This window comes from Lissotriton vulgaris, chromosome 1_1 (assembly GCF_964263255.1).
Source record: "Lissotriton vulgaris chromosome 1_1, aLisVul1.2, whole genome shotgun sequence".
NCBI classification, from domain to species: Eukaryota; Metazoa; Chordata; class Amphibia; order Caudata; family Salamandridae; genus Lissotriton; species Lissotriton vulgaris.
Genome location: NC_141685.1, coordinates 1,720,699,199 through 1,720,771,287, shown reverse-complemented (window position 1 = coordinate 1,720,771,287; position 72,089 = coordinate 1,720,699,199).

Below are 72,089 nucleotides of genomic sequence, written 5' to 3'. Positions count from 1 at the left end.
GCGTCCTTGTGGAGGAGGGGGGCGTGGCCACATTCATAGACACGAACTAGCTCGTCCTGCAACCAATCATGGGACGCATTAAGGGAAAAGGTTAAGCTGGGGCTAAACCGCTAACAGTAGTTGTCCAATATAAAACTTTATTAGAAGAAGTTGTGCCTTTGCAAATAACAATTAACAAAGATCAAAGCTGAGATGACTAAATTTACTCATGTTGAGGAGTTGGATGTGATGACCATATTAAAGGCTCTAAAATCGGGGTCCCCAGCAGATCCTTGCCCGGCGAGAGTCCTGAGCGGAGTGGCCAAAGTAATTAGCCCCATGGTCGCTGCCCTGGTCAATGAGTCACTAACTTCAGGAATAGTACCCTCCAAGTGGAAACAAGCCAAACTCCTCCCACTGATAAAAAAACCTACTGCAGATCCATTAATAACATCTAACTACCGACCCATATCCCTTCTCCCAGCTCTTGCTAAAGTATGCGAGAAGGCTGCATTTTGGCAACTGGAGAGGTTCGTGGAAGCCTCAGGGGCACTTCACCTGGCCCAATCAGGGTTCCGACCTCTTTTAGAACCGAGACTGCACTTGTGGAGATAGCAGAGGCCATCAGGGAGTGCCTGGACGGAGGCGGCAGAGCGGCTCTAATCTTATTGGACCTCTCTGCCGCGTTCGACACGGTGCCCCACCTCCAGCTTCTGTCTAGGCTGGAGGATATAGGCATCTCGGGCACAGCACTAGGATGGATCAGGTCTTTTCTATCTGACCGGTCCCAACAAATCTGGCTTCCGCCCTATCATTCGTCTAACCGCAGGGTAGAGACTGGAGTACCACAAGGGTCGACCATGAGCCCCCTTTTATTTAATGTTCATTTAACACCTCTGATTAGGCGGGCAGAGAACTTGGGTGCTAAGATTATGGCATACGCCGACGACACCCAACTTCTCTTCACTTGGAATAAGGAGAACATCTGTACCTCAGGAGTCCGCCAATGCCTATCCTCTGTATTTGCTTGGCTAGCAAGAGCATGCCTCAAATGCAACGAGGACAAATCAGAAATCTTGCTCTACGGCCAATTTACTACTGACTTTAAGGAGTCCATTTGGCCCAGTGAATCTACTTGTCCCACAGGAGACGGTGGGATAGCAAAGAATCTGGGAATCTGGTTCGGAGCCGACCTGTATTTTCGTGACCAGATCTCGAGACTGGCTGGGACTTGCTTTGGAACCCTGACCACTCTTCGTAAATTCCTTCCCCTTCTCCCTCAAACGGCCAAAGAAACGGTAGCCAGAGCTCTGGTGCTCACCCGTCTGGACTACTCGAACGCACTTTACATCGGGGAACCTGACTTTTTAATTAGAAAGCTTCAGGTAGTCCAGAATGCAACGGTGAGACTCATCTATAACATCCCGAGGAGACTCAGCGTTCGTAAACAACTGAAGGAGCTTCACTGGGTTCCAGTGGCCTAAAGAGTGCGCTTTAAAACTCTGGTCCTCGTTTATAAAGCCCTGCATGGACCATGCCCACCCTACCTTGCTAAAAGATTCACCTTACACCTCCCGACTCGTCAGCTGCGATCTGCCTCCAGAAAGCAGGTGGTCGTCCCCAGATTCAAAAGAGTTCGCCTGGGGGGACAATCTCTAACGGTAAGGGGAGCTCAGCTGTGGAACGCCCTTCCTGATGCTCTAAGACACACTCCCAACCTGACCAATTTTAAAAAACTGTTAAAAACTCACCTCTTTATAGACCATGAATAGCTGCTGCCCTATTCACTCTGATTCAGTTTCTCTCCTGCGCCAGGACAGTCTCGACTAACGGAGCGCGTTATAAATCAATATATAACATAACATAACAATGTGTAATGTTTAGTTAGGAAACATGTATAGTGGAGTCAAAAAAACACACACAGCAGGACGAGGAATGGCAAAAATGCACAAGGCAGCTTGTAGGGGCTTCAGGTAAATTAATGGCAAAATTGATGGCAAAAAAAGGGGGGTTCCCGCAATGGTTAGCGACAGCATCAATGGAGCTGTCAAATACACTGGGCTGCCCATATAGGCATCTGGTAAAATAATGGCATAAACAAGGGAATTCCTGTAGTGGGTGGCTACAGCATCAATGGTGCTGTCAGTAAAGACGATAATAGGAGGACCTCGCCGAAGTGCTAGTATGGCACCACCGCTCAATGCGAGTTGATTAAAAGAAACGAGATAAGGGGGACCCACAAAGTTGGCGGGGTGTGTGGCACAAAACTGTGCCAATAGTCAGGGGCACATAAAAGGCACATACAAGTTATGGAGTAGGATAACCTAAAACCGGGCACACTAGAGGCAGTGGTTACTGTATGAACAGGTCACCCTTTCATATGTCAAGGCTGGAGGTTGGGTAGGTCTAGGTATGTTAGGGTATGGAAAACTGAGGGCAACCACGTTAGTGGCTGGTAGTTGAAATGGTACCACACAAAGAAAAAATATAAATAATGTAAAGACAAGGACAACACACAACTAGCTAATTCTCTCCCTGACTAGCGACCCAACGACAAGTTCCAAAGATGCATGAAAGATGTGGCAGCCTGGATGAACAAGAACTGTCTCAAAGTCAACACCAACAAGACAGAAGTGCTCATCTCTGGGAAAGGCAATTACTCCCTCTGGAAAATGAATGGTGGCCACCTGAGCTAGGCCCAACTCCCAAACCAACTGAACATGCTGCAACCTAGGCATCATCCTCGACAGCCAGCTCAGAGCCATATTGTCTACCTGCTTTCTCAACCTCTGAATACTCAGGAAGGTCTTCAGATGGCAGCCACCCAACACCAAGCGAACTGTCTCACAAACTCTTGTTACCAGTAGACTAGACTATAGCAACTCCCTCTATGTTGGAACCACTACCCATCTAATATTGAAACTTGAAACTATCCAGAACACTGCAACCAGACTCATCCTTGACCTCGCCAGGTAGACTCACCTCATCTCCCACCTCAGGAAACTCCCTTGGCTACCAGTCTCAAAGAGATGCCAGTTCAAGCTGCTCACCCACACTTACAAGGCACTCCATAACAAAGGACCGGTGTAACTCAAAACTCTAATGAAATTCTACCTACCAACAAGGAAACTCTGCTCTGAATCCCTCTTCCAAGCAGCCACACGTCACATCCGCGGGACTAAGAGCAGAGGCTGATCCTTCTCCAACTGTGCGGCTAAGACCTGGAACAATGTGCCCCTGCACCTCAGAGCTTCACCATCACTCCAGCAGTTCAGGAAGGACCTCAATACATGGATGTTCAAGCAATAGGAGAATTGGCAGATCATTCCCCCAGCACCTCAAGACCCCCACGAGTAATGCAGCTGCACTCTACAAATCCGATTGATTGATTGGTTGATTGAATATGTCAGTGAAGAAGAAGGTGTTTTGATCAACAGCTAAACCCTTCCTCTAAATACAAAAAGACTACAAAAGGAGATTATTTCCTCCAAAGAGTACATCTATGCCCTGTTACCTGATCCATTGTACAAAAAAGAGCTGCCCACTTTCAGTCCTTTTTAACAAAGGATGTCTCAATTTAGAAGAATTAGATTGTCAAGAAAGCGGGTGACCAAAAATATGAATGATAACAAATTTGCATCCACAGCACAGTTGAAGTGTGGCCTTCAACCCTCGTAGTGTGGTGAGTGATCATTCTCCAGACTTCCACCTTGAATTTTTGGATGAAACAAAAGAAGTAAAACACAACAGAAATGTCTGGAATGTAAAAAAAATGGAGCAAAAACTTTCCTTTTTGTATTTGGTGTGGTGCAAATTTAAATAACTGTAAATGGACAACTGTGCACTGCACAGATGAACAATCACTGAGGATGCAGCCATTTGGCCTGGTGAATGCATGGTGAATGGTGACATAGAAAGAACTCTAATTCAACCTTAGAGTGAACCGTAGGCTTTGCAGTGAGTAATCAACACTATCTAAGTTAGCAATTGATGACCACAACCACACCATTTGTATGAACAAAACAAGATGCCTGCCTTCCTTGCCTAGCCCTGCATTGTCATGCTTATCTATAAAAGAAGTGAAGGTACAAAAGACTGCAGTGCAAGCATATGCATGTAGTTTCCATAGGGGTAAATACAAATAATAGATGAGTAGATAAAAACAGCACTTGAAACAGGTGACTTGAATCAATGAGTACCAAATTATGATTCATGTGATGGATATGACAGGTTTGTGTTTTAATGTTTGGATGAAACTGAAAGCTGGGGTGCCACTATATTTCCATTTTGGTCATTTGCACACCACCATATATTGGTTCTTCAGAAACTTCTAAGATTACCAAGACTAGACTGTAGTGTCTTGTAACTTTGAAATGACGGATCCCCTGTGATTGCTGATGGACTCCGTAGAACTGTGATGAAAGCATTAGAGCACAGTGAGGTGAATGCAGGTTAATAATGTTGAGTTTGCAGTTGCATACAGAAGAATAACGACATATTACACTAAGCTCCAAGTGTGGTGTAGGCATTGCCGAGTACCCGGGCTGGGGAGAATGCTAAAACTGGTGATGATATAGGGGATATACCGTTGTCTAGCAAACTGCTTGTTCATGTCACATGTGCCTCTTTCGAGGTCTGAAATTGACGTATTGTGAGGTTGGAGTCAAAGCGCAGTCCATGTCCATGTAAAGCATTTGAAGATAATAAAAGCTTCACTAAGACATTTACACATTGTTGGCCAAAAACTTGCTGGCAAGGCCACAAAGAGAGGTACTATGCTACTATTGGACCAAAAGCCATACATCATATACAGCGATAATGCTGCAATCGGAAGCGCAGTGAGGCAGAGATTAACTAAGGTGTCAGCCAGTACAAGACACACTTATAAGCAATGAAATTCAAATTCAAGAAATGGTCATCTGTGTACCAGAACTGAACCAAGAGAATCAATGTGCCACAGCGCTGGGGGAAGTGGCCTCAGAGGAAGAACCAGGGCTTGTGTTTGTAGAGCTGTCCATACCCAAAGTGGTACATCACCAAAGCTGCCTGTTGGTGGCTCAGAACAACTCCAAACGTCTCCTGAAAACAAAGGGCTCCCATGGAGACCAAGAGGAAGGGCAAGGTTCCAGGACTGTCCAAGTGGAACCAAATGCCAGCACAGTACAGAGCCTTAGAGATAGCATGAATGAATGAGGTCCTAAAGGTCAGCAGACATGTCAGAGAGAACCCCACCCTAAGATGCCTATTACGATGGCTGTTGGAAAGCATCTGACCGCCATCCTCCGTTTCAATTCTGACCGGCTAATTATGAATCAGCCAGTCAGAATTGAAACCAGCCGGTCCTTCGGCTTGCTTCTGATGGGCTCAAGGAGCCCTTCAGCCAGTCAGTCAGTCAGCCCATTAGCCAGTCGCAGGCCGACCCATAATCCCAAAGGGCAGTCTTTCTGCCCTTAAGATTATGATGCACAGTTTCTTGCAGGATTTCCATGCTGACCTTTCCGACATGCAAACGCTGTCGGAAAGTGTGTTCGGAGGCCCCTAGCATGGCCCCCTTTGTGTGCGTGACCTCCAGTTGGGGGCTAAGGGGGCACCTATGGTGATCTCATGTTAATCCCTGCATCCCGTGGCACGCACCTTAAGGTGTTCGCAATGTGGTGCAGGGATTAACACCACCTCCCATTTCCCTAGGGGAGCATGTACCATGGCCAGTTTACGGCTGTAACACATGTTCCCATAGGGAAATGTTGGAATGTGACCAAACAGTGTATGGTTGCATCAAAATCAGTCCATTGGGACTGCCACCGGAGGTCGGCCTGTCCTGTTTATGTGACAGTGACAGGCAGACGCAGGTCCGCTTGACATCGTAATCAGCCCCTCAGCGTCAGCCAATCTCGTAAATCATTACAGTGCCTCAATCTTCTTGAAACCACCACCGCCATTTGAATTCATCAAAATACTGAATACTGGTGACAGATGGACTGTCTTGATAGAGACATTTGATTATTTCACTGCTCTGATAGAAGAAGCCGATAGGAAGAAGATTATCACACACCTTAAGAATCTTGCTGGTGAAGGTGTTAAAGAAGTCATAAAGAAAATGCTGCTAGCTGACAATATTACATACAGTTAAATGGGGAGAGAATGTGGCCTAACGGATAGGGCGGTCAACCTCGGAGCTGGGAAACTGGGTCCGAGTCTCGGCAGGGACACTCAACATTCTGTGAGTCTGGGCAAATCACTTAATCTTCCAGTGCCTAACAAGAATAAATGTCCCCATCTGTAACATAACTGGTGCTCACGTAAAGCGCTCTGATGCCTTCAGGTCTAGTTTGCGCTAAATATAACTTCTAAAAAAAATCAAAGCAGCCTTGAATCTCAAATTCAATCCAATGCCGAATGTAGATTACGAAAGGTGCATCTTCAATTATGAATGACAGAAACCTGGTGAGAACGTAGACTAATTCATTGAGAGATTAGATACACTCATCAAACTCTGTAAGTTTAATTAATTTACTATTGAGGAAGCTGTTCGCCTCAAAGTGATTGACGGATTCTTGTCATATTTGTTCAGACGACAAATGCTGAAAGAAACTCATAGTCTGGAGCAAGTTCTCATGAACTCCAGAGCTGTAGAGCATGCTGATAGACAAGCTGCTGACATAGAGGCCTGAGATTCTCCAAAGGAGTCAGTCAGAAATCTGAAAAGTAAGCCAAACAACACAGCCAAGGGACACAGAGTGAATTCGCCAAAAAAGTAAAATGTCCTGCCATTTGGCAAATATGCAAAGACTGTAGAAACGAGAACCATTTTGTAAGGGGAAGGAAAAAAACAAGTGTGTCACGGCATGAAGACAAAATGGCCATCCATAAGCGACATTTAATACATGCCAATAAAGCAATGCAACCACATCAGCTAAGGCAAATTGACACCAAATGAAGTTGGTTGACCTCTAAATCTTCATCAAGCAGTTCTTCCAAATCAATGTCAAGTGAAAGCGAAAATGATGCTTGTGCATGTCGAAGTTTACCTCAGAAAAACATGCACATTTTGGACTGCCCTCATATGAAGAAAAATACTGGTCCAAGAAAAGCCGATACGACAAAGCACCAAAATCTTTCAAACATTGGTCAAAACTCACACTAGTCAATGGTTGTTCAATAACTTTCATTTATCGATAGTGGTGCGTCAATAAATATTATGCCTAAGGAGAATGATAATGAACTGTCTCCATTGCCATAACTTATGCCACCAACAATTGAAGTCTTTACGTCAACTGCATCAACACCACTAAAAAGTCAAGATAAATATGTAGCACAAATAAAACAAAAGAAAACACAAAAGTACCAGCACCCATTCATGTACTGCAAGGTACGGTGTCAAGAGTCTTTTTACACAGCTTCAGCATAGATGCTAATATGGAACTGGTATCTGTGAACTATAACATGAATGATCAACACAAAATAGTAAGTCAATTCCCTTTGTTACTTCATGGGCTGGGAATACTCATGACTATGAAAGTCCATTACATATTATTGAGTATGTCCTTTCTATTGTTCAAAGACACAAACAAATTGCCTTCACTACAGGAGGCTGTTGAAAAATAACAGAAATCCTTAGTCAAACACAATATCATTGGCGTACCACTTATCCAGCTCCATGGGTTTCTCTCATAGTGGTAGAACTGAAAAAGGAAAGTGCAGGAGCTGTATGCATCTGTGTGGATATTCGTCAAGTAAACAAGGCAATTGAAAGAAAACGATAACCAGGTTCTCGCATTGCTGACATGATAACACAATTGAATAGTCCAATGATATTCTCTCCCCTTGATATGAATTAACGATATCATCACTAGGAACCCAAGAAGATTTGCAGTTATATTACACTCTTTTCTACACAGGTTGGTCTGTTCAAATAACAAAAGACTATGGGCCTTATTTAGATATTGGCGGACAGGTTACTCCATCACAACAGTGACAGATATCCTGTACACTGAAACATAAGTCCAATAGGATATAACAGGATTTTTATTTTGGCAGAGGGGATATCTGTCACCCTTGTGATGCAGTAACCTATCCGCCAAGATCTATATCAGGCCCTCAGTTTTCATCAGCTATTTCAAGATATCATTCATGTCATGAATGCTTTCAATTATAGTGATGACATAATAGTTTTCGGAGCTACACAGAAAGATAACCACAAAGTTCTCACACAAGTGTGTCAGTTGCTTGCTGATGCCGGGTTAACTTTGAATGCTGAGTAACTTGAGTTCCACAAGATGAAATGTAAATTCTTTGGCCATATATTTTCTGATGAGGGCACTACAGCCAATCCAGCTAAAGTGCAAGTGCTGTCAACTGCCAGGTCCCCACAAGATTTGTACATTGTGAGTTCATTCTTTTGCATGGCCAGCTATTGCTCTAGATATATACAAGACTGTCATTGTCAATGTACCAACAAGAGGCATGACAAGAAAAACACTTCTGATATTCACTTTTTTTATCTGGTCATTTGAATGTTAACAAAGCTTCCAGAAAATCAATCAAGCTATTGAAATTACATACTTTAACCCAAAGCTTCATAATGAGGTTGTTGTTGATGCTAGCCCTGTCAGGTTAGGTGCCACCCTTGCACAAAACAGGCACCTGAATGCTCTAACACGTATTGTGGCATATGCAAGTCGAAGTTTGCCCCAAACTGAATGTCTTTTTTCACAACTTGAGACAGACAGCTTAGCCATGACATCTTGTGAACATTTCTGTCTTCTTGTATGGGAAGTCCTTCATGCTTATGACAGATCATCAAGCATTGTTGACTATATTTGGCAATCCAAAGGCAAAAAGGCCTCCTTGCATTGAACATTGAGGCCTGCAATTCTAAGTATACAACTACACCATCATGCATCATCCAGGGTAAGATCAGAACCCTGCCAACTATTTTTCATGAGTACCTCTGCCATGCCCTTCCATCCATTCTAAGACAGCTGAAGCCTTCATAAATTTCATAGTGAAATCAGGCACCCCCAACTACCATTTTGTTTGAACAAATGTTAACTACCACAAGTCAAGATAGTCATATGTTTACACTGGAAGACATTACACATCAGTCTTGGTACCAACACCCTCAACCTCTTACCAGTGACAGTGAATATAAGAAGTGTAAAAATGTCAGTTACTCGGAAAGGTAATATTCTAATAGGTATGAGAATGGCCATTCTGTAGGGTATGTGACAACTGGTAATTAAAGTGGCCCAATAAGGACATCATGGAATGGCTGCCACCAACAAGCCCTCCCAGACCGAGTCTGGTTTCCACACCTCGACGAGAGAGATGAAAGAGAATTGAAGGCCTGTCATCTATGTAACTGCCAGTCATTGAAAGCCACTCAACACCCTTTAAACATGTCAGAGTTGCCAATGCATGCATAGGAAAGAATTGCCGTTGACTTCTTCGTTTCACTTGACAATGGACATCACATGATGGTGATCGTTGATGAATACTTTTGTTTTCCATTGATAGAACATTTCTCATCTATCACTGAAGAATGTGTCATTGAGGCATTAGACACAATCTGGAGTGTTTCTGTGATCTTAAAGTCTGACCATGACCCACCTTTCAACAGTCAAGCATTAAGAGATGTTCTCAGTCATCTTAATGTGAAGCATCAGAAGAGAACACCTCTTTGGCCAAAGGTCACTGGCCATGTCGAACGTTTCTTGAGTTCTCCTAAGAAAGCTGTCCAGAGTGATGTACTAGAAAAGCTCGACCTTAAATTCAACTTATGAGCTTACTGTTTGACCCCTCACTTGAACACAGGTAAACGCCCTGCAACCTTGATGCTCATGAGAACAATGATGACCAAGTCACCTCACTGAAGGAACACAAGGGCAAATACTGAGGAAGAAACCCACAGGAAAGCTTGGATCATAAGATGAAAATCAAGGTCTATAAAGACAAGCATCAACATTCAAAAGTCTTTATATTTAATAGAGGAGAACGAGTACTTGTTCTTCAGCGTAGAAAACTCAAATCTGATGCTCCTTTCGATGCTGAACCATTTAATGTTGTGACAAGCTATAAGAGATTACAGAACATAGCTGAATGGATGGGTCTGAAAGGTGGAGGATCTGATCTTGGATGACAAGTATTTTTATTTTTGGGATTTGGGGGATGAAAATTTAATTAAATTGTAATAGTTATCTTTGTTGTACTCATTTAGAGTTACATTGTCAGTTTTCATTGTCCCGACGTTCTCACCAGAGGCAAGGGAACCTCTCCATTTTAATCACTGATAGGTAGGATGAGGAAAGAATTGGCTACAGAAAGTTATATTAAATATAAAGACAGAGACTGGGGAAACAGAAAGATCTTAATTGATACTTAAGACCTTGCAAGATGTGTTATCACAATGCATTTTGCATCATTCTGCCCTTAGCAAACATGTACTCCAAATCCACTGCACCATTGGTTTGCAATTTTTCATTGGTGCCCCTTAAAATGTCAATTATATTTGCAGTGACAGATGCAAAATATTGCTTGAATGGTCAGTAATTTAAAAGTGTAATCATGATGCAAAAAACCCTATCTCTGGTGCACAGCTGCACAGCACCAGATCAATGTAAGCAATCAGGCTCTGGACTTGAAAATGCAGTATGGTTCGGTGTTTATTCGTACTTGCCCAATGCACACGTAATGTCAAACAAAGACAAAAACAACAACAAATAGTCTTCACATACATTGGCCAATGAACAGGATAAGTTGAAACATGGATTAACTTCTACCTCCTGTTTCCAAAAAGATGTACAACTAGAATGATTCTACATGACTTTTGTGATTCTCTCTTCCTTAAGTCACCTTTAGTGTGGCAGGCACCTGTAGCCGGTAATATCTCAAATGTTTATCTACATCTGCAGCCCTGCATTCGATTCTTCTAGCTTTTAAAAGCAGTGCATTTTGATTTATAGCTACATCCCTATCTAGTAATTCTATATCCAACCATGCGAGCACATAGCACGACGCATTCTAGCTTTTCCACTGCATAAAATAATATGTAAAACAGACACGCGCTATTACATTGCAGTAAATTTAATGAATATTATCACAATTGCTGCCAATTGCCTGATTATCATTTTTACCATTATTTTGGCTGTGGTAATGTCTCATGTGGGCAATAGAGCATAACAATAGTCTTTACAGAGTGCATTAATAAATATGTCTTTCATGTTCAAACCTCTTTCTGGATTCACTCAAGCATTCTCTTTAAAAGTGCTTTTAGCATGCGGAATACATTGTGTAGATGCAGCCTCAAATCCAATTGCCATACTGCGTCTCCGTTGGCACGATAAAAACAGAAAGAGCAGACGCCAAAAACGTATTTTTAATGAAACTCTATGATTACATCTATGCATCTGTCACAGCAGGGTGCTAGAATGTGAGCGATCGCAAAGGAAAAGCAGATCCCAGAACTTGGTATGTACCCATACCAGCTATGACTGACTTTAAGTTTTGGGAAGAACTCAAATTAGTGATTGAGTGTTTGGTGTAAATTCACGAACAGTGCATAGATCACAGATGTGACTCCTCCCTCCTTCGCACCAACAATGAAATCAAAATATCTTGATTAACACATTGAAGAACGTTTGAGATGAATAAAATAACTTGAAACTCTGATTGAACAGATAAATAGTTTTAAGGCATTGCAAGGGAAACGCAGGTCTCCTATGCAACCGAATAGGACCTGCTGATGACTTAAAATACATATAGGTCCCTCCCAGGGGGAGACCTAAATAGCCCATAGCAAGGTGTAGTGGGGCAGATTTATGAGGCCCTTGCGCCACGTTTACGCCGCTATTGCATCACGCAAGGCGGCGTAAACGTGGCACATCCCTACGAACGATTTACAACGTGACGCATCTAGGCAGATGCGTCACGTTGTAAAGCCCTGCGCCGCTTGTGGGCGTTCCGGCGCAGGGTGGGCGTTCCGGGGCAGGTGCGCCTCGCAAAAGTGACTGAGTGAAATCTATGAGATTTCACTCAGTCACTTTTAAGCCAATGCTGCGTCAAAAGCCTGCACCTGCTTGAAGCAGGCGTAGGTCTTGACGCAGCATTGTTAAAATGGGGCACCCCCGAGCCTTGCTGGAGCTGCGTCCTCCTTAAGAGCATCTCTAAAAGCGAAACAAGCATTGGAAAAGCCATAAATTCAAGCTTGCATTTGAGTCCGCACTTAAGTATTTTTAAATAGAGCCCACTTCAAATGATAAAACAAAAAATGACTTTCTGTATAAAATACATGTATGAAATAAATAGTTTTGTGTGATGATTCAAAGAACTATCAGGTACATGCATCATTGGTGCCGTTTTGCGATTCCTTAATTGCGAAAATTAAGGAATCGCAATTAAGGAATCGCAAACGGCAATGCATAAAACAATTGCAAATTTTTTTGCGATTCCTTATTTTTCCTTAATTGCGATTCACATTTTGCGAATCGCAATTAAGGAAAACCTTCCCATTGATTCCTATGGGCCAAAAGGCCCATAGGAATCAATGGGAAGGCATTAACATTTTGCGATTTTCATTTTGCGAATCGCAATTTGTTAATGCATTTCAAGGGTGCTGAGGGGGGTCCAAAGGACCCCCCCCCCCGCACCCTTGAAATGTTTTTGAAAGTGCAAGTTTCACACACACATGTCCAAAGGACATGTGTGTGTGTAACATGACACTTTCAAAAATGCATTTTCGAGCATTTTTGAAAGATTTCGCAAATTAACACAAGGTTCAACCTCGTGTTAATTTGCTTCCCCATTTGCGAATTCGCAATTTTTTAAACATTCATGCATTGCATTTAAGGAATCGCAAAAATGCGATTCCTTAAATGCAATCGCATTTTCTGAAATCGCAAAAAATAGCGATTTCTTGTACTTTTGCATTAATGCATCCCAAATAGTGATTTTGGAATCGCAAACGGCCGAATTTTGCCATTCGCACTGCTTGCGACTCCAAAATCGCTTGATGCATGTGGCTGTTTGTGATGTAAAATAGTCTCTCATGCATTGCAATGAAGGCATTCCACGAGAGTTACAAAACAGCCAATAGCATGAGGCGAAAGTAATGCTTCTCTGGGAAGATCGAAAACCTGCAAGGCCATTTCATGAATATTTTAAAGAATTGGTAACAATAGGTTTGCAGAAAGCTGCATTGTCAAGCCAGATCAACTCACACCTAATGCTAAAGAACACAGTCTGTGCTGCTTGCTCCATGCTCACATTTGCCATGTAAGGAAATACCCGAACAGACCCTTGAGCAGTCCATGTTCATTGTAAAAGGCTGCTAGAGTGACACTCCACCAGGCAACGCAAGGCTCCCTGATGGTGTTGCCCTGACCACAGGGGACATCAAATGCAATCTATGGCAACCGCTTATAAATATTTCAGCTGCTTACATTCAACACACTTTTCCGATAGATTTGGAGGACAATTGACGTAAATAATTAATTTACTCTCTTAATTTCTATACAGGTAAGTACTTAATCAATGATAACTCAATCAGAAGGAAAGAAAACAGAGTCCGTGGTGTTAGAGTTTCTAAGGGTTTTATTCCTCAAAAAGGAATCAGGATATCATGTTCTGACCACCACAGGGGTGTCAGAAGGGATAGATGAGCGCGCTCTCGTTTATTGACAATACATAGCTTATATACTTGATTTACATCATAATGTTCAATGTAAGAGGCGTAACAGCTGAGAGAAGACAAGATAACAGTATACACGTGGTACCAATACATCATCAAGAGGCGTAAACTAGGCGTGAACTAGAGGTGTGTGCTAGAAACGTCACTGATAGGTGACGCAAGTGGGTGGCACCAAGGGGTGGTGCTAACAGAATGTTGCAATGTCAGCAGAAATCGGAAGCTTGGATGCGCGCGCAGCTGCATGACGTGTGATTGACGGGGTGCAGGGATCCTGACATTTACACTGACGGAAAGAGACAGAAGTCTGGCATGTCAGATCAACTTGTACTTCTATCATATCTGATATCTGATGTTTTAGGAACTATACTATCTGGGCGGAAAGGTCTCTAGGGTAAAAGCTATTCTATGCTAACTGTGGATGCGTGTATAAGCGCCTAAGTGTCTACATGTAGAGCGTGGGGGCACGGGGCCTTCCTTGGAAGCATGGCAACGGAGGCTATGAATTACTTGCATTAAGACAGGTCGGCCCTTTTGGCTCTGCAGCTGGAGAGGATGTTTACAGGATCTAGTAGGCAGGAATGTATTCTCGGGGAGCGGAACAGATAACTCGAAGGTTATAGTCAGTCTTGGCAGAAAGCAGGCTTGAGCTGAGCGCGAGGGGCCGCGCAGAATGTAGGACAGAGTTCACGAGTACAGAGGTAGCCTGGGCAGAGTCAGGAGCCACAAAAGAGGTTCAGATGGCAGGAATTCAGGGCCTACTCTGGCTAGAGCAGGAATACATGAAAAGTGTACTATAAAAAGACGGTGGCATAGCATACTTAGGAACGGACTATATAATCCATTCAGGGTGCATCTGAAAGAGGACAAGTTGACGGTGGACGCAAATGTATTTGCGTCTCCATAGCTGGCACAGGAGGGAAGTTACATGCACTTTAAGCTGGTACATGGAGTCGGTGGGGTACGCGCTAGGGAACACATCATGACCAAAATTTAATTTTCCTCATTCCCTCCTTGTTCCCTACGGACCCTTCATGAAATATCGATCCTCATGAATCGATCAGTCTGTTCTTGTAACATCATTTGTTCTTCTTTCTTTCGATTACGTTTGGAGTGAAAACTGGAATGTTCAATACAAGAAGTGGCACACAGTCCACAGATCGCTGGCCCACACTGCAGGCATAGGCAGCAACTGAATACTAAGACTAGGCCAATGCCTAGGAAGGATAGGATCTTCCATCCCCAAGCTGTTAACGTTGTCCAGAACCAACCGGACCAAGTCCAGGTGCCTGGAGTCTGATGTATCTGATTTGCAATCTTATGGAGACGGGTGATAGCTTGATATACAGAGGGTGCATTTTGTGGAATGAAAACACAGCAGCTTGACCCGATGACCTTACAGGCTCCACCTCTATCTGCCAAGATGACGTCAATTACAAGACGATTCTGAAGGACAACAACCCGCATAGCGGACTGCTCTTCTGTTAAGTTACCTAAGGCGGAGGTAGTTTCATTTACTACGGCTTCAAGTGTTCTAGTTAATCTGCGTATTAATTTACTATTCTGGACAGGACCTAAAAAGAAAAAGAATCCTTTATTAAAGTCAGTGTACTGTTCCCATGCCGTTTCTGTGTAGTCGACAAGTGGGATGTCTCTTCTGGGTCTGTTCTTTACTAAATCGCTATTTCTATGGTAATCAGGAGGAGCTAGAAAAACAGGTGGCAGGAGGAATGCAATGTAACATGTACCATCCCAATCTGGAGGTAGACGTATGTATGCAGTATGACCACACACAAAATAAGAATGACTGATGGCTCTAAAAGATGATTTTCCATCATCACTGAATTCGACCACAGTAGTGCATTTACTATGACCTAAGTGTACTGAACCTTTCTTCTTGATACATAATTCACCAGTGACTGGCAGTACTGACATAATAGGTAGAACTGGTGTGGCTTCGGATTCGACAGTAAGAATCATAAGGCTAATTGTGTAATTACCTAATCCATATACTTCATTTTCTAGATCAGTTCCTATTCTAATGGGCAGTCCCTCCTTATCCGGGTAACAGACGTCTAGTAGGACCAAGTTCAGGTTTCCCCAAACCCAACCCCCATCGAAAACAGCAATGTCGGGATCTAAAGAATTAATTATCTTAAACCATGCTCCACAGGAGCCATTGTGAGTGAACGGGTACGGAAAGAGAGGCAGCGCTCCCTTGTAATTCTGGTAGGGAGGGAGTCGGCCACATATCCAGCAATTTGTAGCATTGTTAGTTTGATGAGAATGATGTAACATACTAATGAATGTATTGTTGCGCAGCGCAAGTCTGTAGGAAAGCTCATGAGGAGGTAACTCACTAAAAGTGTGTTCAGCAGAGACATTGTAAGCAGATTGTTCACGCTTGAAGATAGGATAGTATATAGGTAACAAGATGCTAGCAATAATAATTAATATACTTAGAATAAACATGATTATTAGTGTCACTATGCAGTGACTACGAAGTGATTTGCAATATGTTCTTTTCTTTTCCTCTCTCTCTCTAACTCGATCTAGGGGATACATGTCAGAAACTATTTAACCGATTCACCTAGGGGAGGACTTAAACAATTAAACTGTCTGACTTGCTAGATCGCAATTTCATTCGATATTGTTCTTGAGGAGTCTTTTCTCTTTTAACTTCGGTAAAGTCTTTGGGATCACAGTCTTTGGTGGGGGTGGGGGTGTCTTGTTCCGGTTTCAGTCCTGGGAATGTTTTGATATGGCTTAGGTGAACCCACCCCTTTCTGCCTTCCAACTTGACTGCGGTCCTTGTCGTTAGTAGAACGGTCTTCGGAGACTTCCAGCGGGGCTCCAACGGACTTTTCCTGTCGAAGTTTCGGACTAGAACAACATCTCCGGGGCGGACGTCATGCTCCTTCACATCGGTGTTGTCAGGGAAGGCTGCGGCAACCTGTGAACGACATGATTGGAGTGCAGACATCAAGGAGGCAAGGTAATCTGTCAACATATTAGAATCAACATCGGTTATCTTTTTAGGAATGGGCGTCCCCCACATATTCGGTGGTCTACCAAAGACTACTTCGTACGGAGATAGCCCTGATCTTGAATGGGCGACCATTCTCATATAGAATAGTGCCACCGGCAGGGCGACTATCCAGTCGACCCCTTTTTCCTGACATATTTTGGCAAGGCGGATCTTTAATGTCTGATTATGCCTTTCAACAAGGCCTGCTGCTTCTGGATGTCGGACACAATGGAACTTCCACTGGTATCCCAATAACAAGGAAACTTCTTTCATTAGGGCAGACGAGAATGGCTGACCGTTATCTGAGTACACGACACGAGGCAAGCCGTACCGTGGGAAGAATTCACGAACCAACTGTTTGGCAGTGGTCGGAGCAGTGTAATCTGGGACTGGGTATGCTTCGGTCCAGCGGGACAGAGCACAGACAACTACAAGAACATATTTAAATCCTCGACAACTGTCCATCTGGATATAATCCATCTGGAGGACTTCAAAAGGGTGATCGGGAGGATGAAATCCACCTTGCTCTACAGGGACGCTTTTACCTGGATTGAACTGACAACAGATCATGCAAGTACGCACTTTCTGTTTTGCGGCTGCTCGTAAGTGTTTATTGTACCAGAGATTTTGCAAACTATCTAACATGGCTTTCTCTCCCAGGTGGGCAGGACTATGTGCTGTATTTATCATGACTTGAACCATAGAGTCAGGGAGAAACCATGTAGATTTTCCCTTCGTCATCCAACCTTGATCTGTCTGGATCCCTCCTAGTTCAATCCATTTCTTTATTTCTTCTGGAGTAGCATGTGTCTGAATGTCAATAACATCTAGGGTGGGATCCCTGACTGTCATACAGTTTGTCTGATCTGTTGTCTTTATCGTGTCAGTTGTCTGAGTGTGAGTCAGTGCTGTATGTTTTGCTGTCTGATCTGCCAGGTCGTTACCCTGGGAAACAGAATCTGTGACTTTAGTATGTGCTTTACACTTCATGACTGAAATGGCTGAAGGCAGATGTATTGCTTCTAATAGTGCTTGAATGAGAGGACCATGCTGTATCTTTGTACCATGAGAGGTCAGAAAACCTCGTTCTTGCCAGAGCATGCCGAAGTCGTGTACGACTCCGAACGCATAACGGGAATCAGTGTATATGTTAACATTTCTGTTCTTTGCTAGAATACAGGCTTGGGTCAGAGCGATGAGCTCTGCCGCTTGAGCAGACAGTGTATCGATACGATGTGTTTCTTTAACTTCAGTTTCAGTGGTCACGGCATACGCGGCCACTAACTCTCCTGTACTTGTTCTCATGCATGAACCATCCACATAAAGTGTCAGGTCTGGATTTGTCAATGGAACATCTGTTAAATCTCGTCTGGGCTTTGTTACTGCATTAATAATCTCTATACAATCATGTGGAGCTGTATCTGTCATAACTGTAGGTAACAATGTCGCTGGGTTCAGGATACTGCAGCGTCTGATTTCTATGTGTGGCTGGAATAATGTCAATTCGTAACCTGTCAGTCGTGCTATAGTCAAGTGTTGAGTCTGGGTTCTGTTTAACAGAACCTCTACAGAATGTGGAACTTGTACTGTTAACTGATGACCTAAAACAATTGAATCGCTTTGTCTGATTGCTAACGCTGTTGCTGCTACTGACTTTAAGCATGCAGGAAGTGCCTGTGCTACTGAATCCAATGTGCTTGAAAAATAAGCGCAAGGCTTATGTGAACCTGCTTGATCTTGAGTGAGGACAGACAACGCTGTACCATCACGTTCTGTAACAAAAAGTGTAAACGGTTTGCTGTAACATGGCGTCGCTAAAACTGGTGCTTGGCATAAAGCTTTCTTTAATTCCTCAAAGGCTTGTGTGTGTTCCTGAGTCCAAGGGAGGACAGTCGAAGTTGCTGCCTCCTGTGTCGTTAACTGGATGAGTGGTTTAGCTAGAAATGCATATTGAGGAATCCATTGTCTGCAGTACGAGGTGAGGCCTATGAAGGCCCGCACTTCCTTTTGCGTCTGGGGTCGTGGCATGTTTATAATTAACTGAATGCGATCGGGAGTGAGCTGTCTCCCCACTTTGGACAGCAAGTGACCCAAGTACACAACTTGCTGAACACAGAATTGTAGCTTCGAAGGAGACACTTTGTGTCCCTTGTCGGCCAGGAAATGCAAAACTATCAGTGATGCTTGTTCACATTCGGGCTCACTTCGTGCGGTGATCAGTAGATCATCGACGTATTGCAGTAAAGCGGTATTAACTGGCATTTGGATACAATCTAGTTGCCTTTTCAGTGCTTGACTATAGATGCTGGGGCTTTCTGTAAATCCTTGAGGTGCGCGGGAAAATTTGAAACTTCGTCCATTTAAACTGAATCCGAAGAGATATTGGCTCTCCGGGTCAATAGGTACACTGAAGAAAGCGTTCTTGAGATCGATTACAGTAAAGAACGTTGCTTCTGAATCAATGGCAGTTAACAGGGAGGAGATATCGGGGACCACGGGATACTGTGGTACAATGCATTTGTTCAGTTCTCGAAGATCAATCACCAGCCGGTATACTGGCGGTGCATTGCGGTCTGTACGTTTAAGAATTGGAATGATGGGTGAATTACAGATATTGGAGTCGGTCTCTACGACCACTCCTTGGGCAATAAGCTCTTCAATTATTTTCAGTAAAGCCACTACAGCATCGGGTGGTAACTTGTATTGTCTGATTCTGGGTAAAACAACTCCTGTCTTGAGTGTTACACGGTATGGAGTGATATGCATACAACCTACATCAGCTGGGCCTTTTGCCCATAAGTGATCTGGTACATTTTTCAATCTTACATCAAAGTCACGTAGAACATAATGACCCTTGAAATCCCGTAAAAAGAGTCTGACTCCCTCCGGGGAACAGCAAATTATAGCTCCTAGAGCCTTCAGTGTTTTAATTCCTAACAGATTTTCGGGACATGATTTCGTAAGTAACAAATCTGTAACTCGAGATAATGGACCCACAGCTAGTGGTACTGGTTCTGATACTTCATTTACAATAGGCTGTCCTGAAAAACCAAGGGAAACATTCTGTGAGCCTGAGAGGGGTGCCCCTGGAACTTCATTATGACTTATAGTAGTGCGACTTGCCCCTGTGTCAATTAAAAACTTTCTGTCTTTTCCTAATACGCGACTATGTACATAAGGACCTTCTTGATCTACAGGAATTTCAATAAGAGGCAAATCACCTTCCCTCCCTAGGCTGTTTCATGTATAACGCTGATAATCTGGATATGCCGACTGGGCATACTGGTACATCTGCTGCGAGACTTGTCTAGTTGCGGCAGCGGGCTGTGTCTGAGCATGCTGTGGCTGCGGTACTGCTACTGTCTGTACTGTATGGGACGGATCATGCATAGGCTGGGTATTCTGCATTGGCTGTTCGTTCTGTGAGGTCTGTTGTTGACCCTGTTCATGTCTAGGCGGACGCGGTCTTTCTTTAGTTTTACCTGTCTCGATGTTATGTTTCAGGACTGGACATTCATGTACGTAGTGACCTGGCTGCTTGCAATAATTACATGTCCCTTTAACGGGAGCGGCAGAATGATTTGTCTGAGCCCCACCTTTTCTATGACCCTCGGCTGGAATTGTCTGAGCTACCAACATTTTCATTTTTGTGTCTTTCATACGTTTCTGTTCCTGGTCCTGTTCTTCCCTAATTCTGTTCTGGTGATATTGTAACATTTGTAACATCTGTGATGGCGTATTTGCCTGCCAAGTACTTTCAACCTTGTATACTCTATTTTTAACTAGTGGTAGGGCGTTCTCGACTAATTTTGTTACAAAAAGGTGTGGATATGACTCGCTGCTAACCTTTAGGCCACTATTTATAATAAAACATTTCTCGAATCTTGAATAAAAGTCGCTAGTATCTTCATCTTGTTTCTGTTTGCAGGACGAGATTGCGTCCCAATCTTCCTTTCTAGTTGTCAATAATCTTGGCAGAACCTGTACTATTAACCCTGGTAATGCTTTGGTCAGATCCCCAAGGCCTAACCCTGGGACTCGTTTCTTTTCTTCGTCTTCTATTTCTGCCCATGCTATCTTTGACTCTCCCACTTCCCAATCCTTCTCTTTTAATTTCTCGTATATGCCCGTGGGCAACAGTACCTTTAACATTTTCATAATATCATCATACGTGTAATCTCCCATCAGTAACATGTCTTTAAGCTCTCTATGAAAACCTGCAGGATCTTTATCATGGCACGGAACTAATTTCTTCATTTCTAATAGTTCTAACTTAGTCAGTGGTGTGTGAACATACACACGTTTCAGGTTATTATCGGTACCCATAACTGGATGTACTTCTCGTAAGGGATTCTGACTTTCAATGCCGCCACCGCATTGCATGTGGTACGTTTTTCTTTCTGGAGGCGGGGCGGGAACATATTCGGAGCTCAGGAAGGTGTTATACTTACGTCGTTGTTCTAGAATTATTTGTATTAATTTGGTACTAAAACCTCTCCATCTATCCATGAGTAGTGCTTCTAATGTCTCGTGTAAGGGACCTGGATCAGAATGGTGATTTCTGAACTTGATGAGGAGGTGCTGAATCATGTATACACCTGCTATTTTCTGCTCTTCCGGGGAAAGGTTCAAAAATGTCTGTACTAACGTGTCATCATTATATATGTCTGGGTTTTCAGCCCACAATACGGCTGACCGGGCTAGTTCCTGTTCGTCCATAGAATTGAGTACATGGTACCCTACTCGATCTCGAAGCCTTTTATCAGTTTCCTGGAATTGATGTTCAGAAGAATTCGGATTTGTTAAAGCGGAGAAAAGAACTCTCTTGCTCTCCGGACGGACACCTTTCCTAAGGTAGTTTCCCCTACCTACATATGCTATTATATCTGTAGACTTTCCTGATGTTTCATCTTCATCTTCCTCCTCGGAGGAAGTTTTATCAGTTTCTTCCTGATGTGCAGTTAATACTGCCTTTCTAATTTTCTGGGACATAGTGGCTATGCAAGTCCCCTTGTCATGTCTTCCGTCTGCTATATTTTGACCCCACTTATTTAATGCGTCTAACTCACTTTGATCTGTCCCGGGCCTGTCTCGTTCTCTTATCACACAATTAATGAAGAATCGTAATATCTGTTTTTGAATGTCAACTTTCTGTTTATACATGGCAGCTTTGACACTGTCGGGGTCTTTCCCTGTCTGTATGAATTTGTATAGTCTGTCGAGAGCTTCCTGCATTCCTACACAGCATAGCAAGTTATCGGTGGCAGATCTCAGTCGGAGTGATGCTAATACCATTAAATCGTCTTTTCCGGGTACTGGATCATATCTGCAAAATGACATCCTATCTTTGAATGCGTCAAGCCGGGCTGAATAGGGAGACTGGAAAGTATTCTGCGTATCCTTTAAATGCAATCTGTGTGTCGGTGGAGGGGTCTGTAGACCCGCTGTCGCACCTCCTGAGGCGGATGCTTGGGCATTATCTCTCCGTGGAGTCTGTATCTGGACTTGAATCTGTCTTTTAGTAAGATCAGATAGTACTGGTTTCGGTAGATCCGTCTTGAGGGGGGGAAGTGGCGGAGGTGGCGGAACAGGGGAGGTCTGTCGCGGTACCGGCGGAGCTGTATCTGGGGGCGCAGTGCCACCCCCATCCCTGTCAGTAGGCAGGGCACGAACAGGCAGATTGGTGTAAGCTGGTGCTACATCCTCTAGATATGAATTCAGGAATATGTCTTTAGTAGTCTTGTGCATTACTTTAGTTGGAACTAATGGTGTCGGTAAGTTTTTCGGTATCCCTGATTCAGTTTCAGATGTGCCATCTGCTGCAAGATACATACCATTTACAAGATTATTTCGGGCACGGTCTATTTGTTCTGTTTTTACTCGGATCCCTTCAGTAACTAATTCGTTTTCTTGTTCTTTATCTGATTCTTTAAGTCTGTCTTCTCTACGGAGTGCTTTGTCAGCACGCTTACGTGATTCCTTACGCCAAAACTCTATGGCGTCCTTCTGAGATTGTCTAGCTTTCTTTTTCCATAATGCTTCTTCTACCCTCATGATGCACTCGGCATCCCACGTTCCGGTAACAGGCCATCTGTGTCTTTCGTCTAAGTGCTTGGTGTAATCGGCCCATAAATCTAGATATAATATGGCATCTATGCCATGCTTTTGATACATAAAATTGCCTGGAGTGTCCCTAGGGGGGATAGGAATTTCTTCCTCTAGTAACCCTTTCCTAGTTCCGATCTGTTTTAACTTGCTGAGGAACGGCATCCTGCTTACTTATTACTTGAACGCTAGATCTTTATTCCTTGATACGAGTTGCTAGTTGATACAAGAAATACAATAATACACCATAAAACAGTCACATTCATACCACAACATTAATCACATAAAAACATTAAAGACATAGCTGACTACCCCCTACACTGAATGTACCGCTCAACGGTACGGATACACTGGTGTAACAGTGCAAAAATTCGGAATACTTTATATACTGCTAAACAGTACAGATACACTGCCTAAGAACAGTGCAGACCGGACTTGCGTACCCAAACCCGTCTAGATACGACCCAGCAATGGTACTCACCGGGAAGCACGGAAAACAGAAGGCCTCGGAAAACTCGACTGGACTCGACTCGGAAACTTCGGGAAACTTCGGAAAAACTTCGGAAAACTTCGGAAAACTGGTGGGCCTCTTCACACCTCGGACCTTGCTTCTTTCGGCTGGGCTCTGGTCGGGATCCTCCGCACTCCTCACCGCCTCGTCTGGGCACTGATCGCAGTCTTCGTCACCTCCGTGGGTCAGAGGGGGATGCAGGAAATCCTGCCAGTACACGTGTAGTCCGTCTAACTGATGGCAGGGGACACGGATTGCAACGCACCAACCGGCGTGTGAGGTGGGGGAGGGGTCCCTATTCGGGCGCCAAAATGACGTAAATAATTAATTTACTCTCTTAATTTCTATACAGGTAAGTACTTAATCAATGATAACTCAATCAGAAGGAAAGAAAACAGAGTCCGTGGTGTTAGAGTTTCTAAGGGTTTTATTCCTCAAAAAGGAATCAGGATATCATGTTCTGACCACCACAGGGGTGTCAGAAGGGATAGATGAGCGCGCTCTCGTTTATTGACAATACATAGCTTATATACTTGATTTACATCATAATGTTCAATGTAAGAGGCGTAACAGCTGAGAGAAGACAAGATAACAGTATACACGTGGTACCAATACATCATCAAGAGGCGTAAACTAGGCGTGAACTAGAGGTGTGTGCTAGAAACGTCACTGATAGGTGACGCAAGTGGGTGGCACCAAGGGGTGGTGCTAACAGAATGTTGCAATGTCAGCAGAAATCGGAAGCTTGGATGCGCGCGCAGCTGCATGACGTGTGATTGACGGGGTGCAGGGATCCTGACATTTACACTGACGGAAAGAGACAGAAGTCTGGCATGTCAGATCAACTTGTACTTCTATCATATCTGATATCTGATGTTTTAGGAACTATACTATCTGGGCGGAAAGGTCTCTAGGGTAAAAGCTATTCTATGCTAACTGTGGATGCGTGTATAAGCGCCTAAGTGTCTACATGTAGAGCGTGGGGGCACGGGGCCTTCCTTGGAAGCATGGCAACGGAGGCTATGAATTACTTGCATTAAGACAGGTCGGCCCTTTTGGCTCTGCAGCTGGAGAGGATGTTTACAGGATCTAGTAGGCAGGAATGTATTCTCGGGGAGCGGAACAGATAACTCGAAGGTTATAGTCAGTCTTGGCAGAAAGCAGGCTTGAGCTGAGCGCGAGGGGCCGCGCAGAATGTAGGACAGAGTTCACGAGTACAGAGGTAGCCTGGGCAGAGTCAGGAGCCACAAAAGAGGTTCAGATGGCAGGAATTCAGGGCCTACTCTGGCTAGAGCAGGAATACATGAAAAGTGTACTATAAAAAGACGGTGGCATAGCATACTTAGGAACGGACTATATAATCCATTCAGGGTGCATCTGAAAGAGGACAAGTTGACTGTGGACGCAAATGTATTTGCGTCTCCATAGCTGGCACAGGAGGGAAGTTACATGCACTTTAAGCTGGTACATGGAGTCGGTGGGGTACGCGCTAGGGAACACATCATGACCAAAATTTAATTTTCCTCACAATATTGTAAATACTGGAGGCATTAAGAATATTCTGGTTGGTTGTTATTTATTGCTATGTGGATAATAGAACACCGGAGGGGTATATATGAGCTGGCGCAGGTGTGAGGGTCATTCGCAGGGTAAATTGTTGAAGAGCCAGGCCTTCAGCTTCCTGTGAAAATCCAGAAGCAAAGAGGAGGCCCTTACGTATAGAGGGTGGTTGTTCCATGTTTTGGTTGTGATGTAGGAGAAAGCTAGTCACTCTGTTCTGCTACTCTGGATGCAGGGTGTATGTGTGTGTGAGAGAGAGGGAGGAGGCGCTTAGGTGTCTTATGGAAGTTAAGGTGGGAGTTGAAGTATGCTGGTCCAATGTTGTGTAGTAACTTGTATGCATGAGTGAGGAGTTTAAATTGGCATAGTTTCTACATCAACAGCCAGTGTAGATTTCTGAGGAAAGGTGTGATGTGGGTGTTCCGGCGTGATGCAGGATAAGTCTGGCAGCAGCATTCTGGATGGCCTGAAGGTGGTGGGAAAGGTGGTTGGGGATTCTGGCATAGAGTGCATTGCCATAGTCAAATCTGCTGGTGATTGGGGTTTCAGTGACAGTGCATCTGGTGCTCTTGGAAATCAATCTGAAGTTTTTTTTAAGGGTACTTAGCGTAGCATGGCATGTGAAAACAGATAGAACTGCATTCACCTGAGCGGCCATGTTGAATTTGCCATCTGATATGATTCCAAAATTTCGTGTGTCGTTAGCTGGTGATGGGATTGGACCAAACTCTGATTACCACCAAGAGGAGTCCCATGGGGAGCTTTTAATCCTGAAGATCAGCTCTTCTGTCTTATCCATGTAAAGTTCCAGACAGTTGGTTTTCATCGTTTCTACTATTCGATTCATGCATTCAGTGAAGTTGGATCTAGATGTGAAGATTTGTCTGATATGGAGAGGATGAGCTGGTTGTCATAATCATAGGAGATAATTGAGATGCCATGGGATCTGATGATGTCCATGAGTGGTGTCACGAAGATGTTGAACACAGTGGGGCTTATGGATGATCCTCGGGGGTCTCTTCAGGTCAGGGGATGTATGAGTCTGACACACTGAGTTCTACTTGTGAGGAAGGAGCATGTCCATTCGAGGGCTGGGACGTGAATGCCTTTGCCATGTAATCTTTAGTTGAGGTTGGGGTGAGACATGATTCCAAAGCTGTTGAAGAGGGGATGTAGCCTTACGGCTAGTGTGGTCAAATCAAAGCTGGGGAACTGGGTTTGACTCTCGGCAACGACGCTCAGCATCCAGTGATTCTAACCAAATCACTTAATCTCTCCATGCCTAACAAAAAATGTCCATCTGTAACGAACTGGGGCTCATGTAAGGTGCTCTGATACCTGATATCCTCGGGTTTAGTTTGCGCTGTATAAAATCTCAAAAAAAAAAAAAAAGGAAACATGCTGCTTATAGGTCCAGCAACATGAGGTCAGCGGATTGAAGGTGCTGAGCTTGTTGGGGTCAGCCAATATTTTTTTGGGAGGGCTGGGACTACGGTATGCTTTCATTCTTTAGAGAAGCAGGCAGATTCAATGGATGAGTTGATGATATGGGTGAGGAACTTACTTATTACGGGTTGCCAGGTTGTATATATGATGGGGGCATGGGTTTTTGGGGGCTCGGAGTGGATGATTTTCAAGACTGAGGTGGCATCTTCAGAGGTGAATGTTCTCCAGTTGCCTAGGTGTCTGTCCAAGAGGTAGATGTGCAGCTTGATGATGATGTCCTCTGAGTTTGGATGTTTTTCAAAGTTAATGTAGTTTTTCTTGATTTTGCTGATGAAGTCATCTGAAAGGTTGTCTCAGAGTTCCTGGGATGAGGTGATGGAGCTGGTTGAGGCATCAGCGTTGGTGAATTCTTTGACAATGGCAAATAACTATTTTCTGCTGTTGAAACCGGCCTGGATCCTATCTGTGAGGACTTTAGTCTTGGTAGTTCTTAGGAGGTGGTGGTAGTGCCTATGGGCGGGTCTGTAGATTAATCGGGTGTCAGGATCGTGGTCAGTTCTTCACTTCCTTTTGAGCTATTTGCAGTATCTTTTGGAGTTTTAGAATTCTTCAGTGTACCAAGAGGCTTGGTTGTTTATGAGTTTTGAGGAGAGTAGGGAGTCAGAGCAGTTAGAGATCTATTGGTTGAAGTTAGTGATGTTCTCGGCTAGATCGCTGGTGGTGTTGGGTTGGTTTCTTTAAGCATGTAGCGCCAGCCTTTGTTTATCAATCTGCTCCAGTTCTGGCTGATTAGGTTGGTGTTAATGAAAGCTTTGAGTTGAGCCATGGAAATGGTAAATTGGATGGTGTAGTGGTCTATCCATGAGAGGCGGGGAGATGGAGCAGTAGATGTAATTGCCAGAGGTTAAGATTGTGTCTAATGTGTGCCCTGCATTGTGGGCGGAGACCATGATGAGCTGAGAAAGTCCTAAGTTGTGTAGTCACTCAAGGAGTTCAGTGGAGCAGTGATCAGAGGGCTGTTCCAGATGGAAGTTGAAGAAAAGAAGAAAGTTCTTTGAGTTGATAGTGAGAAGGGCGATGGAGTCTGAGATGAAGTTGCATGAGTTGCAATGTGGACCAGGTGTTCTGTAGGTTAGGGTGCCCTTCATTGTGGTATTGTTCTTAGCTTGCAGGCTGAAGTTCAAGTGTGAACATAGCATACAAAAAGTGTCCACTGGTCTAACAGAAACAAAACTTCCTTAGAAAGACATGAACCAACAAGTTAAGTGTGTGATTCAATGGAGAAATCCCATTGCAAATAAGGATACCCATCAGTTACCATTCGATCCCGCCCTGGTCATCATCTGGGTTTCCTTTGATACTTCCCAAAGTGGCTCATAAAAGATGCTAATTAGGACTAAGTTGACATGTCCTGCATCTAATTATGAAGCACGGGATCACCTTGTAGATGTTGAATAATGGTATTGATTGATGGGTGTAAATGAAAAGATTGCAGTGCGTGAAATGTAGAAAAGTGAGTGACTTAAAACTGGGTAAGTGAGAGAAACATCAGTTTAATTTTATCGCTCAATTGGCCCAAGATTAAAAAACAATGTGGAGATATGGCAGTTTCAACTAATATCTGCCAAGTCTGTTAATTGGTCAACATGTTTCGGCAGTTGATCAGGACACTATTATCCTCTGTCTTCATCAGGACCTCTATAAGTGACTGCTACTGCAATCAACCAAAGTAAAGTGAAATAAAATAGAAGTGTCTGGTCAACTCCTCCTGTATGTGGATTACTCAGCCACTGCGAAGTACATAAAACAATTTGTTGGTTACATGTCAAACAAAAAGGTAGGAGAATGAGAAAACTTAGTGTCTCTAAATATAGACATCTTAAGCTGGCACAATTTACCATCTGCAGGTGTCTCATGAAGATAGACAACAGGCAGTATACATATGTTTTGCACATAGTATGTAACTACTCCAGCTTACCTAATTAGCAGGAGTGTACAGCCTCGCCTCACCTGGCTGCGGCTCAGGGAGAAGAAGCACCGCTCTATAAAAATCAAAAAAGGTATAGACATGTAGAATGTCATATAACCTGCTTCAAACGATAAGTCTGTGCATTTCAGAAAGAAAACATCATCATATACAGTTGTCACAATCTTCATATCTGAGTCTTTATAGTCCTTCTGTGATTTCTAAGGGACTAGAAATACCTAGCCAAAAATGAATAAGAGTATACTCATATTCTTTACACAGATGATCAGTGATCCTAGATAGGTATAATGGAATACACTATCTGTGCATTTTGTACGCTGGTATTTTAAAGTGCCAGATTCTCAGGATGTCCGCTAGAAAAACGGCACTCACGACCAAAATCATCAATACACCAAGCCACGCACATCAAAGGGTGTTGGATAAAGTAATACACCTTTCCTTACTGTATACCTAAGGAAGATGTGACTTCCTAGTTAAATCACCACAACACCCTTTTCGCTATTCCTCCTGTTCCTTACTGATAAAGACAGGCGCCCACATCATGACTATACGGTAAACTCATCATCGAGGCCCTCATAGAGCCAAACGTAATACCCGTTACACCAACATGGGATCGAATAAAAGCCAAGCCAGCAGTGCCAACTCACCTCTCCGTCGGTACTCAAAACGGTCTATCGAGCCATCTTGAGAAGGTGGCTGGCAGCGTACCTATGCCATTTTTATCTAGGTTTGTTTGTGATTGGCGCATGTGATGAAGCAAAACCGATCACATATTCGTAATTCGTGTCGCAGGGAAATGGGAAATGGAATTCACTATCCGCGTTGCGCACCCAAAACAAAACAATAAAGTTATTGTTGAAGCACAGACTCGCTTCATATTAATTATAAAATTACACAGTATTACAAAGGTAAAGTCAGGCTCCCCCCTAGACTTTGCCCCTGCTCACATCCTGAGAGAAATCTTCCTAAACTGCCCTACACCCCCCTACACTTCTGAACGACTCACTTAGCAATGGAGTGGTCCCCACTGCCCACAAATTTGCGGCTGTTATCCCCGTCCTAAAAAAGCCCGGTGCCGACCCTTCATCCCCTTCTAATTACCGTCCCATCTCCCTTCTGCCTTACCTAGGCAAGGTTCTAGAAACCCATGTAACCAACACCCTGAGCACCTATGTGGAAGCTAATCACTGCCTCTCCCCCCGGCAGGCGGGCTTTCGCCCCCTCCACGGAGAAGGTGGTGACCTCAGTGATGGACAGCCTACGCGAGTGCATTGATACCAACCATCCGCAGGCCCTCATTCTTTTAGATCTGTCCGCCGCTTTTGACACGGTGGACCACTCCATCCTCCTCACCCGTGTCAGGGCGGCGGGCATAGAGTGCCCGGCCTTCGCCTGGCTTGAGTCCTTCCTGAGTTATAGGGCTCAGGCGGTCCACCTAGCTGGTTCACCGCTGCCTCGCGTAAGGTTGCATGTGGAGTCCACCAAGGCTCCTCACTCTCCCCTCTTTTGTTTAATTTATACATCTACCCCCTTATTTTTATGTTACAGCAGCTCGAGGTCACGGTGTTCAATTACGCCGACGACCTCCAGCTAATTTTCAACCTCTCCCATTCCTCCTCATCTTCCCTGAACGTCCAATCCGTCATGCTGTTCATCCAGGATTGGATGAACTGCAACCACCTCAAACTCAATCCGGACAAGACGGAGTTAGTCCTGACCAGAGGTGGTTGCAGTCCCTGGTCCCCTTCCCACTGGCCTTCTTCACTTGGTGTCCCTCCGCTCCCTGTCCCCAAGGTCAAAACCCTTGGTATTTTCCTGAACTCTTCTCTTTCCGTTCATTCGCAGGTCAACTCGGTTGTTTCTTCCTGTTTCTTTTCCCTCAGAACCATTAGGAAGATCTCTCGCTTTTTCTCTCTACCTGCCTTAAAGATCATAGTGATGGCTATGGTGCTCTCGCGCCTTGACTATGGGAACATCATTTACAATGGCGCCCCAGCCTACGCCATTCACCGTCTGCAGCTAGTGCAGAATCAGGCTGCCCGCCTGATTCACGGCCTGCCTAAATTCCATCGAGTTACTACTTTACTGCAGGCCCTGCACTGGCTGCCGGTGAAAGAGCGAGCCTTGTTTAAGCTTGGCTGTACCACCTTTCAGGCCAAAATGGGCACCGCCCCGGAGTTCATCTGCTCCGCCATCAAGCCCTACACCCCGGGCAGAGAGCTTCGATCCACCCACCAGGCCCTGCTAACCACCCCTCGTTTCAGAAAGAAAAAGGCAGGCGGAACAAAATTTGCAGTTCTCGCTCCTGCGTTCTGGAACTCCCTCCCGACGGAACTCCGTGTGACACCCTCTTACACTGAGTTCCGGAAAGGCCTTAAAACTCTGCTCTTTTCCCAAGCCTACAATGTCTAGATTCCCTCCGCTCCTGTCTGCCCCCTCGCAATCCAAAAGCGCCAAGAAACCGCGTGGTAGAAGTGCGCTATACAAATGTTTTTAAATTCAAAAAATTAAATTAAAAAATAAATTCAAATGATGTTAATAATGTCATTTACAGGAATTTTAAAATTACGGGTGTCAGGGTGGTTGCCGTCAAAAATCTCTGCTAACAAGCCATTGTAATAAAAATAACATCTTGCATAGTGTGAAGGGATGTCACGTTAAGGTTTATGTGTGAGCGTGCTACAACATAACACGGCCATCTGCATGTCAATCGTCTTGATCTTGGTAATTCACTATTAAAACACATAGTCAGCCAAGAAAATCATATGTAAACAACCCTCTCTGTCTCAGAGAGTCTGGGAAATGGAGTTCCCTGACAGCGTCACTCTATGTAAGATAGAGAAATTGCTCTTCGAAAAATAGAGTATTTTTCACTACTAAGATAGTCTATTCAGATCAAGACTATGCATCAAAGGAATATTATAAGAGCAAAACGACCCTGCTCTGACAGTAGTTGGAAAATAGAATGCGTTTTGTTATAAGTTCAACTTGCAGCCGGCAAATGTTGTGCAATCAGCATACTATGCAAATATGACTCTACCCTGTACGTCTGTCTATGTCCTATTGGTTTTATGTGTAGTACAGCAAGAGGGAATCCCCCTCTAACATATAACGCACCTTAGGGAGTGCGACACATTTATTTAAAAAAAACACAATCACTATAATTTAGTATTTTATTATTCACTTGCACTTTTTTCACATACTCAATGGTCCTGAGGAAAGCCAGTTTCAAAAAGCCTGTCTGAAACATGTAGACCACACAGAACGCAGGAGATCATAATCCGCACTCCAGCACGTCCGACTGCCTTTTAGTTGCTAACAGGAGCCCAGTGATTAAAGTTTATCTATTTACCCTCGGGTACTGGGACCCACTGTATAGCTTTTAAACCTTCACCTACTCACGCATTACACCGCACACTCAGCAATCATACCAGCTCTGCAGTATTTCTGGCATTGAAGCACACCCGGGACACATTCTGTGTCACTGTGGTGGGCCCGATGATGAAGCATGCCACCAACTAGGTTGGTGGGTGAGGACTTCATGAACAAACCAAATGGTTTACTAGCACACATACCTAATTGAGTCTTCCTCTCACTACTTAGCTAATCCCCATACTTTCCCATTTTTTAGCAATGTCATCGTTAGTTTGTGTTGGCAATAACGAGGTGTGCCACAAGGGGGTATATTTATTAAATTTTGGGATTGCCTTATGTCTAGAAGCCTTCTTCCATATTTTCCATGCACTGGTAATGATTTTGAACTTAACTTTTTTTAAATAACTTGGTTCTAGTTGTCTCAGCAAAAGTCCTTGTGCTTTTTTTCCAATTGCTAATTCATAAATAGATGGTATTTTAGTTCTGTCATTGGGCAAACTTGTATTAAATAGCGGTGCCATTTGATGCAGAAGAGCAGCCCAGAGGTATAACATCATATTAGGAATTGCTAAGCCAACCCTTTGTTGAGGTAAAGATAGATATTTCATAGCCCTCCTGATTTTTCCGTACTGCCAAACAAACTTAGACATTTGTGATTCAATGTATTTGATATTATTATCTTCTATAATTAGAGGGATAGCTCGGAACAGGTATAGTAGCCTGGGAAGTATATTCATTTTTAGAAAGTTTCCCTTACCAATGATTGACAGATGTAGGCTATTAACCCTAGTAAGGTCTTCTCTTATTACCCTCATTAGGGGTTCATGGTTAAGCTTATTAATATTTTCAACTTTTGGAGATACACATATTCCAAGATTTGTGGCTTTATCTGCTTTTCTAGAATCAACATATTTAATATTATTGGTTCATAGAACCACAATTTTATCTCTATTAAGAGAGTATCCAGAATAGTAACCAAATGATTGGGTAATGATTTCTATTTCCGCAATTGCCTCAGCGGGGTTTGGGTTAATACTGCCACATCATCGGCGTAGGCAAGTATCTTGGTTTCATATGCACCGACAATGATTGGTTTTATTTCCCGGATTGTATTAGTTTTAAAATCAAAGGGTTAATGTACATGGCAAACAATATCGGGGAACAGGGCCATCCCTGCCTTGTACCTCTTGATATATTAATTGTACTGGATTCGATACCCATCACTTGGAGCTTGGCCCTTGGGTCTTGATACATTGCTCTGATTGATTTCGCAAATTCGGGCCCAAAATTATTAAGCTCCAGCACTTCCCATAGAAAATCCCATGACACTCGATCAAAAGCTTTCTCAGCATCCAGGAGAATCATCGACATCCGGCCCCCAGTCCCGAACATGATATCAAAAAGGGAGATGACTCTACGGGTATTATCCGTTGTGATCTTGCCGGGAATTAAACCATGTTGCCAGGGGGAGGCCAGATGTTCAACGACCCTCCCGAGCTGATTAGCCAAGATCTTTGCATAGAGCTTGGAATCAGAGTTGATCAATGAGATTGGGCGGTATGATGATGGAAGCTCAGTAGGTTTGCCCTTTTTAGGCAAAATAATTATGTTTGTTTCCTTCCATGATTCTGGCGGGGTGCCACTCCACTGTATCCCAACAAACAGATCTAGTAAAAAGGGTAGTATTTGCCCTCCTAGTATTCTATATAATTCTAAAGGAATTTTACCGGGGCCTGCAACCTTCCCTGAGGCCAGGCCAGATAAGGGTAATTTCAGGCTGTGACAGTGATCTATTTTTTCAGATCCTCTGTAGTTAGAGTATCAATGCCCTTACTCAGTTAGAAATTCCCTTAGATATTCTCGGATTTCATTAGAATCAGTTATGCTGTCGCTTTGATAGAGCTTTTGATAATACTGTCGAAATACTTCAGCAATATCCCCTGGTTTTGCATATTCCTGACCTTCTATCTTGATAGAGGTGATCGTGTTATAAGAAATCCTCTGATGGGTACGCAGGGCCAGCGGCTTGCCCACCCTCTCCCCATTTTCATAAATATTATTTTAGTGTGACTGAAAAGTTTCTGCTGCTTTCTGGGTCAGCCTGTTATTAAGCTCTGTTTTAAGAACCACCATTCGGCGCATGGTTTGTTTCCCGTCTTCACCCCGAGCTATTGATGCAGTATGTTCTTCCTCTACACTAGCCAGATCTTGCATCAATAATTAGTTAGCCTTATCTTTTTGTTTTTTACGTCTAGCCACATAGCTAATTGTCTTTCCCCTGAGGGCAGCTTTAAAACAGTCCACACCACCCCCCTAGATGCACTAAATTGATTAATATCAAAGAATCCCTGTGTCCAAGCATTTATATGGCTTATATAGTCTCTGTTGACCAAAAGTTTTCTATCAAATGTCCAGTTTGAACGTTGCCTGTTGAAATTAGCTATATTGATGGTAAGTATCAAAGAATTATTGTCTTCGGGCATTTAATAATTTCTGCTTGAATAGAGTGGTCTCTTGATATTTATATATAATCAATTCTAACATATTTATTATGGGGGTGAGAGAAGTATGTATACCCGGGGTCAGATTGATTTTTAACATCCCAAATATCTATAAGATCATAGCTATCGCTAAGGTGACTAATAACTTAGGTTTGTAGCCCACCTTCCGTGAGTGTCCACTGCCTTACATGTAGTTTGTCGGAAGGAAAATTTTGCTAAAACGGCTACCCCACAGGTATTCGCGTTTGTGTAGTACAGGCAAGCAAATTGTATCCCGCAACTTTTAATAGGTCCCTTTTATCCCCGGGCAGGTGAGTCTCTTGGAGGCAGAGTATATAAAACAAATGTGTTTAATTATTTCATATAATCGGGCCCTCTTACCCCTGTCATTAAGTCCAGGCACAATCCAAGAGCATACCTTTATTTTCCCCATTACATCTTACTGGCTGATTTCCAAGGGATCTGTAATCCTCTCATTATTACAAACTTTCCGGGCATCTTGATCTTTTGTATATCTTCTAACCATATTATTCAGTTAGTTACATTGGTTATTTTCTAAATTTTAATATTGGAGTTCTTTTTTTTATTGCTTTTACCCCATGCCTTTTCACCACCAGTCCCCCCTCCAAACCCTCCTCCACACCCTCCCCCTCAACACCCAATGTGAGGCATACAGACTCCATTAGAGTCTGTTTTGTGATGAATATGCATCACATGACCAGTGCTCAATCTAAACTCTCAACTACATGAGCATACAGATAAAGTTAAACTACATATATTTACACACAAAAATACCGAATTACTCTATTTTCTATACGGTCCCATACTTAATCTCTTCACCATCATCACATTATACGTTATACATATTTCAGCACTTGCTAGATCCATTTTAGCACATCAAGGTATTCTTTAGCTTTTATTTCAGAAAGAAAGAATTTTGTTTGACCCCCATAGATCACTTTAAGCCAAGCAGGATCATTAAGATAGACCTTTGTCTTTTTGTCTTGAAATGGCTTAATTGGCTGGCGTAGCCTCCACCGCCTTTCGACGGTGGAGTGGAAAAAATCAGGGCGCACAAAATAAGAAATCCCCCCTGTAGCGCGCTTAGCTTCAGGCCTAGCTTTCTCAAGCAGGAAATTGCCAAAAAAGACAAGAATGGCCCTAGGATATGCCCCGGGTTTCGCTGGTTGTTCTGGGGTGAGGGGTACGCTGAACTTCTGTGGCCCAGTTCCAGCCAGAGAGTTCTGGCAAAGAGTCACGAAGGAGATCCACCACAAATGATCGAATGTCTTCCCCCTCCGCCGCCTCTGGCCCACCTAGAATGCGTAAGTTATTTCTACGCTGGCGATTTCTATCTAACGTCTGCCAGCTCAGCCTCATGAGATTTGACATGCTCCAGGTTCACAGCAATTTCCGATTCGTTGGAAACAATTCTGGATTCCAAATCGGTCATTCGATCTCCAAATGTGTTAACGGTCCTAGTCAGTTTGCGCACCACCCCTTGCACCTTTCGAGGGTTGCCTGAGCTTTGCGCCCATCTTGAGATGTCTCTTCGCGATGTGCAGTAATGGCTTGGAGAACAGTGTCAAGGGTTGGTGTAGTTGGATTTAAATATGCTGGGCGGTCTGGATGTTGTGGTAAGTTTGTAGAGCCAGATGAGTTAGCAAGCTGAGTGGATGGGGTGTAGTCACAGGCCAATTCTGCTGCCCATGATGGCTTTTTTAAACGTTTCAACACAGTTTTTGGTTTGGCCCTAGGATCTTCAAATTTTTTGCCACTACCGCTCTCATCAGTCAGACAAGATTCAGTATCATCAGACCATTCAAGTTCATCCGAAAAAGAAAGAAAATCACTGGGGTCCTTCTCTGGTTCAATCTCATTGCTATCTATGTTATTCGAATTAGCCACAGTAGTCTTATCGATATTGATCGCTGTCTTGGGGTCATCTAGGCTTGCTTGAAGCGTTTGAGGCTTGTGAGCAGACCCCCCCAAAATGTTGCTGATCGGCTTCTCCAGCTCTAGCCCTATTCTCAGTGCTGGGCCTCCCCCCTTCATCTCCCATGTTAGTATCAGTGTTAGTATCTGACTCTGCCATCGTAGGGAGTAATGGAGGAGACATACCTTCTTTATCCCTGATATCACCCTCCCAATGGCCCCTCGCATTCAATTCTGGTGTCAGGCTACTATTCTCCTCCTGGATCAGTGATTCAGGGACACCAGGGGTGCCAGAGATATTGGGCATATCGGCCAGTATTGCCCTAGTGTCAGGATGCTCGTCTAGTAACAAAGCAGTGGTAGCCAATTCTGCCAAGTCACCTGCTGAGTCTCCTGCGTTGCTCTTCCCTCCATGATTCGGAATGAGTTTTGCCGGGGTTCTCCGTAGCAGGACCGCCACCGATGGGCTGGTCACACTCCCCTTCTAAGCGGCAACCCCTCCATGCTTTGTTGTTTTGGAGCCCAGGGCGGCCTCCTCTGCAGCTCGTACACCTGGCTTGCCCGCCGGCTTGACAGTCTCTTGCTGTGTCAGTCTTGCCGCTCTTGCTTTGGCTGCGGCTGATGCCGCCTCGTTCTTTGGAGCCATGGTAGCGCCAGCTTCTCCTTTACCACGTGCAGAAAGATAAGCTTTGATTCCTGTTCCTTCTTGTGTTTTAAGGTTTTTGGGTGTCTCTTTCCATAGATATCGGAGTACCGCAAGGCCAATCGGGGTGCCTAAGGTTAGTAGATGATTTCTAACTGGCTTTATTTCTTCCGAGCAAAGCTCCGCAACCATCTCCTTTCCTCTCCTCCTCCGCCTGCCAACTCTGTTTGTTACTTCTTTATGCGGCTCAGGTGTTCAGCATCGTATCCTCAGCATATTCTCACTACGATTTTAGTAAGTTATCGGTACATACATCATCATAATCTGTATTTTTTCCAGAAAGCACAAGTCCATGTCCACTGCGGTCTCACACAACTGCCATTTTGCCTCAAACTTATTTCAGGAGTTCGTAAAAACGTTAGAGTATATTCCTAAAGCAGAATATATAGGCATTCTGCGTTGTTGACTGGCAGTAGGAATAGGGCCAAAATAGCAGGAGTCGTACATTTGCGATTAAACTAATATTTCATAATGATACCCAAGGAATTTCATCGTTCAGACCTCCTATGTCTGTCCCCAGTCTAAACACCCATTTTTGTTCTCTAACCAACAGATATTTATATATGTCTGTCACGTGGTCTGGAATAAACGGTTGTTCTAAAACCGTCCATTCAAAATCAGTAGGACCATGTTTTGCTTCTAGGAAGTGACTTGTCAGTTTTGTTGCTTGTTTCCTACAACGTACTGTGCGTTTGTGCTCAGAAATCCGTAACTTGACTTGTTGTGTTGTCATGCCTACGTATCGTACATGGCATGGGCAGGTAATCATATATATTAATTTGTCACTGTTACAGTTGATGAACTTGTTCTGTTGCCATGGGCAACTTGTACCTATATCCATAGTGACTGATTTCCGTGTCTGGGGGCAAGCTGCACACGTCCCACACGTATGGTGGTCCTGTACAGCCGGTAAATCCCACATAGTGTCTAGGACATGTTGAGCTCTACATTTAGGTCTTGTGTGAACCAACTGATCTTTCAAGTTCGGACCTTGTTTAAAAGCAAAGAGAGGGGACTGTATGGATTCTTGTCCTGTATTGAGAATCAACCAGTGCTTTCTGACAACTTTCTGAATGTCATTGGACATTGTACTAGACGTGCTAACAAAGGTCAATCTTCGTGTGCCCTCTTTCGGTGTTGTGGCTTCAAGCAATGCTTCTCGTTTATTGTTAGCAGCACTTTTTATTGATCGACTTACCAGTTTTTTTTAATACTTTCTCGCTGTCAACTGTTCGGCTAAAGAAGTGGCATGTTCTTTAAATCCATCTTTCGTGGAACAGTACCTTTGTATTCTCAAGAACTGTCCATATGGAATATTATTCCTCAGAGACTTAGGATGAAAGCTATCATAGCAAAGCAATGAATTGTGTGCCATAGGTTTTCTATATAGTTCTGATTCAAGACCTAAGGAAGTGGCTGTTATTAGTAGATCAAGAAAGGCCAGCTGTTTCTTGTTATGTTCGACTGTGAAACATAGTAAACCATTCCTGCTGTTGAGCCAGTGTAAAAACCGATTAGGGTTAACAATGTTTCCTCGCCATATGACTAAAATATTGTCGATATAGCCTTTCCACACTCATATCGAGTCACGAAAGGGATTTGTTGATGTTAAAATGTGTTCCTGCTCAAAGCTGTGAACATACAGGTTCGCTAAACTAGGAGCGAAAACGCTTCCCATACTTGTGCCCGATGTCTGCAAGCAAATAGTTTCCTCGTATCTAAAGAAGTTTTCTTTCATGGCAAGAGTGGCGCATGCCATGATGAACAGAACAGGAGTTTTAGACCCAAGATCTCTCTTCATCAATAAGGTGGTAATAACCTCTAAGGTTTTGTCCTGAGGGATAGATGTGTATAACGATTCTACATCATTCTCCTTCCTTTTTGTTTGACATGTAACCAACAAATTGTTTTATGTAGTGTCCACATACAGGAGGAGTTGACTAGACAATTAGGAGTCCAGGTGAAATGGTTCTTTAATTCTATTTTATTTCACATTACTTTGGTTCATTGCAGTAGCAATCACTTATAGAGGTCCTGATGAAGGCAGAGGTTAATAGTGTCCTGATCAACTGCCGAAACATGTTGACCAATTAACAATCTTGGCAGATATTTGCTGAAACTGCCATATCTTCACATTGTTTTTTAATCTTGGGCAAATTAAGCGATAAAAATAAACTCATGTTTCTCTCACCCAATTTTAAGTCACTCACTTTTCTACATATTTCACACACTGCAATCTTTTCATTTTCACCCATCAATCAATACCATCATTCAACATCTACAAGGTGATCCTGTGCTTCATAATTAGATGCAGGACATGTCAACTTAGTCCTAATTTGCATCTTTTATGAGCCACTTTGGGAAGTATCAAAGGAAGCCCAGATGATGACCAGGGCGGTATCGAATTGTGACTGATGGGTATCCTTATTTGCAATGGGATTTCTCCATTGAATTACACACTTAATTTGTTGATTCATGTCTTTCTAAGGTAGTTTTGTTTCTGTTAGACCTTTGGACACTTTTTGTATACTATGTTCAGTCTTGGGGGTTATGTCCATGCCACGTCTTTAAATATGCCCTAGGATCCTCCCATATCGGTTTGTGTTTCTTGTAGTTCTAGTGTTCCATGAAAGAGGTGTCAAGGTCAGTGGAGGTTGCGCAATTGAGTGTGATGGCAAGACCTCACCCGAGTTGCAGGAGGTGATTTTGTGTCATGCTGGGATAGCCATGGCAATGTTGGGAGCTGGAGTGCAGTTCATACAGCTATCGATTAGGAAGAGGAGGTCTGGTGTTCGGTTTCTGAGAAGTTCCCAGATTTTGATTGTGCGTTTTTTAGAGAGATGGTGTTTAGGAGCATGCATGTAATGGTGTGCTGATGGTCGTGTGTGCTGCTGGGTGAGCTGGTGATGTTGGGGGAGTGTGTGGTTATAAAGTGGAAGTGGGAGCAATAGAAAGGTCCAATCAATGTGTGTGGTGTGGAGTGGCATCAGCAGGGCAGGCACATCCAGGGTTGAGTGCATGTACTAGGATCTCTGCGAAGTAGAGGAGGACGGGGAGCCAATCAGGGATTAATGGTGCTGGGTGCAATCCAGGGGCAGATCGGCACAATCAAGGAGAAGCTGGAGAATCAAGAAAAGAGGCACAGAAAAAAGAGTCATGAAGAAAAACGGGCACAAGGCAAGAGCGTGAGTGAGAATAAAAGCACAGTAGTGGAAACAAGTAATAAACAAGAGGCATAGCAAAGGAAATGAAAGAGAGGCAAAGCATTGGGAATGAGTGAGAAAAAAGAGGCAAAGCAATGGGAACAAAAAAGAGGCAAAGCAATGAGAACAAGTGAGGAAAAAAGAGGCAAAGCCAAAAGGGTGTGAGAAAGAGGTACCGAAGTGTAAATGAGTGAGAGATAGAGGCAAGAGTCAGAAGTGAGAAAGAGAGGCAAAGCAAAGGTGAAGAGGAAGAGGAATGTGAGTGTTAGAGAGAGAAGAGAGAAGAGCACACAGAGGCAAGGATAACGGTGGCAGTGAGACCGGCTTTCAAAAGGCCTTTGCCTGGTCCAAGGTAAGTGGGGAGCTGGGAGCTAGACAGCTGCTTAAAGGGGTCACAAACACACTCACGATTAAATAGGTCCTAGTAGGGGGGAGGAGTGCAGGGGGAGGAGGGGAGGGCTAAAGAAAAGACGCAGTAGGAAGATGTGGGAGAACAGGTAAAGAGTGAGGGACTCAAGAGGAGGAAAACCTTGTGCTAGGTTTGGGAGGGTTGAAGGGGCTGCAGAAAACCTGGAGGTATGGCCTGCAGTAGGCATGGGCAGCATGAACACTTGCACAGAGCCCCGCACCTGCTCTCAGCGATGGGGCTTCGCACCAGAGGTGTTCCTTTTGAAAGACTAGGTCCAGGGGCCCTTGATGTTTATATTTTTCTCCCTTTCTAGCCCCTCTTAATCGGCCTAATCGCTGCATCTGCATAACAACACGGAGACAAGTACTTAAAGTGTCTTTAGATGTGAAGTGAGTCCTCCCCCTGCTTGAATGTAAAGCAGGGCTAATAAAAGTATAATTTCGCATCCCAATGGCACTGTTCATCTAGAATGAAAAAAGTAAAAGCAAAAAATAGCAGGTAAAGGTTAATAAAAGGAGAAAGAATAATCGAAAAATATCAGAGGATAGAGCAGTTAGTGAGAGTACAGCAGTGAGACAAGGGAAGCAGAATCAGTAACAAACAATAAGTGACTTGAGGAAAGGGAGGTGGGGCAGGAGGATAGGTGGATGTAATGGGCAGAGTCAGAGGGAAGAGGCTGGGAGAGCAATGAGGTGAAGGCCATAGCGTGCAAAAAAAGAGGGATGTAACGGAGGCAGAATCCATGCAAAAAGGTAGGAGGATTGGGGTGAGAGACTGTGTTGAAGGGGATATGTGAATGTAAAAGAAGAGAACAGGAGAAAGTTGTGAATATCAGCACATGGCGGGGTGAAGGGGATGTTAGAGGGACTGAACTGGAGAGAAGAATTTTAAGGTAAGGGAGAGATAATACCTAAAGAGTAGAACATGGAGGGAAGAGGTCAATGTAAATGGTGCAGAACCAGTGAAAATGGTCAGAGTATTTGGAAAGATAAAAGGTTAAAGGTAGTGCATGGACGGTGGTAGTAGTTTAAGAGAGGTGTAATCATTAGGAGAACCTAAGTTGGGGAAAAAGGAATGGTGAGAGGTGGATAGAGAAGGAAGGTAGCTGGGGGAGAGAGATAGGGGAGGAGTAGTTCTTGGAGGGTCATAACTTGTGAAAGAAGATTAGAGGCTGCGGAGGGATGAGTGTTTAAGTGTAGAGCAGAGAGGAGAAAGATAGATGTCAGTGGAGCTGAATCAGTGAGGAAAGTGAGAGCAGGGGTAGGAACAAATTGAAATACAGAACATGGAAGGGAGAAGTAAATGTAAGAGAAGAAGAAACAGTGAGTAGATAATATGCTGGGATTGAAAGGGGAAAGGTGGATGTAAAGGGGACAGACCGGCAGAAATCTTACAAGGAGGAGGGAGAGATGAGCAGTAAAGTGAAGTGCATGGATGGTAAATGGTAAGAGAAGCACAACCAACAGGAAAATGTAAATGGAAGTGAGGGACATAGAATAGTTAGAGGTGGATGTAAAAGGGGCAGAATCAATGAGAACTGTAATAGTTGGGCAGAGAGATGAAATGAAGTGTAGAGCATAGAGTATAAGAGGGGCAGAACCAGTTAGAGAATGGAGATGAGGTGAGATGAAGTGAGATGCAGGTGAGGGGAGAGCTAGATGTAAGAGGGGCAAAATACACAAGATGTAATAGGATACTGAGGGAAAGAAGAGAAGAAGAATAGAACATGAGGGGAGAAATGGATTGAAGAGCAGCAGAATCAACAAGAAAAGAAAATATATTTCAGGAGGATGAAATTTCAATGTGACTTTGTTATGTTATGTTATGTTATGTTATTTACATTTTTAATGCGCACAGCTGCTCCAGCGAAGGAGCGTCCTGGCGCAGGGAAAGGTAGACACAACATAACACAAAATCCAGCAACAAAAAAGCAGAACACTTAAAACAGGGAACATTTAAAACAAGAAGGTTTTCAGGGCCCTACGAAAGGATATTAGATCATCCATGAGGCGGATTTCCAAGGGGAGCGCGTTCCAGAGGGTAGCAGCTTTCACTCGGAAGGAGCGACCCCCCCATTTGAGGAGTAAAGAGGGCCGAAATGTGACCATGAAAGGGGGGCTGAACTTCACAATGCGGGATTCTGTGGCTCTGCCTGATCATGCCCAATCATACAACATTTGCTGGGTAACAGCAACCGGGGATGACAGCAGTAGAAACAATGCATTCTCAGATGGAAGAAAACGAGTGACCATGGCTGGAGGTTTCTGCGCCTGGAGCTCTCAAAGACTGATCTCCAAGGGCAGTCGGGTCTCGGGAGCTCCAGCTTGGGCTGCACTACCTTCTGCAGCCATGGTTTGGCATTCAGAGCCCCCTCCAGAGCACAAGCAGGTCAGGGAAATGCAGGGAACCGAAAGGGAGGGCCCCTCACTTATCATGGCAAAGGCTAATCCCTCTTGCACACGTCTGCCCGGGTCAGCAGCGTCATCTGCATGGGTTGCACCACCCTCTGCAGCCGCATCTCGGAGCTCCTCAGAACTCTTTATTGGCTGCCCATAAAGAAGCGGATCGCCTTTAAGGCCCTGACCATCGCCTTTAAAGCCCTGCATGGTTTAGGTGCCCATTATCTTCAGAAGTGGATCCCTTTCTATCTTCCTTTGAGATCCCTTCATTCTTCGTCACAAGCCAGGGCAGTCACCCCTAGGATACATCGGGCTTGCTGCGGCGGACGTTCCTTTAAACATCTTGCGCCTTTGCTATGGAACGATATTCCTCTCGCGCTCAGATCCTGTTCCAATCTTTTGGCATTCAGGAAAGATTTGAAAACCTGGCTGTTTCAGCAATAAGTCCTTTCACCATGTCCTCTCCTCATGCCGCCTGCTCCGCCTGTTTTGTTTTCCCTTTTAGACCTGTGAGGCTCTGACAGCACCGGGACACTCCTCGGAGTAGCCGTGCGCTATAGAAGCACCCCAATGAACATAACATAACATAACATGGAGCACAATTAACTGAGGGCGATGTGGGGGACAGGCATGGAGGGCCTCCTACTTGCCTTGTTACCCCAAAGCTCCCACCTGGTTGGGTCAGTGCAATGCGGCGAACAGAGGAGAAACAGGCTTCCCAAGCTGCATCAAGACTGTGACAGGCTGACTACCATGCAGCCATCTCAGGTTGTTGTCAGATTCTGCCATGGGTAAAACCAGTAGAAATGAACCCAGGGTCAAAAGTAGCAGTTCCCCTCAAAGGGGAGGTGTTGTAGTCACTTAAAGGGTTCGAATTATGCTGGGTGGGTACCTGGCATCAGCTCTAGAGAGATGAATTCACCATATTCGTCAGACGGCCACACCCCCTGTGGACCCTGTCCCCGATCTGTGACCTTTGATGCCACTGTATTGTGGTAAATAAAATATTACCCTGTCGGAATTTCTATACTTAAACAAAGGGTCATGCATATAATGAGAGGCGGAGTCCGTGGTGTCCGATTCAAAAGGGCTTTATTTCAGTAACTCGAGTTAAGGGAGAATCGGGTTCCATCACCACTAAGGTTCAGGAAGGGTCTTCTGAACTTTATTTCACAGAGTACATTATTTATACATTAAACATACATTACGTTGCATAGAGAAGGCGGAGCGCTCCAGGCGGAGCAAGTGAAAGAGAGTGATAAGAGCACATGGGCGTGCAAAAGGGCGTGTAGGAAGGCGTACACGTGGACGTTTCCTTGAGGAGTCATAGGTGTGTCATAGGTGGGTGGATACATGGAGGGGGTCTGCGTGGTCAGCTGGAACCTTTACCCTACTTGTGTGCGCCACTTGGTCATGACGTGCAATTGACGTGTAACTGGGGAAAACTGGGGGGAGCTGACTTTCCTTCAAGTAGAGAAGCCTTGAGTGTCAGGACGACCTGCACGTCGGATATTATCTGATATCTTAAGTTTGGGGGATGTATTGTCTGAAGTAAAGGTCGCTTGAGCAAAGGTTGCTCATCACTAAGAGCCAGTGTGTGCATATATTTCTTCGTGCATTGCGTAGGGGCCATGGGCTTTCTATGGATGCGAGCTCTGTAAATCACTTAAACGGAGACAGGAAGGCTGGGCTCTATCTCTGTAGACGGGTTCTGTTTACCTTCTTCACTAAGCAGGAATGTGTTTCTGTGGATCAGAGCAGATAACTGTGTGCAAAATACTGTCTTGGCAGGCCGGGCTGGGCCCCTCTCGGCTGAGCAGAAAGTATGCGAGAGGTCAGGGATACATAGCTGAGCTGCAGCTTTCAGAGTGTCTGGAGGCATGGAGCCTGAATTCGGGTCCTGGCTCTGCTGAGCCACAAAACGGGTTCATCTCAACTTTTAAACGTGCACAATGCAAATACATTGGCAACATGGGCAACATAGGCCTCAGTGCAGAATTAACGTTTCTTTTATGGAAGGCTTGGTAACTGACATTCTAACATGGGACGGAAATGCAGAGGCATTATTATTACAGGCATGAGAGGGAAAGTGCATGGGTGACATGAACATACACTAAACATGGGGTACACGCAGGGGACACATTGGCCACATAAAATTCCTATTTCCTCATTCCCTCCTTGTCCCCTACTGTGCCCTTCAGGACACATCTATATTCATGAGACCGTATATCTTATCATACAGCATAATTTGTTCATCTTTTCTCTTTTGTATACGTGGATGGGGAATACAGGCAGTGGCACACAAGCCGCAAATCGCCGGGCCACATTGCAGACAGAGACAGCAACCGAATATCATAAGCAGTATCATTCCTAGGAACGACAACACTGTCCATCCCCATCCCGATATTACACCCCAGAGCCAACTGGACCAAGTCCATGGGTCTTGATGCATCTCGTGAACTATCTTGTGGAGTCTTGTTATTGCTGCGTACACAGATGGCGCGTTATTAGGAATAAACACGCAACAACTGGAGCCGATCACTCTACAAGCCCCGTCCCTATCTGCCAGGATGACGTCAAGAACAAGGCGATTCTGAAGAACAACAAGTCGCATGGCAGACTGCTCCTCGGTTAAGTTTGCCAGGGCAGATGTAGTCTCATTCACTACTGCTTCTAGAGTTCTTGTTAACCTGCGTATGAGTTTACTGTTTTGGACCGGACCTACGAACCAGAAATATCCTTTAATAAAATCTATATATTGCTCCCAAACTGTCTCAGTCTGATCAACCACTGGGGAATCGATCTCCCTCCTGTGTCTAACATGTACTAGTCGTGAATCTCGATGATAATTGGATGGGGCCAGAAAGACAGGTGGCAGCAGAAACGCTATATAACATGTCCCACCCCAGTCTAAGGGCAGACGTACATAGGCGGTCTGACCGCAAATGAAATAGGAATGGCGGGAAGCTTTGAAAGTAGACTTTCCTTTCTCATTAAACTCGACTACAGTATTACAATGACTGTGTCCTAAATGTACTGATCCTTTCTTTCTAACGCACAATTCACCTTTTACTGGTAGGACTGATATAAACAGTGGACCTGTATTTTGCTCGGACTGAACATTCAGAATCATAAAGTTAAGGGAAGCATTTCCTTGTTCGTACACTTCATTTTCTAGATCGGTCCCTTTCCTCTGGGGAAGACCGTCTTCGTCTGGAAAACATGCCTCGTTCATAACGGTATTCAAGTTTCCCCATATCCAGACACCCTGAGAAACCGCAGACTTTCTGTCTAGTGATGACATTAAAGCAAACCATGCTCCGCACGAACCATTGTGTGAGAACAGAAAAGGAAAAAGGGGCAGAACTCCGTTCGTTTTCTGATAAGGTGGGAGTCGGCCACATACTCAGCAATTTGTCACATTACTGGTCTGATGAGAATGGTGCAACATTCGAATAAAAGTATTGTTGCGCAGGGCTAGTCGATATGACAGTTCATGGGGTGGCAGATCACTGAATGTGTGCTCTACATTGTCATTGAAGTAAGGATGTATACGTGAAGAAATAGGAGGAAAGAAAACATGTAATGCCAGGCTGATACATATTATAGTGATGCACAGAAGAGACATAAAAATCAGAGTTACTATACATCTACTGCGTAATATCTTGCAGTACTTTTCTTTCATTTCTCTCTTTTTGCTTTTCTGGTCTACGATATGTCAGGGACCTGTCTAACCGATTCACCACCTAGTGGACTTAAACAATTAAACGCTGTCTGACTTACTAGATCCTAATTTGGACCTATACTCCTGTTGCGGAGTCTTTTCTAGCAAAGGGGGCTTAGAGTCAGTATTATCGGGACTGTCTTTAGTCTTGATCAAAGTTCCAGAATCTCCAAAGAATTTCTTGCAGTGTTGGGCATGAAGCCATCCCTTGCGTCCCTCGACCTTGACGGCAGTCCTCGTGGTAAGCAAAACTAATTTCGGTGTTTTCCAGCGCGGCTCAAGGGGGCTTGAACGATCAAAATTTCGAACGTACACGTGGTCACCAGGGACGATGGTGTGCTCCTTGACTTGAGTGTTGTCAGGGAAAGCGGCGGCAACCTGTGAACGACAAGAGAGTAGTGCAGACATCAAGGAAGCCAGGTAATCTGTCAACATGTTACTGTCAACAGCAGTTATTTTCTTAGGCATAGGCGTACCCCACATATTCGGTGGTCTACCAAAAACCACTTCGTAAGGAGATAGGCCTGTTCTGGAATGAGCTACCATACGCATGTAAAAGAGGGCAACCGGCAAGGCTACCATCCAATCCACGCCTTTTTCTGCACAGACTTTCGCTAATTTCGTCTTAAGTGTCTGATTATGGCGCTCGACAAGTCCAGCTGCTTCTGGGTGTCGTACACAATGAAACTTCCACTGGTATCCTAACAGCAGAGACACTTGTTTCATTAATTCAGAAGAAAAAGGCTGACCGTTATCTGAGTACACGACACGGGGCAATCCGTATCTGGGGAAAAACTCAAGTACCAATTGCCTGGCGGTGGTCACAGCAGTATAATCTGGGACTGGGTACGCTTCTGTCCATCTAGATAGTGCACATACAACTACTAGGACATACTTGTAACCTCTACATCTGTCCATCTGGATATAATCCATCTGGAGGACTTCAAAAGGATGGTCAGGAAGATGAAATCCGCCTTGTTCCACCGGAATGCCTTTGCCTGGATTGAACTGGCAACAAATCATACAGGTACGTACTTTCTGTTTCGCTGCTGCACGCAGGTGCTTGTTAAACCAGATATTCTGTAAGCTGTCTAGCATTGCCTTTTCCCCTAAGTGTGCTCGACTATGTGCTGTGTTTATGATGACTAGTACCATAGAGTCTGGGAGAAACCATGTAGCTTTGCCTTTAGTCATCCAACCTTGGTCAGTCTGGACCCCTCCTTGTTCAGTCCATTTCTTTATTTCATCTGGAGTGGCATGTGTCTGTATGTCGAGTACATCTTGCGAAGGATCCCTGACTGTCATGCTGTTTGTCAGTAATGGTACCTCTGTCTTTGTCGTGTCTGTTGGTGTCTGGGCTGTAAGTTTAGCTGTTCAATCTGCCAGGTCGTTACCCTGGGAAATGGTGTCTGTAACTTTCGTGTGTGCTTTGCATTTCAGGATGGCTATGGCTGCAGGTAAATGTATTGCTTCTAACAGAGCCAGAATAAGGGGACCATGCTGAATTTTGGCCCCATGAGAGGTCAAGAAACCTCTCTCCCTCCATAATACTCCGAAATCATGAACAACACCGAATGCATACTGTGAATCTGTATATATGTTCACTTTCAAGTTCTTGGCTCTTATGCAGGCTTGTGTCAGAGCGATGAGCTCTGCTGCTTGTGCTGACAGCGTGTCTATTCTTTGCGTCTCTATGACTTCAGTGTCAGTGGTCACGGCATATGCGGCCACTAGCTCTCCTGTGCTTGTTCTCATGCATGACCCATCTACATAAAGTGTCAGGTCAGGGTCTGGCAGTGCAATGTCTGTCAGGTCTTGTCTTGGTTTCGTCACTGTATTTATTACTTCCACACAGTCATGTGGTGCAGTGTCTACTGTGCTGGAGGGCAAGAGTGTAGCAGGGTTGAGAATATTGCATCGTCTGATCTCTATGTGTGGCTGAAATAACGTCAGTTCATATCCTGTCAGTCTCGCTACAGTCAAGTGCTGTGTCTGTGTCCTGTTCAAGAGAACTTCCACTGCATGTGGAACCTGTACTGTCAGGGGGTGTCCCAACACTATGGAGTCACTCTGTCTTATAGCTAAGGCTGTTGCTGCAACTGATTTCAGGCACGCAGGCAGAGCCTGGGCCACTGGATCCAGTGTACTAGAAAAATAAGCACAAGGCTTGTGTTTTCCTGCTTGATCTTGTGTAAGGACAGATAATGCTGTTCCATCTCGTTCAGTTACAAAAAGCGTAAAAGGTTTGCTGTAACTAGGAGTCGCTAAAACTGGTGCTTGACATAAGGCTCTTTTTAATTCTTCAAATGCCAAGGTATGTTCTTGTGTCCAAGGGAGGACAGTCGAAGATGCTGCCTCCTGTGTTGTCAACTGTATGAGTGGTTTGGCTAGATAGGCATACTGGGGAATCCATTGTCTGCAGTATGAAGTGAGGCCAATGAAGGCCCGTACTTCTTTTTGTGTCTTGGGCTGTGAAAGGTTAGCAATTAACTGAATACGTTCTTGTGTCAGCTGTGTACCCCTCTTGGACAGCAAGTGTCCAAGGTACACCACTTGCTGTGCACAGAATTGCAACTTCGAAGGGGACACTTTGTGCCCCTTGTCAGCCAGAAAGTGTAAAACTGTCAGTGATGCATTTTCGCAGTCTGGTTCTGATCGTGCTGTAATTAGGATGTCGTCTACATACTGGAGCAGTGCAGTGTTGACAGGCATTTGAATACTGTCCAATTGTCTTTTTAATGCTTGGCTGTAAATGCTAGGACTCTCTGTAAAACCTTGGGGAGCTCTCGTAAATTTAAAGCTGCGTCCATTTAAACTGAATCCGAAGAGGTACTGACTATCTGGATGAATTGGAAAACTGAAAAAGGCATTCTTCAAGTCAATTACAGTAAAGAACGTTGCCTCAGAATCAATAGCAGTCAGTAATGAAGAAATGTCTGGGACCACTGGGTATTGAGGGACTATACATTTGTTCAATTCTCGAAGGTCAACAACTAGTCTGTAAACTGGTGGTGCATTAGGGTCTGTTCGTTTAAGAATAGGGATGACAGGTGAATTACATACATTCAAGTCAGTTTCTACTACCACTCCTTGTGCAATGAGTTCGTCAACAATTTTCAGTAAGGCTACTACGGCATCAGGTGGTAACTTGTATTGTCGGAATCGTGGTAATACTACTCCTGTTTTGAGAGTGACACGGTGTGGTGTAATGTGCATGTAACCTACGTCAGTCGGACCTTGTGCCCATAGGTGCTGTGGTACATTCCGGAGTCTGTGATCAAAATCTCTCAACACATAATGTCCCTTAAAATCACGCAAGAACAGTCGTACTCCTTCCGGAGAACAACATATAACTGCTCCTAGTTCTTTTAATGTCTTTATACCAAGCAAGTTTTCTGGACATGATTTAGTAAGTAACAAGTCTGTTGTACGTGACAATGTACCGACCCATAGGGAAACTGGTTTCGACACTTCGTTAACAATAGGCTTTCCCGAAAAGAGGGGTGCCCTTGGAACCTCGTCATGGCTGATGGTAGTTCTGCTCGCCCCTGTATCAATCAGAAATTTTCTGTCTTTTCCCAATACACGACTATGTACATAGGGACCCTCTTGATCTACAGGAACTTCAATAAGGGGCAAGCCGACCTCCCTCTCTAGGCTGTTTCATGAAAACTGTTGGTATTCTGGATAGTCCGACTCTGTGTACTGGTACATTTGTTGGGTTGCATGTTGTGTGGCAGGTGGTGGTGGGGGTGGAAAATTTGCTACTGTCTGTTGCGTGTTCTGTGGGGTGCTATTCTGCCTAGGAGGATGCGGTCGTTCTTTTGTCTTGCCTGTAGCTATATTGTGTTTCAGGACAGCACAATCTTTGACAAAGTGACCTGGCTGTTTGCAATAATTACAGTTCCCATTAATAAGTGTTGTGCCCTTTTTGTTCGCATTAGCTGGTACCGTTTGGGCAACCAGCACTTTCATTTTCGTATCTTTCATGCGTCTCTTTTCATGATCCTGTTCCTCTCTAATTCTGTTCTGGTGATACTGTAACATTTGCAACATTTGTGAAGGGCTATTTGCTTGCCAAGTACTCTCAACCTTCAGTACTCTATTCTTGATCGGGGGTAAGGAATTCTCTACTAATTTGCTCACGAAAAGATGTGGATATGATTCACTACTGGGCTTAAGACCACTATTAATAGAAAAACATTTCTCGAATCTAGAATAAAAATCACTTGTGTCCTCATCTTGTTTCTGTTTACAGGCTGAAATAGCATCCCAATCTTCCTTTTTAGTAATCAATAATCTCGGCAGAACCTGTATTAGGAGTTCAGGTAGTGCTTTAGCTTTGTCCCCAAGACCAACACCAGGGTGCCGTCCTTTATCCTCTGCTTCCAATTCTGCCCAACTTAACTTTTTCTCTCCCATCTCCCAGTCCTTTTCCTTAAGCTTTTCGTAAATACCAGCAGGCAACAGTACTTTCAATAGTTTTATAATGTCAGCGTACGTGTAATCCCCTATGCGGAGAATGTCTTTTAATTCTCGGTGAAACCCCCCCGGGTCTTTATCATGGCAGGGCAACATCTTTTTCATTTCCAATATTTCTAATTTCGTTAAGGGTGTGTAAACATATACTCGTTGAAGCTCACCCGCTGTATTTTTGACGGGATGTACCTCTCGTAGGGGGTTCTGTCTGTCTATGTGTAAGTTCTTTCTGTCGTGGTGTGGGGCGGGAAGCATGCATGTGGTCAGAGAAGTCAAGTACTTATGTCATTGATCCAGAATGACATTAAGTAATTCAGTACCTAGGTCTGTCCATTTTTCTAGAAGGATATCGTCCAGTAATTTATACAATGGACCGGGATCAGAATATTGACTCTCATACAACGTGATCAAATGTTGAACCATGTAAATACCAGCCAAACGCTGAAGGTCTGGGCCACTATGTCATTGCTATATATCTTAGAATTAGACACCCATTGGACGGCTGACCGGACCAATTCCTTTTCGTGTGCGGTGTGGGGTCTCTCGCTCTCTACCCGTCGTTTTAGTGCGTTTTCAGTAGCTTGGAATACATTTTCAAGGGAATATCTTTCTTTTATAGAATGTCCCTGTTTACGGTAGTCGAGACACTTGGGCCTGTCAAACTGTCGTGCTTTGCCTACGTAATTCATTTTGTCCTTTTCCTCGGTTTCTGGCTCAACATCTTCCGTTGATGACTCATACTGCCCATCAGACTCTTCCTTGTGTATTTCTATGATCGCCTTTCGTATTTTTCTGTACATACTTTCAGTCTGTCCCTGTTTGTCATGTCGACCGGCAGCTATGTTGTCACTCCAATCCGTCAGTCCTTTCTTTACCTCTTTGTCTGGTTGGTCTTGTTCCCTGATCAGACAGTTAATCAAAAAACGTAAAATGAAGTTCTTAACCTCCACCTTTCTGTGTTCCATGGCCTCTCCTATACTCTCGGGTCCCTCCCCTGTTCTAATGAAATAGTATATTTTATCTAGGTGATCCTTCATGTCTGGTAATGTGATCAAATAGTCGGTGGCATGTCTTAATCTTAGTGAAAACACGAGCATTGAACCTTCTCCTGGTACTTGGTCGTATATACAACGTGGAACTGTTACGATATACTTCTATGGTGTTGATGTCATTTGTGGTGTTCGTGGTAACCCTAGCAGTGTTTGTGTCATTGGCGGTGTTCGTGGCGTTTGCGGTGGCCCTCCTCCCACTGCCCCTTGTCCTACGTCGACTTTCACGACCTGCGGAAGCTGAAGCTGTAGAAGCTGATCCTGTGATGGGGGCGGAGGGAAATCTGCATTTACATAGTCCGGTGCGGGCTCTTCTAGATAGGAGGAAATAAAAGCCTCTGAGGCTGTTGGCTTTGTTCTACGGACTCTAAAGGGTACAGGTGGTGGCGTATGCCACCTACGGGGTTTTTCAGAAGGGGTCCCTTTTGCTAATTCTTCTGAGAGGATGGGATAAATACCTGCAACGAGGGCATTTCTTTCTCTATCAGCTTGTTCTGCCTTGACCCGTTCCCCCTCTTCCTGCAGTTCTTTTTCTTTGGCTTTTTCCGCTGCTTGTTTACTCCTCTCTGCTTGATGGAATTCTTTCTCTGCTCTCCTATGCGCTTCTTTACGCCATAACTCAATGGCATCTTTTTGGGACGGTCTAACTTTCCTTTTCCATAGCGCTTCCTCTACTTTCATAATACATTCAGAATCCCATGTTCCTGAAGCAGGCCATCTGTACTTCTCCTCTAAATCTTTTGTGTAATCTACCCACAAGTCTAAAAACAATATGGCATCTAGCCCATGTTTATTGTACATAAAATGACCAGGTGTGTCTCTAGGCGGGACGGGAACTGACTCTTCGAGTATCCCTTTCCTGGTCCCTATCTGACGTAATTTCGAAAACATTGGCATGTTGAAACGAACGTAATGAAAACACAATACACACTAAAATAGACTGACTGAAACAACCATTCACACTACAACACTAAAACACCAAAACAGATACAGTTTGACTGATACATGGGGAAAAACATGAACTTGAAAACCGTAACTTTATGCACTGGAATACAGTACAACCATACCGGTCTCATAAAGAGACATGTCTTTACCGTGCCCACCGAAATGGACCCGTCTTTACCGTGCTTGTGTGAACGGACACGTCTTTACCGGGCTCAAATAAATGAACCCGTCTTGAACTTCATGCGTCCCCAATAACGGTACTCACCGGGAAGCAGAACTTGAAGGCCTCGGAAACTCGATACTGCGTGACTGCGGTGCTGCGCATGCGCATCGGAACAGGTGGGCCTCTGGAAACCTCAGACCTTGCTCTCTCACGGCTTGGGCTCTGGTTGGGATGATCCGCAATCCTCACCGCCTCGTGTGGATGCCTGGTCGCAGTCCGTCTCCTCCGTGGGCCTGAGGGAGTAAGCAGGAAGTCCTGCTGTCATGTACACTTTGAAGTCCGTCACAGCTGTAGAAGGGGGCAAGGGCTGGACCTACATCGCTAGCGCGTGGGGAAGGGGACTGGTCCCTATTAGGGCGCCAGATTTATGTGGTAAATAAAATATTATCCTGTCGGAATTTCTATACTTAAACAAAGGGTCATGCATATAATAAGAGGCAGAGTCCGTGGTGTCCGATTCAAAAGGGCTTTATTTCAGTAACTCGAGTTAAGGGAGAATCGGGTTCCATCACCACTAAGGTTCAGGAAGGGTCTTCTGAACTTTATTTCACAGAGTACATTATTTATACATTAAACATACATTACGTTGCATAGAGAAGGCGGAGCGCTCCAGGCGGAGCAAGTGAAAGAGAGAGATAAGAGCACATGGGCATGCAAAAGGGCGTGTAAGAAGGCGTACACGTGGACGTTCCCTTGAGGAGTCATAGGTGTGTCATAGGTGGGTGGATACATGGAGGGGGTCTGCGTGGTCAGCTGGAACCTTTACCCTACTTGTGTGCGCCACTTGGTCATGACGTGCAATTGACGTGTAACTGGAGAAAACTGGGGGGAGCTGACTTTCCTTCAAGTAGAGAAGCCTTGAGTGTCAGGACGACCTGCATGTCGGATATTATCTGATATCTTAAGTTTGGGGGATGTATTGTCTGAAGTAAAGGTCGCTTGAGCAAAGGTTGCTCATCACTAAGAGCCAGTGTGTGCATATATTTCTTCGTGCATTGCGTGGGGGCCATGGGCTTTCTATGGATGCGAGCTCTGTAAATCACTTAAACGGAGACAGGAAGGCTGGGCTCTATCTCTGTATATGGGTTCTGTTTACCTTCTTCACTAAGCAGGAATGTGTTTCTGTGGAGCAGAGCAGATAACTGTGTGCAAAATACTGTCTTGGCAGGCCGGGCTGGGCCCCTCTCGGCTGAACAGAAAGTATGCGAGAGGTCAGGAATACATAGCTGAGCTGCAGCTTTCAGAGTGTCTGGAGGCATGGAGCCTGAATTCGGGTCCTGGCTCGGCTGAGCCACAAAACGGGTTCATCTTGACTTTTAAACGTGCACAATGCAAATACATTGGCAACATGGGCAACATAGGCCTCAGTGCAGAATTAACGTTTCTTTTATGGAAGGCTTGGTAACTGACATTCTAACATGGGACGGAAATGCAGAGGCATTATTATTACAGGCATGAGAGGGAAAGTGCATGGGTGACATGAACATACACTAAACGTGGGGTACACGCAGGGGACACATTGGCCACATAAAATTTCTATTTCCTCAGTATTTCCCCCTCATGTCCCTCTCTCCCCTGAGGCTGAGCTTCCTTTTTCTTTCCCACATTCACCTTCTACCTATCCCACCCCATCATAACACTAGAACTAAATTGTTTCTCATGGCCCCCCTTCCTAAATTTTCTATTCAGCTGGTTTGTCTCTCACTTGATGTTATGGAACAACAGACAGGGCAGGAGGGCGGGGCAATCGGCCCTCACTGGTACACAGATGTACACATCCCCAGGTTTGCAGGACTGCAGTCCACATTTATGTTTCAGATGTTTCAGAATCTAGCACCCCTTCTTATAGGTATTGGTGTGACTGCTATTGATACTATCGATCCTAGTATCCCCACTAGTGAGAATCTAAATCTCCTGATCTGGGCATCACTCAACACACAGTAGTTTCGTCAAATCATTGCTCCTTCCCCACCCACGCCTTCCTCCACCTGACCTTTGCTACTACTCCCCACCGAATGCCCCTCCCACGTATTTCTTACAATCGCCCACAACCGCTGTTTCTACTTCTGCCCCTTACCTCTCTGCACATCATGAGACGACTCCCCTTGATCTTGCACATCCCCCTCCAAATGTCCTGGATGACCACACTCACGTGGTGCCCCATGCACTTGAGGCCCAGAATGCAGCTTGACCCTGGGTAGGCTCATGCTCTCAAAACTGGGGTGTTATTCCCTTGCCAACAGCTCAGATCTACATATGGTATTTGCTGTAATGTTTTACTGCTGTGGAAATCATTAAACAAAGGTGGAAAAAAATGATATTTTTTTAATTCTATTACAGACTTGATCATTATGGAGCCTGCCATGGTTCTTAACCGTGAACCAATTTTAAATGTTGGGTTTGTCAATGAAGCCACTTCTTACCTACTTATGCTAATGTTTCGATTCATGGAGGGCATTTTGTCAGTCGTTAAATTACTGCTATAATTCCTTAGTAAATAAGAATTTGGGTGCAGTAGTTCACTTCTAGAGTGCCTACTTGCATAGTTTAGGATATCTAGACAAGATTAAATAAAATATTTGTAGATGATTTTCTCATGCAGAAACAAGAAAGAGCTTGATTTGTAAAATAGGGGTGGGCGAAGAACTTCCGCTTCACCAGTGGAGTTCGCAGTGTTTTGCCCACTCCGCATGGAGTTCCGCAAAACTCAGCAAAGTGACGTGGAGCAGGGTTTTTTCTCTTGACCTTCTTGGCAATGCTAAGTTGTTAAGTGTGTGCGAGAAAAAATCACATGCTATATCTCCTCCCAGCGAGATTTCTCAACGCGGGCGGTTGCAGCCGGTTGCGACCGCTCATGTTGAGAATTCTGCCACTGTAGTGCCCTCTGATACAATATGTAGTGCCGTTTGCACTGATTTTACAGATGGGACAAACTCCCTGTACTCGAAATCAGTCCACGCAGTGCAAATGAACAGACTCCACCATTGGAGGACCTCCAGAGTTTTTCCAACACTTCGTGGAGTGCGGTGGTGTAAAACTCCATGAACTTCACCCAATGAATTTTGCGGTCACAAAGACAGGATTTTGAAAAATCATAGGTTATGTGACTGCAAATTATCATTTTACTAATTACAAAAGCCATTCTATGAGTCGGAAGAATCTTTCCAGCACATGAAAGAACTTTTACAGCCTTCTACGAATAGCAAACAAGAGGGGCATAAAAGGGATGTTTCCCCTTCTATCCCATATACTGATAGGAGTGTATAAGCGGTTTGTGGATGCAATTGAGGTCATGAACTATTAATCAGATAACAGAGGATTTCTTACTTTTTAAGGTGGCACAATTGCCTTTAATAGACGTTTGCTGCTTTAAAAAAAAAACAATTGGGGAATGAAACTCAAGAATGGATGTCTGCTGCCCACTGCAGGCCTTCATGTTTCCATTTGAAGTCAGTCACAGTGGGGCTGAAACTGCAGCCTATCCTAATTAATATTTATTAGCCAAGTCATTTTGTGACCCCCCTGTGATTGTAAATGTCTGATGTGGCCTGTTCGTTTATATTCGCATCAGAAATTGAATTTGCATTTGCAAACCAGTCAGTGGGCAAACTGGACATTCCTGCTTTGCAGACGGAAATAGAGCACCAGGCCCTATAACCCTACCTCTCACCTGAACGCTTATCACTGATTGGGCATTTTATGATTCTCTAATACAAAGAAAGCCAAAGGGCCTTATTCCGAGTATGAAGGTCCATGGACTGCCCGAATTGTGGGGGCGCAGCAGTGGCAGTCCAGCCACCACTGCAACGGAAGTCCGTCTAGTGTGTTATAAGTTTAGCGGTCGAACCGCCTTTTGACCACTGCAACGTTCCCAGCAGTCAGGGGCTCAGAATATGCTGAAGGTGCTTCTGCAGCACTGCCATGCAAAAGCTGGCAGTGGGGAAACAAAGGGGGCCCATGCAAGCAGGTGCATGCTGGGGGGGTGCATGTTTTCCCCCCTGTGTGCAAGGAACCCCCAGTTCCAGCAGCTCATTGATTTTATAGTCCATGCCATGCTGGGACGTGCTGTGGTGGCCCCTTGGCAGGGTAGTATTAAAGGTTCATTGAGCCTTTTTACTATGCCGCCGCAGGACCGGCAGACTACCCACGCACCAGACAACAATTTGTATCATAATCTAAGGGTCAGGTAGTACACCAACGTGTACCCCCCTGTGTGTATGCACATTAGTTCCTGCACTGCATAGACTTCGCAGTGCATGCCAAGCAGGATCTGTTTTTGGCATTCCTATTGCAGTGCCCATTTTCAGGGCACCACTGTGGGAACGTCAAAATTAGAGTCCGCTAGGCAGGAGGAAACTCCTAATCTGGGGGCAGTCTGACAACAATTTTGGCAGTGCAGCAGCAGGGCTGACCCAGCACCACATAATCAGGACCTTAGGCATAAGGGTTCACTGCCAAAATATGTTTGTGAAAAATATTGTCATTCTGTATTTATAACTGAATTGAATTTTGAATTTGATCTTTATTGTTTAGTTAATTAAAACCATAACAAAAGTTCTTTACAATATTCTCAACAAAGATAAAATAACCTAAACGGAAAAATGAAATAAAAATTAATTTCAGTAAAAGTAAGTTCCAAATATTATCTTCCCTAAAACCTTAAACTAAGAACTGCCTTTAGGATTAGCACTCTATCCTAATAAGACTTCAGATTTTAAATAGGCATTGCCATGTTTACTTTCAAACCTTTTTCGAAGGCCAACAAAAACTTTATCATCTTACAGTTCATTTGGGGAGCGGTTGAGTCCAGGCCTCTGATGACTGCTGTCCTACATGTGCGTATTCTCTTAACCAGACAAATGTTCTTCAAAAAGAACGCACGCTCCCTATTCAGCTTTTTACAATGACATATTATATGAATTAAATCTTCCTTTATATAACTGCAGAAACGACAATCAATAGATTCAACGTGCTTCCAAGTTGGTTGGTCAGCGAGAGTTGGAAAAGTGCCGAAACGAAGAACCATCAATCTTTTTTTATGAAAATAGAATAAGTTGTGTCCAAATAGGCTGCCGGAGTGGGAATTTTGTAACTATTGATCACAGTCCATGAATGGGAACGATGGGAAAAGATTTCTTTGTCTGTGAGCAACGAGTGAAATTTGGCGGCTTTATTTAACACCTGTTTGAAAGAGGTAAACTGTAAATATTTATCTCATAAGTTGGTAGTGCATGTTAGCTCCAATGCACGGAAGAGGAATTTATTTGCTTCTGAGTTTTTCTGTGTTTCCAGCTCCTGCCATAGGAATTTATTAAGAATGACAGGGCATATTATCAAGGGGGTTTATCTCCGCTTTTTTGGCTTTAAAGCCAAGAAAGCGGAGATAAAATTATCTCCCTATTACCTAGCTGTCGCTAACACCAGTTAGCGACAGCTAGTAGGAGATAGCGACCATCTTGGGCCCCACTTTGCATGTCAGTGATATTTATCACTAATGACATGCAAAGTGGGCGTGCCAAGATGTTAGCGGCTGAAAACAGTCACTAATATCGCTATCTCCTATTACCAACTTTTGGAGATATTCGCGCTAAGTGCGAATATCTCCAAAAGCTAACACCTGCCCTGAGCAGTTCTTAGCCATGTTATCCAATGGGAGGTGGATAACATGGCTAAGAGCATTAGCTCGGTAATGCATGAATATCGCTGACTTTTCAGCGATATTCATGGATTGCGGCGATTTTTATCGCATTTGCGATAAACCTTGGTAATACCAAGGTTTATTTGCGGTAAAAATCGCCGCAGCTCAGCGGTAAATTTTTGTCTCTAACCAAGCAATAGCGATACTTATCGCTATTGCTTGGTAATATGCCCCATTATTTTTGCTGGTGTTTTCCTTTATTCTATACCACACCTTAATGCATGTGTACAGTCTTCCCAGTGATTTATTCATTAATACGAATTCTAGCCGCATTTGCGCTGGTGATGCTGACCTGGGGAGTTGGAAGACCTTTTTATAAATTTTAGTAATTAAGTTGTTTAGAAATTCCGAATCCTTACCATGCATTGGTACACTTGCATGAGCTAAGGTGGGTAACACATTACTTGCAATCACAGCTAGGAGCGGTTTTAACGATGGACCTTCCAATTTTTTTTGACAATGTACAAAATGAAAATAATGAGGTCCCTGCTCTTCATGTTAAATCATTTTTCTGCTCTTTTAAGGCAAGCTTGTCATCAATAAAGTAAGCCAGATATTTATAATGGGATACCATTTCAAGAGATTTTCCTTCAAACAGAATATTATAATGCACTGATCGTCGATTAGTGATTAACATCTTTTTGGTTTTTGATGAATTTAGGGCCAAATTATTTGTAGCCAGGAAATTTGAAGTTACTGTTAACAGCCTAGACAGCCCAATTCTTGTTAAGCTCAGAAGCACAATATCATCTGCGTATGCCAGGTGTGTAAGTTGTAATTTGCCTAATTTCGGGGAGTGAGCATTACAATTATCTAGTTTACCGGAAAGATCCTAAATAAATATGTTAAATAAATGTGGAGCCAGGTTGCAGCCCTGTTTCAATCCAATTGTTGTATACACTTTTTTTGATAAACGGGATCCATCCCCTAGTTTTACTTGCGTCCATGTGTCTGAGTAAAATAACAACAGACCCCTTAATATGCTTTCCGGAATCGCCCATGCGCTTTTAGCTTTGCCCACAACAGGTTCCTGTCCGCGCTGTCAAAGGCCGCTTGCAGATCTATAAAGCAGAGGTGTAGGTCCTGTTTTGTGCGATGGCATTTCTCGGCGACTATTGTGACAGATAGAATGTTAGAAATTGTTCTGATCCCTTCTCTAAACCCAGTGTGGTTTATGGGAATCAGTTCTTTTTCTCCGGACCAATTTATCAGATCTTTTAGAAGTAACAATGCAAAGTATTTCGCTTCCACTTCCTGTAGTGCTATTAATCGGTAGTTGAGTGGATTGGTTCTATCTCCACCTTTAGATCTGGGCATAATTATGGATCCTTGCCAGCTATCCGGAACTTGGTTATTGATCTGCACATCTGAAAATAGTTTCTCAAAGTGTAGGCTCCAATAGTCAGGTGCATGTTTGTAAGTAGCTTGCGGGATGCCATTTGTATTTATAACTGTTACATCACACAGTGGTAACATTTACTATTCCACAGTCACAGTAACAATAGAGTAAATATTAAATTGTGGTGGGATTAATTTTACTATTCGCACTACATTCCGTGCAACAATAAGGAAAGAGTTAGATTGCTGAGTGGTAAAATATACTATTCCCACTCCACTCAGGGCCCAATTATAAATTTGACTGTGCAGCGGCCGGACCGCCTCCGCACTGCCAAACCTGTTTGAGAACCGCCTGCTATATAAAGGCTTTTTTAGTCACTGGCAGGTGATTGTTTGGCGCTCCCACGACAGTGCGTCTAAAATAGGCACCACAACGGGAACGTCAACGGAAGTGCCAGCATGGCATGGACTGTGAAGTTCATGCAGTGCTGGAACAGGGGGTGCATACACAAGGAGTGAGTCGCAAGAGGGCTCTCTAAGGCCCCCTTTCTTTTCTCACAGCCACTGTTTTCATGGAGGAAAGACCTTCATTAAATCAGTGACGATGACAAGAGTTGTAATATGCTTAGCTTGACTACAGTAGTCACATCAAGCATATTGATGACTCTTGATTACTTCGCTACCACCAGGAACAGTGGTTCTCTCACAGAGTCGGTGGTCACAGGGCAGCAAGACCACCAGGTTGTAATGTGGCTGTCGGAAGACCGCCACCCGCTGCCCCTCCATGATTTTGCAGTACTTCGAAATTATGCACTAGGTGTAAAAGTAAAAAAAAAAATTGTATAGTGAAGGGTACATTTTACTATTTCCACTCTATTCACTACTACAATATGGATAGTGTTGGATTGTGGAGGGGTACATTTTACTATCCCCACTCCAGTCAGTTTAACAGTAGGGAACGTGTTGGATTGCGGAAACGTAAAATATACTTTTCCCACTATAGCCAGTGCAAAACTAGAGAAAGTGTTGGATAGTGGATAGGAAAAAATTACTATTCACACTCCAGTCAGTTTAACAGTAGAAAAAGTGTTGTAGTACAGAGAGGTCAAATTAACTGTTCACTCTCTAGCCACTGCAACAGTAGAGAAAGTGGCGGATTGCGCAGAGACAAAATATACTATTCCCACTCCAGTTAGTGCAACACTAAGGAAAGTGTTGGATAACGGGGAGGTACAATTAACTTTTCCCACTTTATTCATTGAAGTAGTAGAGAAAGTGTTAGATTGCTGAGGGGTAATACTTACTATTTCCACTCCCGTCAGTGAAACAGTAGGGAAAGTGTTGGATTGCAGAGCTGTAAACTATGCTATTCCCACTCCAGCCACTAGAAAAGTAAGGCAAGTGTTGGATTGTGGAGGGGTAACATTTATAATTCCCACTCAAGTCAATGCAATAGTAGGGAAAATGTAGCATTGAGGAGAGGTAAAATTTACTATTCCCAATCCAGTAAGTGCAAGAGTAGGGAAAGTGTTGGATTAAGGAGGGGTACAATGTACCATTCCCACTGCAGTCAGTGCAACATCAGAGACAAATAAAATTATCTTCAACATAGTAAAATAACTTAAAAAACATAGCAAAATATTACACACACACATATACATACACATATATACATACACATATATATATATATATATATATACATATATATATACATATATATATATATATATATATATATATATATATATATATATATATATATATATATATATATATATATATATATATATATATATATATATATATATATATATATATCAAGCTCCACGGGGATGTCCAACAGTAGGCAGCACGCGCACACAGAGTAGCTTTTCCCCAGAAGCTTTATTGAGGTACAAACAATCGCGCTGGTCCGTGTAGTAAAGCAGCAACTGCACCCTGACGCGTTTCGAGACTTGCTCTTTTTCAAAGGGAGTCTTGCAGTTACAGGCACAGTCACGGCCACACCTTTATTTAGTCCCTCCTATCGTGGGTCCATATTGGTCCGCTCTGTATGAGCCTTTGCACGTAGCACTCTGGGAGGTGTAGTCCGCTTCCATGTCCTTAGTTGTGGCGCCTCGCACTCATTGTTAATTAGGGGCTCAGCTCCAGCACCGGGCAGCGCGTTGTCTTCAATCCTTCTCCGTGCCCCACATTCGGAGCCCCACCAACTCGGGAGCTCCGTGGCCCTCTTCTGTGTTTAGTCGAGGTGGTGCCAGCCCTGCGGCAGGACGGCCGCAAATATATCAAGCTCCACGGGGATGTCCAACAGTAGGCAGCACGCGCACACAGAGTAGCTTTTCCCCAGAAGCTTTATTGAGGTACAAACAATCGCGCTGGTCCGTGTAGTAAAGCAGCAACTGCACCCTGACGCGTTTCGAGACTTGCTCTTTTTCAAAGGGAGTCTTGCAGTTACAGGCACAGTCACGGCCACACCTTTATTTAGTCCCTCCTATCGTGGGTCCATATTGGTCCGCTCTGTATGAGCCTTTGCACGTAGCACTCTGGGAGGTGTAGTCCACTTCCATGTCCTTAGTTGTGGCGCCTCGCACTCATTGTTAATTAGGGGCTCAGCTCCAGCACCGGGCAGCGCGTTGTCTTCAATCCTTCTCCGTGCCCCACATTCGGAGCCCCACCAACTCGGGAGCTCCGTGGCCCTCTTCTGTGTTTAGTCGAGGTGGTGCCAGCCCTGTGGCAGGACGGCCGCAAATATATCAAGCTCCACGGGGATGTCCAACAGTAGGCAGCACGCGCACACAGAGTAGCTTTTCCCCAGAAGCTTTATTGAGGTACAAACAATCGCGCTGCTCCGTGTAGTAAAGCAGCAACTGCACCCTGACGCGTTTCGAGACTTGCTCTTTTTCAAAGGGAGTCTTGCAGTTACAGGCACAGTCACGGCCACACCTTTATTTAGTCCCTCCTATCGTGGGTCCATATTGGTCCGCTCTGTATGAGCCTTTGCACGTAGCACTCTGGGAGGTGTAGTCCGCTTCCCTGTCCTTAGTTGTGGCGCCTCGCACTCATTGTTAATTAGGGGCTCAGCTCCAGCACCGGGCAGCGCGTTGTCTTCAATCCTTCTCCGTGCCCCACATTCGGAGCCCCACCAACTCGGGAGCTCCGTGGCCCTCTTCTGTGTTTAGTCGAGGTGGTGCCAGCCCTGCGGCAGGACGGCCGCAAATATATCAAGCTCCACGGGGATGTCCAACAGTAGGCAGCACGCGCACACAGAGTAGCTTTTCCCCAGAAGCTTTATTGAGGTACAAACAATCGCGCTGGTCCGTGTAGTAAAGCAGCAACTGCACCCTGACGCGTTTCGAGACTTGCTCTTTTTCAAAGGGAGTCTTGCAGTTACAGGCACAGTCACGGCCACACCTTTATTTAGTCCCTCCTATCGTGGGTCCATATTGGTCCGCTCTGTATGAGCCTTTGCACGTAGCACTCTGGGAGGTGTAGTCCGCTTCCATGTCTAGTTGTGGCGCCTCGCACTCATTGTTAATTAGGGGCTCAGCTCCAGCACCGGGCAGCGCGTTGTCTTCAATCCTTCTCCGTGCCCCACATTCGGAGCCCCACCAACTCGGGAGCTCCGTGGCCCTCTTCTGTGTTTAGTCGAGGTGGTGCCAGCCCTGCGGCAGGACGGCCGCAAATATATCAAGCTCCACGGGGATGTCCAACAGTAGGCAGCACGCGCACACAGAGTAGCTTTTCCCCAGAAGCTTTATTGAGGTACAAACAATCGCGCTGGTCCGTGTAGTAAAGCAGCAACTGCACCCTGACGCGTTTCGAGACTTGCTCTTTTTCAAAGGGAGTCTTGCAGTTACAGGCACAGTCACGGCCACACCTTTATTTAGTCCCTCCTATCGTGGGTCCATATTGGTCCGCTCTGTATGAGCCTTTGCACGTAGCACTCTGGGAGGTGTAGTCCGCTTCCATGTCCTTAGTTGTGGCGCCTCGCACTCATTGTTAATTAGGGGCTCAGCTCCAGCACCGGGCAGCGCGTTGTCTTCAATCCTTCTCCGTGCCCCACATTCGGAGCCCCACCAACTCGGGAGCTCCGTGGCCCTCTTCTGTGTTTAGTCGAGGTGGTGCCAGCCCTGCGGCAGGACGGCCGCAAATATATCAAGCTCCACGGGGATGTCCAACAGTAGGCAGCACGCGCACACAGAGTAGCTTTTCCCCAGAAGCTTTATTGAGGTACAAACAATCGCGCTGGTCCGTGTAGTAAAGCAGCAACTGCACCCTGACGCGTTTTGAGACTTGCTCTTTTTCAAAGGGAGTCTTGCAGTTACAGGCACAGTCACGGCCACACCTTTATTTAGTCCCTAAATAAAAGCTACTCTGTGTGCGCGTGCTGCCTACTGTTGGACATCCCCGTGGAGCTTGATATATATATATATATATATATATATATATATATATATATATATATATATATATATATATATTCGGCATAAAGACGTCTTTGCAGCAATGCAGCAGCAGCCGAAAGAGACGAGGCAAACCCAGTTTTTTTCATGAGTAGTGATTTATTTGCTCACCACCAAACCACCACGACGTGTTTCGGTGCAAACAGCACCTTGATCACATGACACCGTTACATGGCGGGTGTGCTCAATTTAAAGGGCTCTTAGCCAATTATTGCATGCCAGATGGAAAGAAAATAGAAAACATACTGACAAATTCAACTAACTGCATAAATGCATGAAAATGAATAATGACAATTCACAAGCAGGAATGTGCATTTGAAAGTTTGGTCCTTGATGACCCATTTGAGAGGACCATAATATACACTAAATATAGATACATAAATAAATACATTGGTATATATACTCATTTAAAATTCATCTAGATACAACAAAGCAGAAATAGGCAAAATAAAAACCACAGTGCAAAACTTCGCGATGTTAAAAAATATATATAAAGTGCAATGGGGTAAACTCTCAATAAATACTCATAAAATCACATATAATATTGCATATAAATATATAAATATATAAATATGTGCATATAAATATAGAATGGTGTCATCAAATTTTGATATTGATATGTCACTGAATGCACAGTCATCATTAAGTTTAACTAATTCAGTGTGGGCACCCTGTGCCCGTAGAGAATTGTTATCATTCCTGCAAAAAAGATCAAATTGTCCATTGTGTGAAGCACTAAGTGAGCTATATAAAGTGCTGATCAGGTATTTAAACGCATGTGCTAGATTTTTCACAGGTGCGCTTGGCATGCTGGTACCTGTAGTTATTACACTTAGCTCAATATTGCCACAGTGGGTTTCTCTCGAAATATTGTTAAATTCACAGTCCATTAAAACACCCCAGTGGGCCTCCGGGCTGATAAGGAATGTGATCAGCACAGTCTTGCAATGCCTTTCATACGACGTGAAGAACCTTCCTTCGTCGTCAGCCCCGCAAATCACTCTGCAGTGGCAAGTTTTCTGCGGCAGACTGCCGCATATAAATTCCAAACAAAGGTTGCCCCAACGTGGAAACTCGCCGCCAGCAAGACATATATTCATGACAACTTGCCTTTTCAGTCCTAAGTAAATTTATTGCAGTCCTTACAGAAAGTGCTAATCAGGTATTGAAACGCATGCGCTAGATTTTTCACAGGTGCGCTTTTTCAACTTGGCATGCTGGTACCTGTAGTTATTACACTCAGGATGTGATTTTTAGTATTTACATTTTCCCCGCGCCCACTTGGGAACTACAGGTTTGAATAGAACAATAATAATAATATTTATTGTATAGTTAGTAAAAAAACATTACAAAATGTGAATGCAGCAACATTAAAACACACGAAAATTTACACTGCTGAGTGAGTAAAAAATGTTATAAAAATGAGAGCGTCTTTCGGGTTAATAAAGTAAATGTGTTCAGGGCTCAAGACTTCGCCAGTTTTTTTGCTTTTTCTCGAAATTGTCAATGAATTTGATTGCCCTGCAAATGAGTTGCGGATCTACTGAGCACAGGATTAGCATGATCGCAGACCGGCAGGTGCGTGTTCCATATTCCTTAAACTTGGTCTTCAACCAACTCCGACGTTCCTGGTTCAGGGCCGGGCAAATACAGATCAGGTGGATGAAGTCTTGTCTTCCTGCGCCACATAAACAGCATCCATCACGTTCTAGGGGCTTCCATTTTGGTAACTCGGCATTTGTTGGTAAGCTGCCCAGTCTTAAATTGAGGTATTTCCGTTTGATGAATGTCGAGAAAGCAAGGTCTAGGTAGGTTGCTGGTGCTAGTTTTTTATAAGATTGAATTGTCATCCAGGCATGGGACCGATGACTAAAAGTTATTTTGTCATTTAGCAACGAATCCCTATTGGCAGCCTTTTTTGTCAACTGTTTAAAGGAAAGCACTGGAAGCTTGGATTCCCAAAGTGCAGCCAGGTTAGTTGATTCAAGTGATGATTTAAGGTACTTGGCATAGTACGAGTTGGGACTTTTGCTGATTGTTTCCCACCTGGCATGGTACAGCGCAATTTCTTGATTCATCCACACATCGTACCAGAATTTTATGGTCTCGTACTTTTTTAGCAGGACTTGAGATTGCAAACCGAATTCGAGTCTGACTTGTGCGGGTGATGCATTCGTTGGTAACATAAATACACGCTTGTAGATTTTCATTTGGAGTTTGTCCAAGAGTTGTGCACTCTTGCCATGAAGTAATATGCTCCCATAAGCTATTGTTGGAAGTAGCTTGGCTTTCATTATTGTTAGCAGGGGAGAGACCAGGGGGCCTCTGAGTTCGGACGCCAAGCTCCTGAAAGCGTGCAATAGGACCATGCTCCTCTTTTCCATGCTGTTTAGGTGCGTAGCAAAGTTAAGACGCTTGTCCAGTAGTATCCCGAGATATTTATAACTTTCAACCGCTTCCAGTTTGACATTGTCTATAGTGAAGGTTGGTTGCACTTTATGGCGTCGGGTTATGACCATAATCTTGGTTTTTGTACTGTTTATTGCTAGCAAATTCTGTTTGGTGTAGCGGGTCAATTCCTGTAATAGACGTTGCAGGCCTATTCTTGTCTGGCTTAGTAGGACCACATCGTCGGCATAGGATAGGTGTGTTATACAGAGATTACCTAGCCGCGGTGGGTGAGCATTGATTTGATCAAGGCTTGCTGTTAAGTCCGCCATGAATAAGTTGAAAAGGTGAGGGGCCAGTACACAACCTTGCTTTAAGCCATCGAAGGTATTGATCTTCCGGGTTAGCCTCTGTCCATTGTCGATCTTTACCTGCATCCAGGTGTTACTATACAGGTCAATGATCGGCGTTAGGATTGAGTCTGGCAGGCCCTGCTGCTTCAATTTGGCCCATAGTAATTTCCTGTTGACACGGTCGAAGGCCGCCTTGAAGTCAACGAAGCAGGTATAAAGTTCCTGGTGGTTTTGTAGGCTTTTTTCACCAATTAAGCATAACGCCATTGCGTTTGCCATGGTGCCTGTTCCTCGACGAAACCCTGTCTGGTTTAACGGGATTTTGCTGTGCATATCCGACCATTGAGCTAGATCTGCTAGCACCAGAGATGCGTAGTATTTGGCTTCCGCATCGATCAGGGCTATTAAGCGGTAGTTAGTTGGATTTTTGCGGTCTCCGCCTTTGTAGATGGGGTTGATAATGGCACCCCTCCAGCTTTCCGGGACCCGACCTGAGTTGCTAATTGACCGAAACAGAATGTTGAATTTACATGCCCAGAACTTGGGGTCCTCTTTGTAGATTGCCTGCGGAATGCCATTCGGCCCCGGCGCACTCTCTTGTTTGCCTTTCTTGATTATTTTTAGTATTCGGCAATCGTCGTCTGTCCATATTGATTGATCCATGTCTTCCTGGCCGATGATCGAGCCATTAGTGCTGGTAATAGTCGTTCTTTCCTGGTTCATAGCTCTTGGCATTTCAGGTTCAGTTGTTGATGTTGTGATCTGGTTCGCCGTTAGGTTTATTGAGAATGTATCAACTATGTGTTTGGCCCAATCGCTTTCGATGATGCATGTCATATTTACAGGTTGAGCTGCTCTGTTAATGGAGTTGACTTGTATCCAGAACGCCCTGGAGTCTGATTTTTTTATGTTGTGCAGCAATTTGACCCAGAATTCGTTAGCTTTGTTCCTTTTTTCCATCCAAACCAGCTTCTTGTATTGCCTCCTTGTCGATCGGACTTCTTGCCAGATACTTGGGTTTGTCCTTAATCCTTGTGCCCGTCTTGTGAGCTTCTGAAGTTGTTTCCTCATAGACAGTGCTGCTTTTGTGAGTTTTATATCAGTCTTCCGATAGGTCTTCTTTTTTGCGTTGCTATTGGACCTTGGTAGCCTTTCCAGGAAGTCAGACCAGGTTTCTGAACATAAGTCCTTTTCTGCAGTTGTTTGTTTGAACAGTTTCTTAGCGTCTGGCGCTATTTGTGGTAGGGTGATACTTGACCACCTTAACCGCTTCAGGTTGATTGTTGAGGTTATGCCTGGGATAGTTGGTGCCTTTACGTGCCTGGAAGGACTCAGTTTCATCTCGATGTGTTGCATTGAGTGATCGCTGTCTAATGAGCAGAGTATTTGGAATTTTTTAATTAGACTTAGCAGGGGTAGTGTAACTAATGTATAATCCAAGGTGGAGCTTGCATTGTGGCCTATATAGGTAACGGCAGGGGGTTTGTCATGAAAGGTTCTTCCGTTTAATACCCGTAGGCCAAGGCGTTCAAAGTCCCACATCAGTTGCCTACCCACTTTGTCTATCTTCTTAACAGGTATAATCTCCTGGGGTTCAACTTCCCACAGTTCGTTTGCTACAGAGATGTTGACCTCATCTTCTGGTGGATGTAGAAGGTTGATGTTAAAATCGCCCGTGACAATAATCTCCCAACTTGGATGTTCAAGGCGGGTGTTGGCTACTACATTGACTACACGGTCGAAGAGGTCCTTTTTAGCTGATTTTTTCGGGTGGGCGTATAAATTGATCAAGATGATTGTTCTGGCATTGTTTTTTGATGTGCTTTCCAGTTTAATAATTTGTATATCTGATGCTGATGTGGCCATTTGTGAGGCTCTGATCTTCAGTGCTGTGGATATATATATTGAAAGACCCCCCCTTGCGCGTCCGTAGCACTGGAGACGTGTCGCGCTTTCATGGAAGCATACTCTTCCCGGTACATCGATTGGCTCTGTTGTCCACGTTTCTTGCAGTGCTATGATGTCATATTGGTCCCAGGTTACTGTTTTTCTACTATTGTTTAAGATGTTTTTAGCTCCTGCGATGTTCCAGGTTTGAATAGTGTATCAACTACGAGTACCAGCATGCTACGAGGAATGCCCAGGTGTGGGGAATCAGAATATTTGCATGCAATTACGTACTTGTTAAAGCTGCGAGCGGAGAACTGTCATTTTTTCCTCTGATGAAAGAGCTTGGTGTGCTCTGAAACGCTGCAGCTATTGGCGGACAGCGTGAAATTGGCAGGAAGGTCGTGTTTGCAGGGGACTATTCACGGCGCAGGCAAGAGGATTGCATTTTCCTGGCCCACTGGGGTTAAATTTTGAAATACAATCTGACATTGTGTGAGCAGCGCACTACAGCGTGATTAAAAGACTACATGCACCAGCAAGCACTGGGGGTGCCAACGCCCACCGGGGCAGGTGCAAGTGATTAAATTATTTCATGCTCGGCGCAGTGTCGACCAAAGCCTCTGAGGAAGTGCTCAGGAGAGCATGAAACGCGTCAGGCTTCTATGAATTACAGGACTGCTGCTTGTCCCTCTCTGCGCTGTTAAAACCTGCAAATAAAAACGAAAATTGAAAACCTACCTGAAGGCTGCTCTTTGAAGTGGGGATAACCTTTATGTTGGAATAGTTTAACGGCCGGTCCCGGTCGGAAAGAGCCCTAACACATGGAAGTGGTCCAAGCTGCAGCTATTGGCGGACAGCGTGAAATTGGCAGGAAGGTCGTGTTTGCAGGGGACTATTCACGGCGCAGGCAAGAGGATTGCATTTTCCTGGCCCACTGGGGTTAAATTTTGAAATACAATCTGACATTGTGTGAGCAGCGCACTACAGCGTGATTAAAAGACTACATGCACCAGCAAGCACTGGGGGTGCCAACGCCCACCGGGGCAGGTGCAAGTGATTAAATTATTTCATGCTCGGCGCAGTGTCAACCAAAGCCTCTGAGGAAGTGCTCAGGAGAGCATGAAACGCGTCAGGCTTCTATGATTTACAGGACTGCTGCTTGTCCCTCTCTGCGCTGTTAAAACCTGCAAATAAAAACGAAAATTGAAAACCTACCTGAAGGCTGCTCTTTGAAGTGGGGATAACCTTTATGTTGGAATAGTTTAACGGCCGGTCCCGGTCGGAAAGAGCCCTACCACATGGAAGTGGTCCAAGCTGCAGCTATTGGCGGACAGCGTGAAATTGGCAGGAAGATCGTGTTTGCAGGGGACTATTCACGGCGCAGGCAAGAGGATTGCATTTTCCTGGCCCACTGGGGTTAAATTTTGAAATACAATCTGACATTGTGTGAGCAGCGCACTACAGCGTGATTAAAAGACTACATGCACCAGCAAGCACTGGGGGTGCCAACGCCCACCGGGGCAGGTGCAAGTGATTAAATTATTTCATGCTCGGCGCAGTGTCGACCAAAGCCTCTGAGGAAGTGCTCAGGAGAGCATGAAACGCGTCAGGCTTCTATGATTTACAGGACTGCTGCTTGTCCCTCTCTGCGCTGTTAAAACCTGCAAATAAAAACGAAAATTGAAAACCTACCTGAAGGCTGCTCTTTGAAGTGGGGATAACCTTTATGTTGGAATAGTTTAATGGCCGGTCCCGGTCGGAAAGAGCCCTACCACATGGAAGTGGACCAAGCTGCAGCTATTGGCGGACAGCGTGAAATTGGCAGGAAGGTCGTGTTTGCAGGGGACTATTCACGGCGCAGGCAAGAGGATTGCATTTTCCTGGCCCACTGGGGTTACATTTTGAAATACAATCTGACATTGTGTGAGCAGCGCACTACAGCGTGATTAAAAGACTACATGCACCAGCAAGCACTGGGGGTGCCAACGCCCACCGGGGCAGGTGCAAGTGATTAAATTATGTCATGCTCGGGGGAGTGTCAACCAAAGCCTCTGAGGAAGTGCTCAGGAGAGCATGAAACGCGTCAGGCTTCTATGATTTACAGGACTGCTGCTTGTCCCTCTCTGCGCTGTTAAAACCTGCAAATAAAAACGAAAATTGAAAACCTACCTGAAGGCTGCTCTTTGAAGTGGGGATAACCTTTATGTTGGAATATATATATATATCATGTGATCAAGCCTCTCTCGAGGTGAAACGCGTCATGGCAGATTGCAGGCTGTAACTTTTTGCCCGAAATAAAATTCACTGAAGGAAACTGCACTTACTTTGTGGTCTCGCTCCTTTCGTTGTTCTGCGTGGGATGCAGATGGTGAATACGACGATTTTCTGGACATATATATATATATATATGTATATATATATATATATATATATATATGTATATATATATATATATATATATATATGTATATATATATATATTACCTACTGGCGGTCGCCGGTAGGTAGTTATAGTTAGGATTTTTTTCAATGCAAAATCTCAAAATTCTATTGTGAATAACTTTGGCGCCAGTTGACGAATCTGCCTGAAAATCTCCTCAAATTTGCCTCGCGGAGCTCCGGTCCTTCCTTGAAAGTTTGGGGGGGATTCGTCAAGCAGGGGCAAAGATAAAAGGGGGGTCCCAAAACGTGTTTTCCCCATGTTAATTTCCATA